Source organism: Acyrthosiphon pisum, chromosome A1 (assembly GCF_005508785.2).
Source record: "Acyrthosiphon pisum isolate AL4f chromosome A1, pea_aphid_22Mar2018_4r6ur, whole genome shotgun sequence".
In the NCBI taxonomy this organism is placed as follows: domain Eukaryota; kingdom Metazoa; phylum Arthropoda; class Insecta; order Hemiptera; family Aphididae; genus Acyrthosiphon; species Acyrthosiphon pisum.
Window position 1 is genome coordinate 48,043,768 of NC_042494.1, and position 72,089 is coordinate 48,115,856.

The 72,089-nt window shown below is 31.0% G+C and overlaps 2 protein-coding genes across 8 annotated transcripts in view; both read right to left on the minus strand.

The window, feature by feature from the left end:
* The window catches only part of LOC100570902, a 9,452-nt gene extending 8,708 nt beyond the window's left edge, over nt 1-744 (minus strand). For 2 of the 5 annotated variants that reach the window (XM_016808531.2, XM_003247932.4), the window contains exons 1-2: nt 510-741; nt 1-134 (exon numbers count right to left, since the gene is read on the minus strand). The exon at nt 1-134 is cut by the window's left edge and continues 157 nt beyond it. In XM_016808531.2, the coding sequence (XP_016664020.1) occupies nt 1-77 (77 nt within the window). In that variant the 5' untranslated portion in view covers nt 78-134; nt 510-741. Of the gene's footprint in view, nt 135-337; nt 483-509 lie in introns of those variants that run through there. The other 3 variants (XM_016808534.2, XM_016808533.2, XM_016808530.2) reach the window with 3 other exon arrangements.
* Nucleotides 745-6,250: 5,506 nt separating this feature from the next.
* On the minus strand, nt 6,251-59,322 carry LOC100161316 (hemicentin-2). 3 transcript variants are annotated; one of them, XM_016808529.2, is made up of 12 exons: nt 58,884-59,322; nt 15,199-15,385; nt 14,569-15,029; nt 12,408-13,586; nt 11,735-12,318; nt 11,244-11,396; nt 10,064-10,358; nt 9,808-9,982; nt 8,876-9,039; nt 8,549-8,719; nt 8,160-8,342; nt 6,251-8,078 (listed from the first exon to the last, which is right to left on the minus strand). In XM_016808529.2, the coding sequence occupies exons 1-12, from the start codon at nt 58,921-58,923 to the stop codon at nt 7,900-7,902; spliced, it is 3,771 nt and encodes a 1,256-aa protein (XP_016664018.1). In that variant the 5' UTR covers nt 58,924-59,322; the 3' UTR covers nt 6,251-7,899. The 3 variants fall into 3 exon arrangements, with proteins under 3 accessions (XP_016664018.1, XP_008188172.1, XP_001949048.1); XM_008189950.3 differs by having other exon boundaries at nt 8,882-9,051; XM_001949013.5 differs by having other exon boundaries at nt 8,876-9,051.
* Between the last annotated feature and the right edge of the window lie 12,767 nt (nt 59,323-72,089).

Sequence of the window (72,089 nt, forward strand, 5' to 3'; positions counted from 1 at the left end):
TGTTTTTTCTTGTCATCACCATCATTGTCGTCTTCATCCAACGGCCGTTTAGAGGCGGCTTCATGAACGGTTTCCATAGTTGTCGTCGTTAGGCGAGTTCAGACCGAAAGGTGTCCGGGCAGTGCCTTGCCTAACTATAAAAACGACAGAATTGAATCACAACTCTGTAAGTAGGTTAATCTCTTGTAGGTAGTCATTATAACAATAATATTATGATAAAAACACCTGTAAACGAGGGAAAAACAAAAACCGATATGCTGATTGAAAAAGTGTATACCTACATAAATATTAAAATATTTAATACATGATGCTAAGTCAGAAACCAGTTACCACTTACCAGTCGTCCAGATAAGTCTTCAGTTGAGTACGGTAGTAAGTAACTACTAACTATAGTAAGTCCAAAGTTGTGGTTAAGTTTGTTTACTGTTTACCCGTTTACCGCTTTCACTTTTTACTTTTCAGGTCATCGCTAACATAAACAAGAAATAATAATAGTAAACAGTACTCACAGTAGGCTCAGGGGCCACAGAATGATTGTTATTCCGTGCTATACTGCTGTGGCTGCGCTGTTCGTGTTTAGTGACTAGGATAACTCTTAACTATCACAAATATAAAACTATAAAAGATCTATGGTCTTGAACTATCAAGTAAATAGTGACAATGATCGCCGTCAATATAGTCGTCACTACTCACTCGTCCAGTCGTCCATCGATGTGGACGTGCAACTGCGTCTGCGCAGAGTCAGAGTGCAGTTCCGAGTGAATGGTGGAAGTGTAAACCAAAACAACATGCTATTTTTAGACCAAGAATTACCGAAAAATACCGAATTATAATTATACTAATTATAGTGTATAAATTAAAAATCATAATATTATGTTTATCTTATTATAAATGAACAATTACGATACAATAATGAACTTAACAAGAGCCGTTGAAATAGTGAATAGTGATCGTTAAAAGTATTACCATGTGTTTGACAACTATGACATATTATTATGTTTATTCTGTGCCCTGTGGTATGACTTTAATAATATTTTGATTACATTTTAGATTATGATGTTTAATCGCTGATAATCGGTAATCTGAATCCCGGATATATTATAAACAAAGACGAGAGTGGGCTATATACTTGGTTTTACAGTTTGTTTATATTCTGTGATGCACTGATGTAACATGACATCAATATTCGATAGTAGATTGTTGTTGTTTTTGTTATTGTGACGTACCGACGTTTATAGATTTAGTAAGTGTCGTAATTTTTATTTTAACAATGCAATTATTGCAATTAAATATTAATATCCAATAATATTAGGGCGATTCAAACACGATAATTATTGCTATATACTAATACGAATACGGGAATTTTCGGCATAATTCTAGTTTAGCTCCCAAGCGATTTTTTTAAATTTTTTTTTTGCAAAATGTATGTTTAAGTATGCTTTTTTTAATTGTACCTTAAAAAAAAATCGTGTTTTTGAATTAAAAATACAAAAAAATTGTATTTTTGGAATTTTTATATTTTTGTATTACTGGTATTTGTATTTGTAAGGTTCACCTGAGGTGATTTTACCCAACAAATCGGGGGATATTTTTGATTGGCGGAGCGGAGCGACGTCGCCGAGGAGCGTAGCGACGAGTGCCGATACACGCGTAATCACCGCAACTTTGAACTTCCATAATATAAAAAGTAAGTAGTAAGTACGGTAGATAAATTTTGATTTCACCAAAACATTAAGCATACAATCACTAATAATAAGTGGAAAAAATAAAAAATTTATAAAAAAATTGCCTCTTAAAAATAAAGAAACACGTCTTTTTTTGTTTTAATGAAATTCCATAATATCATCGATTCATAATTATTAAAAAAAAAACCCGCGTACAATGACATAAGATACACACTGTATATTTTTTTGAAGTTAAAGTTGAAAGGGGGCCCACATAACTAGGAAGTTTATATTTTCTATGAAATGACAACGGTTAAGATGTATACATTTTTACTATAGTGTACTGTGTACATTGATAGGTAGGTAGCTAATAACTAATAATACAATTTCCAGAACGGACCTAATTAGTAATTTCTGATACGGTGATACTTATGCCGTGTCTTATACAAACTACACTCTACATTTTTTGAGATTATATTGGGATATAGAGAAAATAATATATAAGAATAAATTGTTGTCAACTTTATAAGTCTCTATATTATATAATATATTAATATCAGCTTATGTAGAAGTGCGTCAACTGGAGTGAGGGCGTGACTATGAGGGTTACAAGTTCCAACAGTAAATTTAGTCATTCGACAATGTAATCCTTTGAGCGTTAATGCGTTATGGTACCGAGTGCCGATACTGAAATAAAATATAAAAACTATAAAATAATATTGTCTGTGCATTTATTATTAATTTATTTTACTTTATACCAAAACTAGTTATTTTCCTCCGATGAGATAAAAAAACGTTTATGAGTAGGTAACTTAAAGGTATTTAAAAAAATAAAAGTAACTTAACTTATACTCTGTTCAGCGAGAGAGCACGCTAATGCTGCGCATCCCTCCGCGTCGCCAAGCTATCAAAACCGGTTCCCCAATGGCAGGGTGTAGAGGGAACAAGTTTTCGTCGGTGCGCGGCGTGGTCTCTCGCTGAACAGAGTATAGTTATTATTTTCATGAACATTTGTAACTTAAATTAGTTACTCAAATTCAGTAACTTTATAAAACTAACTTTAACTTAGCTTAGTTATTTTTATTTTAGGATTTAACTAGTTAAAAAAATTGGTTAACTTGCCCAGCTTTGACAGTTGGTTACACGTTGGTCACTGTATAATGGACGGTATTAAATTTGAATCCAATGATATAATATAATTTTATAAGAAAAACGCGATTCTGAGCGGAGACGGTATGTCAGTCTAGGTATAAGACATATTATATACTTATATAGTTATATCTATGGTATTATAAAAAAAACTGACCTATAATAGGTAGGTACCTATAATAAATTCCAGATTAATCATATCACAGTATTCATTAGGTACTTATAATGCGTTTACATCAACAAAAAACCGTGATACTATAATAATATACTTTAGAAGTTTCAAGTACCCATGAATAATAATATTATACAATCACAACAAAATAACTAAAATAGTTATTCTAGGTTTTTTAATATGTAATTGTGACCAAATTTGAACTTAAAATGACTATAAAAATAAACTGCTTTATATTTTTCTAGATTTTTTGGTAACAGAATTAACTACTTACATGGAATCTTGTTTTAAATTTTCTATTCTTAGATATAAAAGTTGAACATTTTATAAATTTTTAACTACAAAATAATTATTCAAATTTCAATTTGATAAATTTTATCAAAATTCGATCTTTAAATTCTTATAAAAGAAATTGTGCCTGTGTATATTTAATATTTTTCAACTGCTATTGTAACAATATGTCAGGAGCCTTGCATTGAATGTTTACGCTTTTTTACCCTACAAACAAAATTTTATTGATATTTATAGAAAAAAAAAACTAAAAAAATTGAAAACTGACAATGTCCATAAACAGCTTAAAAAGAGTCAAGTTATTTTAAAAATTGTATGGTGTATAGAAAATGAAAATATTAACATTCAGTGAAATTGTCAAATATCTACAGTCATTCGTTTTTTAATTACAAGAAAACAAGAACATCGTAACATGAGAAATCGAGTGAATATCAAATGTTATAAAAATATGAATTTTAAACGCTCATAAAAATTTAATTTGACTTGCTTGTAGACATTTTTTTTTTTTGAAAAAGGTAGACACACTTATATCTTGTATTACATTTTCAAATCTTAGATTTAAAAAAAAAAATTTTCATGAATTTCTAACTCAAAATAATTTGTAAATTTTCGTCATTTTTACGTATTTTGTCAATAATCAAACTTTAGATGCTTATAAAAAAAAATTGTGACTGGATTTTTAATTTTTTTCGTCCGCCTTTGAAACAATATAATAGGAACCTTCTATTAAATTGTCAAGCTTTTTTAACCAACAAATAAAATGTTATTGATATTTATATAAAAAAAAAAATGAAAACTAAAAATGTCTGTAAACAGCTCAAAATAAGTCAAAATATTTGGAAAATGTTATGGTGTATAGAAAATGCTAATATAAACATACAGACAAAGTTTCATGTACCTACGGTTATTTGTTTTAAAGTTGCACCAAAAATCAAAATTCCCTTTTTTCCTTAATTTTTCTTTTGTTTTTCACAGCGCTTTTGAAAACTACTGGGAAATTTTCAGTCTCCTAAAAGTTGATGACACTCAAAAAAAAAAAATATAAAAATAAAAACACACATTATTGTAAAATTAATACATTCATCGTTTCACTCAGAATCTAAAAATTATCATTTATATATTTTTATATCTTCAATTGCTGTAATTTTTACTACCATACAGCTATACCTAGTATAATAATACTATACATATTTATATTAATTGACGTCCAATAAATGTATTGCATTTTAAACGAGTTAATATGTTAAAAATTCAATTTTAAAAGTTGAAAATGATAAAAATCTTCAAAGCGTTTTGTCCCCCCCCCCCCAAAAAAAAAAAAACATCAACTTATCTATAATATTTATAGAAAAAATACATTCATCATTTCACTCAGAATCTAAAATGCTGACTAACCAAAATTTATATTTATATTTCAATCTGACACATTTGCTGATTTAAGATGCAGGAAGGTTAATTTATAATATATTAGATTCTGAGCAGAGCAAAAAAATTTATTGAATTTACAATATTCTGTGTTTTTTTCTGTTTTGCAAGGCGCATTTTGGGTAATAAAAGTGCTCTGATTTTCGAGATCAGCATTTTTACTGATAGAATATGGTATTTTTGGGAAGTCAAAATTAAGAATTTCAAGTAGTTTTAGAAAGCGTTGAGAAAAACAAAAAAAATAGGTGACTTTTATACAAAACCAACTTTTGAAAAAATCAATTTTATTTTTTTGGTATATCTCAAAACTTAAAATAACTGCAGAATCTTGAAATTTCCAACAAATATTTATATTAGAATTTTCCATAAAACATTTACTCAATATTATGACTATTTTTGAGCTAGTTATAGTTTTGAGCCCTTGAGAAATTTTTCCATTTTTTTGAATCTTTTTTAAAATTATCCTTGATAAAATTATTTTCATTTAGTAAAAATCTTGGAAATGTATGATAGGTTCCTTATAATTTTAATTAATGGAAGTTTAAAAATAAATAGGCTCAATTATTTATTTTTAATATAGTTTATAAAGTTAAAATTTTGACAAAATTCATAAAAGTTTTTCTTTTCATAGCTAACATAAGAAATTTCAATAGAAGGTTGTACACTTGTACCTCTATCAAACTAAAAAAGTTCCCCAGAAAGTCATGTTTTCGATCTTTGTTAATTTTTTTTAACTACTAAATTGGATTATTTATACAAGTGTGCTAAGCTGATACAACGTCTCTACTAAGAATATTTTTTCGCTTACAATAAATTATCAATATAATAAAATTTAAATATAACACATCCATTACAATGACATGCTTGACACCCACTGTACAGCAGAGCGGTACCCACATGTCCACCTTTTTTCATATTGTATTAGGTGTCTACTATATTTATAGACTTAGTAATTTATCAATATTATTATATTAATGACATTTTAGGCCCCGCAAATTTACTCTGCCCTGGGCCCCGCAAATCGTCAAGACGGCCCTGACCTTATGCCTCTTTTAATCAGTAATCACATTTACAATTTTAAGGCTTATAGAAAATAGAAACAAAATGGACAAATTAAATAAGTGAAAGCAATACAATGTAATGTGTTATATAATATATTATGTATATTGTATTTTGATAATATTGCTTTTGTATTGAATACAACATTTTTGTACTTCCAAAATAATACAATATCTACAATTTAATACTCATTACTCAGACTAGCACATTTTTAAACTTTTCACACTGCACTAAAATGTCATTTAAGCTATAATTCTTATTCAATTTAAAAAACTTATTTTTTTATTTTTTGTGCTCTTTTAATGTGTCATATTGAAGATTTTAAAGTATAATTAAAATATGATGCAAAGGTACCACAGATTATATAAAATATTGTGCTGGTACTATAGATTGCTCGATAAATTGTAAATCATATATTTATTTTGCAAACAATAAATCATTTCGGTCTTCAAGGAATATATTTTAAAGAACTCAAATAATTTAGACAGTCATTTAGTACATAATATATTTCTTTTTCTTTTATTTCGATATATAATATCCCACGCATTGCACAATGAAGAATAATGACTAACAGCAAAATCAATATGAGATAAAAACAACAAGTCATATTTAAAAAAATTAATACTCTTGGGAAAAGTATACTTAAGTAATATTATATATATATTTATATTATGCAACTGGTTATGGGCTGTGTGACATACAAAGCAGACCATTAACAATATTATTTTGTTGCTTACAAAATGTTATTTATATTTTTCCCGTTTTATTCACAAAAATAAATTTTAAGTATAGGTTCTAAAAGGCTAAAATAGTATTATAGTATTGATGGGACTTAAATTTATATACAACAATACCTATTTTCTTTTTCTTTCTTTTTTTTTTAAAAAAAAACTAAAATATAAATACAAAATAAAAAACAAAATTTACAAAAAAAAAAAACAAATTTGAGTAACACTCATACTTGCAGCAGTCAAATTATAACTTTAATATAAATGTATTATATATAATATCATTAAAATTACTTAACTGTTCTATTAAAATAAATATACTTAAGTAATTACAATGACAGTATGAACAAAAAAAAATTTATTTACATGGTGTTTATAAGCACATTAATTTATAATGGCACATACCTAATTTGTTCTGATAATAATTATGTTCAACGTATTCTTGACTTATCAATCTACACTCATGGTCCATCAATTAATTTTCATTATTTTGAACCTTGTTGAAAATAGGAACCAGGCTCAAAACTAAAAAAGTTCATAAATTATAGAGCATAATATCCATGACAGGTTTGCTACAACTCTCCATGAGTGTACACGAAAGGTCAAGATAATAAGTAAAATACCGGACAGTCTTGGGTCAGTAAACAATCAAAATACAAAACATAAAAAAAATAAAAATAGAAAATTGATCTTTTATAATGAAGGAAAAATGAGGAACATGTGTCTTTTTATCGATGTGCGTTCAAATTAATACTGTAATAGGTTTAATGCCGTAATTATGTTATCACCACACAAATGTTTTAAAATTAGAGATTTAAAAAAAGAGAAACGGGTTCTTATAAGGAGTAATACATCTACTATCTCACACACATCACTTATGCATAATTGGCAATATTTATACACAGTGAGAATGTGAGATTATACGTGGGTAAGTGACAAACTCCAATAGTTACACAAAGTTATGGCGCAATCTAACATAACACAAATAATAAAATTTATATTAAAAAATATCATAATCATACATTTTCAATGTTATCAAAAAAACTAGCAGCAATACGACAATACAAAATTAAAAAAAAAAAAGATAGATCACTTTATAAATGATTTATTTAATAAGTGCATTTTGTCATGAAGTTAAGCCATACGCGTTCATCAATGAAATGGAATTTCAATACTTGTCAAGATAGCAAATAAAAATTGTTTACACACATAGATTGAATGTTATAGAACACAAAGGCAGTGTGGTGGAAACTGAATATAACTAAAGTTTAAAATATGGTCTAGAGATGGATGTTGAGCACAAACAAAATTTTGAGATCTGATGACACCTTAACAACACAACGACATTTTGTTTATGTACAAGAACAATGTCAAAATTAAAACACTATACACATAGGGCAATGCTCCGCATCTAAACGATAATTTCTCTGATTATGCGTCGCGTCCGTGAATTTGGTGTAGAATATCCAGACTCGAGACTTTCATCATATGACATGGACAGATGTGGTTGAGGTTTCATGTGTTCCTCATTGTCAATAAGCTGCTCGAGGTAAGGGTCAGGCAAGCCACTCACGTCACCATATGGTGATTCTAAACAAAAAGGTTAATAGGTTTTAATTAATATAATAGGTGTTGAAATATTGGGTAGTTTTAGAAGATTATTGTACATACCAAGATGAGGGTCCCGTCTGCGGGTTTTATCGGCCGGTTGCAAATGACCGCTATGAATATAGTCTTGCCTTGAAGGTACGTGGCTGTGAGTGCTATAATCAGGGCTGGCAGATGTGAGTTGTGGATAGTGTGCGTAATCATCCATATTTCCATAGCCACCGTGAGTCAATGGATCATAACCTCCTGTAAGAATAAATCAATAATCAATATTTATTACAAACTCAATAAAAATTATAACATAATGCTGTTTATACTGTTTTGTTTGTATAAAAAATTGAAAAAACAAGTTACTACGACATTTAAACTTTAAAGTGGACTTAAATTCATATACATTTTTAAATAAACCTTTAAACTTAATAGATATAATATTAATTATAAAATATAATTACCATAGTGGTTCATGCGTTCAGCCATATGTAAATGATCATCGCGAGAGATGTGTGTACCTCCAGTACTACCATTACCACCCATTTTCAATTGCCACAGAGAATCTTGAGAGTTAACCGAACCACCATTATTTGAATTGGAATAACTGTTTTCTACGTATCCAACATTGACCCCTGAAAAAAAAATATATATATATATTAGTAAACCTATAGAAGTATATTATTTTTTGTATCAGAATTATCTCAAGTTCATATAACAATTTATTATTGTTTAAATAGGTAAAGCTTTACATTCATTCATTAATTTAGTCATTATTTATTAAAGCTTACATTCACCATTCGGACGCAATCCATTGCCCGTGTGATAAGTGTTGTAGTCGTTTTGGGATCCATACACACCATTCTTAGTGACATCGTGAACTAGATCTACAGATTGCTGTAATGCTTTGTTGTCAAGGCCAGGTTCGGTATAAGGTGGGGGTCCATGTATAATACTAGGGTGAACGCTGAAAAAAAAATAGCTCATTTGAAAAAAACATAACCAACAGACTTTTCAATATTAACTGATATCATTCAAAAGCATCAACGATAGTATAAGACACTAAAATCTAAAAGTACAACAAATTCTAAAAAGCATTGTCTAACCTAAATGTGAATGGCAAATGGCCCAAAATTTATAATACTCACCAATTACAAAAACGCCAAATGTAGCGTGTAATCATAGAAAGAATAATGTAAAATATGAATAATAGTGGTTTTACAAAGAAGATATTATAACAAATTCTCAATTTCGGGTTAAACACTACTAAGATTAGTTCATTAAACATTAACATCAAAACCATTTAAAACTACTAGTTATATAATATATTAGTGCAAGTACAAAAATAAATATTTTTCAAAAACTGATTCAAACTATTGTTAATAGAATGATTAGAATAAATATATTTATATTAAATTATAAGATATTAAAATAATTGTAAATACATTTTTAATAATAATGTAGTATGCACTATATTAATCTTGTAAATACCTAAGTAAATTGAGTAACTATGTATCTATTCTGATACAAGAGAATACAAAATATTAAAATAATAATTTAATTTAAATTCACATTTTTTTAAATTTAAAATTGAAGCATTTAATAAAAGTAAACGAGTGTTCAAATTATTGTAGTAACCCATTGAATATACATTGTATTAGTTAAACACTAAAACTAGGTATACATACAAGAACAGGGAAACAAAATGGTTTAGAGAACTTACGTTGAAGAATCCATTTCGTATTCTTTGCCCGTAGTTTTCTTGGCTGTTTTACGCTTGCAACGACAGAAAATAAACAAAAGTGCCACAAATAGAATGAAAACAGCGCATGATATGACCAGAGCAATTAGTGTAGGAGTTGCCATTGCTTGTTGTTCTTTTACAAAATTTGCGCCAACTAAAAAGAAAATAATAATTAATAACTTCATTCTAAAATAACTCATTGCGCCTAGCAGAATTTTATATCAAGAATACTTACTTTCAGCTTCTGTGTAATCACCGCATGTGGTCTGACTAGACCGAAGACACAATCGAACTCTAATGCGGACGTCATCTGCTGGTTTATCAATTAGATCTTCATCTTCACTACCAGCAATTAAGTTTAGATCATCTTCATCCAATGAACGAGCGCCAGTGCTCTGGCGACGTGAAACTAAAGATAGTATGGTAGCTTCACGATGTGTGGATGTGCTGCCACTAACTGCCAGTGGCAAAGTTTCAATCAAATGCCAATCTTCACGAGCTCCACCCATAGATGCTTCAACAACACCGACCTAAAATAAAAATTGTTATGTTAAATTTTTTTAAATAATAATAACTTAAATTTAGATTTACGATGACAATAAACAACTTTTATATAAAAAAAAAATATTCAAACTCCATACAGAAATTTTTCAATGTATAAGAGTTTTATTGCTGTTAAGAAAACTCTTAATTTGTTCAAATAGTTGCTATTGGTATAGAACTTTTAATAAGATTAAGGCGGCAGAGACATTCTTGTACGTCAAATGTATACATTTTTTGTTCATCATAGTAAGTTATTCTATATTTCGATAACAATTTTGAAAACAGATTATATTTTTTTTTGCTTTTTTAAATTCCTATCAACTGTTTTTTTAGCATTTTTTAAAATTAAAATGTATAAATATGTCTTGGTTAAAAATTGACAGTTATGTAAAAGTAAAAAAAACAAAAATATCTACGTAAATTAATGTTATTGACAAATTTAATCTGTTTTGAGAAATATTATCTGGTAAATTGATCATCTGGACTAATGGACAAAAAGAACATACTTTTAGTGCAAAAGCAAACTCACGGTGCAATAGTACATGTGTGTGCGGAAGTTACACGTTATGATAGGTGTGTAGTGTACACACATACTAATGACCATTTACTAAGCATACAATCACACGGTTCATACGTGCATACTCCTAATATTGCCTAAAATTAACTCCTTCAAAGCAGACAGAAAGTTTGTCTTGTAATCCCTTTAATGTAACTTTCTTTATTATCAGAATTATTGTGAATAAAAATTAGACCAAAATGTTTTGACAAAGAGTCATAAACATTTTTATGATACTTGGTTTAAACTTTTCCAAACTATTAAAATGACAAGAATTAAAATTAAAAGAAAATTTCAGAGTTAAGTTAAATCTTACTAGTTGTAAACAAGTTGCGCCGATGTTGATAGTTAAAGCATGAGATTCAGGATCAAATGTTACACGTTGAGGCGCTGGTATACGATCCACTTTAGTCATAGCTACTGTCTCCTGTGAATACTCACTATGTCCTTTAGTATTGTAAGCTTTTACCTGAAAATAAATTAAAATTTTAATTGGGTCTCATATTCAATCCTATATATTTAATTATTATAGCCCACTACGTATAATAGCAAAAGTAACACAATATGTGATTAAAAAAAACCCAACAAAAAAAAAAACCTTAAAAATTTGGTATCTCAAAAGCATAATAATTTATTAATTATGGCTTCAAATCGGTTCCGTTTGACTTCACGGATAATTTGTTCTTTTACTACACTTATCTCTTTGTTATAAATTTGTTCACCCATGATGTATTTAATTACTCAACTCTTAAGTGGATTCATATTTTTATTTCCATTTTACCTGTTATTTTAAACAAAAATATTTACCTTGAATAAGTAACTTTGATGTTGATCCAAGCCAGTCACGTTGCATGGGTTTTTGGTTTGGCAATCGAACTCTTGCCATCTTTCCGGCTGATTTGACCTCTTGACCGAGTAGCAATCACTGTCGAATTCGTTTTCATCTACGGAAACCTTTTTGTAGTTTACAAAGTGTTTGGTATTGATAACACCGCCGTTGAAACCACTGCTCCATTGTAAAACGACATTGTTGTGGCCAATGTCGAAAGCTGTTACATTTTCTGGATGGTCAGGTGGTCCTTTAGGTTGTAGCTTAATTGTAGGCTTTACGCTTCCCAATGTATTAGCTACACGACAACTGTAATCGCCATAATCGGTCTCTCGGAGGTTGGATACTTGCAACACGCTAGTGTAAATGTCACCACCGCTTTCGTTTATGGTCGTGTTTATTTCGTAGTGACCATCGCTGCCGGCTAGCAAAGGAGCCATGTGATTATTGTAACTCCACTGGAATTCCGGTCGAGGATACGATTGGACCCGACAAATGACTTCAGCTGTCTCGTACAAATCACTGGCTACTTTGTTGAATTGGTGGAGCACGATGGGTTCGTCTGTTTCGGAGAAAAAAAAACAATAAGAATACAATATAACAAATGTCTAACGAAAAAATACTTAAAACCGTTATAAAACTACGACTTACGTTCGATTCTCAGAAGCATGCTGGACTCGACTTTCTTGACGTCGTTCTCGAACGCGCAGGAATACACTCCTCGGTCCGACGGCACCAACTGGTTACCTCGAGGCCTTTCCTTGCCGTGGAACTTGAGAGTACTGTGCACGGTGGTCACCCCGTTGCTGTTATCCGTCTCGTCGGTGCTCACGTCGAACCAATCTGGCAGCACTTCTTTGCCGTCCTTGAACCAGGTGACCGCGGGCTTGGGCTTTCCTTGCGCGGCACAGATGGCCGAAAATCCGATGTCCGATGCGCGCCTGGTAACGTGCGGCTGCAACTTGGTAACGAACTTCGGGGCGTGGTGGACGGTAAGCAGCACCGAAGACGCGTCGCCGTTGCCCATCTCGTTGCTCGCCTGACACCTGTATCGGCCCTCGCTGCCCAGGTGCACCGACGGGATGGTGTATTTCGGGCCGGTGGACAGTATCGTGGCGCTGGTGGACGGGTCACCATTTGAATCGAACTCACGCCACCACTTGTACTGCGGTGTCGGCCAGCCGGGCGGCGACGCCGAGCACGTGAGCGTCACCCCTGTGCCCTCGGTGGCCACGGGCCGGTCGGGAGTGATGCGGGCCACGCCGGGACGGTGCCGGACGAGGAGCGTGAGGGACGCGTTGCCGATGCGGTTGATGCGCTGCCGAGACAACGACGATGGGTACAGAATGTTGATGGCACGGCACGTGTACACGCCGCCAGAGTCGGCGGTCACCTTGGGTATGCGGAGCACGTCACCAGATTGTCGGAAGTCGGGACGCCCGTCCCGGATCCACTCGACGGATATGGGCGCCGGGTTGGCGGAAACGTTGCACTGGATGGTGATGCCGTCTCCCTCCTCAGCCTCGCGCTGCCTGGCCGCTCCCGGTCCCACGTCTACGGTCACTACGGGCGGGTACTGAACGTCCAGCACCAGTTCCGCCTCGCGAGTCTGTCCCAGTCCGTTGTCGGCCATGCACGTGTACGTGCCCGCGTCCTGGGTGGTCACCTTTTGGATGACGTGCGTGAAAGACGTGGCTATGAAACGGTCGTCGCGCATCCACCGTACGTTGTTTACGCGTGGCTTGGCGTCCACGTTACATTGCAGCGTGATGGACTCGTCGCGTTCCACTCGCAGCGGGTTCTCCGGTCCGATCTGGACGCGAGGGTAGTCTGAAACCGGAAATGCGACCGTTAAGAGGACATGCTTTCACAGACAAATTGTCGGTACATACAAATTATACGTTTAACGCCGGTCGACTATACTACCGACTTAACGTAGAGAAATTATAGAGATATAAAACACTTGACACGAAAAAAAAAGATAGGTACCGGTTTTTTAGATAGCACCTCGTTTGAAATATTATATTAACAAACAGTTACAAATTTAGAAAATGTATTAATTTTCACTAATTTTAATTAACTTAGGTAATGAAAACCCTATTATAAAGATGCATATTAAATTTTAAGATATTTGTTATAATATCTTATATTATTGTAATATGTGTTTTAACTCTATAATCGCAATATAACTAATAGTATAAATTGGCTATATATGCGTCACTACCTATAAATTTTATATACAATTTCGAATGAACGCTACATCCAACAGCGGCTATGAAATTAGATACCTGCAAGGTACTTTAAATATATTATTTAAATGTTCACTATTTTTATAACGTTCTTAATTGATAAATTCTTATAAACGCAGGTGGACGTCCCGTTATACTCAGATTTTGGAATGTGTCAGTGTTTTAATTATTATTATTTGTGCATAATCGAAAATATAACACGGTATTTCGTTCCAACCAAATTGTATACATGCTTTGATTTATCGACACAATGATTAGTTGGTTAGATCATACTGCACCCTCTATTATAGAACAGTAATTAATAAACTAACACCAACCATCAGGCGATTTCAGTTAATTCTGTTTAAACAAGACGTCGAATAAATCTCTCGTCACTTATTTTAAAAGGGCCGTCAGTGTTGCAATGCAGTGTGGTTTGTACATTTAAACATATTGTCCGTGCATCGGCATGAAATCAATACATTAAACTATTTTCGGATATTAAGAAGCCACGTGGTTATCGTTCATCCTGAACACCCTAGAATTATTTTTAGATCCCAAACAAATCTATTGATAGTACTTACAGTTTACACTCAGTGTGGTCCTAGTTTCGAACTTTGTGCCTTCAGCCATAGCCCTGTTCCACACCACGCACCGATACACTGCACCATCGTCTTCACGAGTTGGCGTCACTTGCAACACAGCTGATGTGATGGATTCCTTGGTGCTAGTACCACTTCGTGTCACAGACTCGATAGGATCACGAACACCTTCACGATACCATCTTACAATAGGTTCGGGGCTGCCACCAGAACTTGTGCAAGACAACTCTAACGCACGTCCTTCGGTAGCCACGGGGTTGGTTCCGGGTGAGATACGTGGTGGACTAGGTGGTGTTAATACTGTGATTTGAAAACTCTGTGAATGAATTTCTCGGCCAGTACCAGCTTCTTTCAATCGACATTCGAACTTGCCGTTATCCCTCTCATACGTCGAGTTAGAAATTAGTAAATCATAAATTCCTAGTTCAGGACGGAAATCGAGTCTAAAAAAATATACATAATTATAGATATAATTTATAATGCCAAAAATGCGTCAATTATTGAAGTTAAAATTACGCAATATACTAATATTGAAATAAAAAATTTCAGTCAATATTTTTTTTAAATAACAGTATAACATAATATTAATAAATCGTTAAGTTTGCTACTTACTTATAGTTGCCTTCCAACGGAGTCGCTTTGATAGCTACGTTGTCTTGGTTGTGCTTGTTAGTCCTAAGCCAATAATATTGGGTATCTGCAACAGTTGACGGCAGTTGTCCATTGAATCGGCATTTCAGTGATATGTCTTCGCCTTCTCTGGTGTCGGTAAGTCCTTCTTGTCCCAGGCACGACCATCCTGTAGACAACATAACAAAGACTTCATGAGTAAAAATGTATAATTGTGTTAACCATAATAATATTATCATAATAAACAATTTAAATACGCGTAACCGCATTATAATAATATATAGGCTCGTATGCTGGTAATGAATAATGTTTATGTTTTAATTTTCATGTAAAACACAATTACACAAATCATTTTTATAGTCTCCCACCGGGTGGGTTTCGCAAACGCGTCGTGTGTCTTATACGATAGTTTAGTAGGAGATAAAAAACGCACAGACTATGCTGGAAACTGATGGGTGTGTGTGGGTGGGGAGGCGCCCAAAACCCGAATGTAAGCTACAGGCATCGTTCTGATAAACGGCCGGCCGGCACATTAAATGGTAATCAAGAGAAATGAGTGTCGTCGTTTCTGAATGTGGTACACTGGTAGGTACGTAGGTACGTAGGTAATACGAGCATGTAATGGCCAACAAAATTGCTTGTTTACTACCAGTCGGCCAGTGGTTACGATTTTATATGTACTTAATTTGCAACCACCGCGAAACGTTCGCAGCTGATGGAGTTTTGCGAGCATTTTGCCCGAACAAATTAAATATTAATTAATAATAACAAAACCTAACCTAGCTCATTGGTACAACAAACGGCGAAAAGAAGGGGCACGGACTGCGGGGTACGTGTGTTTATCTGTTATATTATTATAATGCTTGACATAAACTTACAGCGTATTAAAAACTTTAAGTAGGTACTATTTTATGATATTACTAAGCAACAACCGCAATATAAAACTGCGGATCAATTCAAATTGTTATACAGACAAATGGTTTGTTCATTGAATTTATATGACGTAGGTAACTACGTACGTATATATTTCAGGCAAATACTGCAAAGGAGTGATGCCCGCACGGGGATGGCCGGGCATAATTATTTATATTAAACTACGGCCAGGGGATAAGAAAGCAAATTTAGTTATCGTTGACTGGACACGGTGAGACGAAACTGTCGATGAACCGGGAAATTTATCGGTTTAATGATTATATATTATGATGAACAGACAACGATCATTGATGGTATCGTGTTTTTTTTTCGTTGGGCAATGGAAATTACAGTGGGAACTGTAAATAAATCATTTTCCATTACTTAAACTGCACGATCTGTCTCGATTGAAGCATTAAACTAACATTTGTCGGAGAAAAAAATCACAACAGTTTATTATATTCCATTTGAATATTTCAAATTATTTTTAAGAAAACTATCGTTCGTTGTAGACGAGTTCAACCATCATCCGTATAATTTAGATACAGTTTTGTTTGGCAATCGCACGTCAACATCTCTTTGGTTGGAAAAAAATACCCTTTTTGTGTTCTTTTAACCCCAACACGCGTGTACACAAGCTGTCACAGACTTTAGAAGAACCATCCATTACCAACTAAGGGAAAAGGGCACAATTTTAATTATTTACAAACAGCCCTCTCCCCACAAAACATACAACCAATAGTACACTACTACATATTGCATGATGCCAAATAATTGCCCGAGAAAAACATATCATTCATCTAAGAGAAGTAGGTACTTATTTCACTCAGTTTTTCATTTCATTGAACAGCAATATGGAAAGAAAAAAATAAAATATTCGTTAGGCGAAGTAAAATGTATTATTCTAAACGCGACGTGCCAAGAAAATATTAAAAATAAAATTTACGATTTACAAATATTATGTGGTAGTTGGTAGATTTAAATAAATAATATCGTATTATGGATGTTATGTTAAAGAAATCTGGCCGCGTATTATTGTTATGATGACTACCACGTAATACAACGTACTGAGCATCATAATATAAAGAATACTATTATATTATGTATAATGTATATATAAATATAGATAAGTAAAACGAAGAAGACAAATGACCGTGACATGCGGGACACAACGACGAATTTGGCTGGCAGTAAACTATACAACTATCGAATTGTAATAAGAAAGAGTTACGCGAAGAAGAGAAATAATAATAACCATAAAATACATCATTCAAATTAGAAGCAACGTAGGACGACGGCGGACTATACGGATAACAATAATGTCATCAATGCAGAGAGGATAAAAAGTGGTAATTAGTGGTGATTGTGATTTAAATACAGAAATCTCGCGTAAATATTGTACCCTAGTGAAAACCTAGTAGAAACACAATAGATCCCGCGACGATGAACCTACAAACCACACACAAGACGGCTGCGATCGTTCCGTACGTGTAGGCACAGTGAACGAACGGCGGTGCGGTGTGTTATTCATAAGACGATACTTATACGTGCGACGTGCCGATGACTGTGTTGCGTGGCCAATTTTTTCCATCGAATCGGTATTTCGGCGGGCTAAGTATTTTACATAATGTTTCAAAATATATACCGAAATACGCGTTATACATTATATAGTGTAAGTGTATTTCTCGTGTGTCCGAGAATCGATTTCTTAAGCTCATTGTTATTCATAATAGGCGAAGGTAACCAAATCAGCTACGGTGGCTTACGCACTCAAACACACACACACACACATATGCGCGCGCGTACCGGTAGCATAGGACGTGTGAACGTCTTCCACGAACGAAACTGAATCGTCTTCACACGGCTTCGAGCCATTACAAATTCGTCACTTCACACACACACTCACTCACTCTTTGAATATAATATAAATTATTATTATTATACAAGTCGGTATGGTAAACGCAGTGGACGATGGTGATGACGGCGACGACACATTCTTCAGCAGCGGAGCACACGCGAACGAAAAAAGGACAACAGGTAACGAGACACACACACACCTTGAATAACGAGTTTGTGGTAGCCATACCGCAACAAAAAGGGTTACCGCGGTCGATGTGCAACGGGCGGGTGGTGTGGAGTGTGGTCGCGATATCATTATATTATACCTATACCGTATACATAATATAATACACGCACTACAAACATGCAGCGATCGTTGGTGTGTGCACATGAGCCACGAATTATTATTATAATATAGTATATTGTGTGTGTACTACGGTTTGTCTCGTGTCGGAGGAAGAGGCGTATGAAATATTATAATATTATAACATACGACTAGGGGTTTGTGCACGCGGGGGCCACAAAGGCTACTCCACCTCCCCATCATGCGCACCCTTGTAAAAGGGGATGAATGTCATAAAGGTTACACGCGACTGACTACGCGAGTGTGTTTTACCGCCGTCGACAATATACGCGACAACAGTTGCACGAGTGCGATAACAATAATAATGTTCGACGCGCGCGGAATCATATATCATACAATATTTACGTTTTCGACGTGCACGAGGAAGCAGAGTTTACGACTGATCGGTGATCTTTTTTTTTTTGGCACGGACCGTAAAATAATATTATCACACCGTCGGCGGGCCTCCCGGCGACTTTCGGCTTTTCCCGTCCACCGCGATTTCTGCGCAGTACGCGGTGCGTATAGTGATTAATTAATATTTTCTCCCGATCGTCGTCTTGTTATTATTACTATCGTGTAGCCATCGCATTACACGTCTGCCGGCGCTTCTCGGGTACAATGTAATGATAAAAATATTATATAATATGTAACGAGTTGTACTCGCCGCCGATTCTTCTTGGTTTTCCTTTGTTCGGTTTGTATAGGTTCGTCGCGTCCCAGGGTATAGGAGGTATAGGTACTAAATAAAAAAAAAATCATCTTCCATTATATTACCTAGATTCGGTCTCGATAATGTAATATATATGTAGGTGGTAGACCTAACCTTATTCTTCATCTTCTTCCATTTCTCGTAACGATTTTCGAGGTCATCACGATTAATCAGAGCCGCCACCGCCGCCGATGGCCCGCGGGTCGGACCGGCGCGCCGTGGCGCGGAAGGGCAGGTGGCGGCAACACGGTAAAACATCTGTCCGGGCGGTTATTTCGACGCGCGGCCAGTCGGTTTCACGCCCGCCGCCCATGCCGCCAGCCCGCGCGATAACGACGATGACACGACGAGCACCTGTTGAGCACCACGACAGCAGTTCATGCCTCCACCGCGCGCTCTTTTCTCTCTCAGTCTACCTTCTAACAACAACCCCCAACGGTAATGAAATGACCAAAACGGATTGATAATTATTGTTATTCGTGTGCCCGCCCCCACCACGCCTGTATTTAGTTATATTTCCGAGAAATTCAACAGCCATCATCATCGTCGTCGTCATCTAACGTTGGGGTTTATTTTACGACTTAGGGCCGTAGGCGCCAAAAAATAATAATAACAAAACCAGCTATCGGACGACTATATAATTACACACAATTGCAGGTTAACTATACATATGACCACAATAATGATACTTAAAACAAGGTTATTCCGAATATAAAACTACCAATACCAGTTTTAGAGCGTTTTAGCGTTTTCTTGGAAACGTTATAATAATATCATCTGTAAAGTAAAACTTAGTATAACGAGATTTCCCTAATTAACTACCACCTACCATCAAACATGAGTCAAATCATTTGTCGAAGAAGAAATTGGCAAACGATTTAAGCTGGTAAAACTAGGCCGGATGCGTGATTCGATAAAACATTTTAATTCCCGAATTAAGCAGATGTTGACCCTATTTTAATATCTATATTTCGTCAGTCTATACAATTTTTATTTAAAAATGCAAACATAATGTACATATTATTTACATTTAAATATCGAAGTTATACATTATTTATGACTTCAATATTTTAACCAATATAAGCAAAGCCAATATATACTAAAGAAAGAATATTTCAATGACGTCTACAGTATAACGACTTAATTTAATAAGTTCTAAGTTAAAATGTTAAAAGAACACAGAGTACCCACATTCAAGCAATATTTAAAAAATGTATGTACATAGGTAAATTAAGTTTTAAGTTATTGTCATTGTATTAAACTTAATAATCATATATTTAGATATATTAGAAGTATCACAATAGCATAACAACATATAAAAATGAGAAATAGTTAAAACTTAAAAGATATACAAATTTCAACGATAATAGGTTTTGGGAGTTTGGTTATTGTTAAAATAATTTCAGTTGATCTCCGATATAATTAGTGTAACGGGACATTTTTTAAATATCACCCTTGGCTATAACAAAGGTTGTCATAAAAAAAAACACTGGATGAATATTTAATTTTAAAAACAATAATAATGATAATCTTTTTGACTTTTATAGTGGTCTGAAATTAAAACTTTCCAAATAATAACCCCCGCTGCCACAAATCACAAAAAAAAATTGAACCGCCGGTATTCATTTTTCGACATCCACTTCAGCCGTTCTGCGTGTTTTGAAGTTTTTTCTTTTCAGTATGAATTGAGATTCCGCCCTTTTTGTTCGGGCCTCGCTCACAGTCACCCAGGAATCTTAATTGCACCCAAAGGGTAGTGGGCGGGTTTTTATTTTGGAGAGGAATGTGAATATAAAAAAAAAATTAATAACTCAAACACAACCCTCCCACTCTCGAGAAGGGTGAAAAAGAATCTCAAAAGTCATTCCCGACATAGTAATTACGAATAAAATATTTAACAACGCATGTATACCCTTAGAACCTTTATCAAAATTAAACGAGCACGTATGCTGGGGTAGATTCTAGCGAGTTTTGCGATTTGTGTTTACTCATGTAGCAGATGTGTTTGATTTTGGTTTTGGTTAACGCTTGGTTATATTAAAAAAAAAAACAAGCAACTTTTAGACAACCTTAGAGGTTTTGGTTATTACTTATTACTTATTAGTGTATCTACCATAGTTCTAAATTTTATATTATCATAGTTCTAAATTTTATATTATCATAGTAAATCTCTTGGTACCTAACCTACTTGGAAATTAAATCTAAATTCAAACCCATTCATTTTAATATATAAATAATTGTCATTAAAAGTATAGTTTCATTAAATTAATTATTATCAGGTACCTATCTAGTTAAAAGGCCATAAAAAGTTTAAATTATTGTAAGTACTATTTTAGATTGACAATTCTACATTTTTATAAAAAAAATTACAAAAATCAAATGTAGAATTTTAGTAACGTGTACCTATCGATCGATCAGATGACTAACCACAAATATAAACTTAGTTCGTGGATTGTTTCATTAGTCACATCAATCAAATTTTAGGGGGGAACATGACCTATAATAGAATTCATCCACTCCATTCTATTTCCCGTTGTTCTACGGTTCAAAACGCACTTAGAATGCATATACATAATATAATCGTCTAGTAATTATTATTATGACGATTATGACAATGTACGTTTTCCTTTCAGCAAAAACATCTGCTCATAACTTACTGTGGCCTTCATGGTCTACCGGGCACTGTCCGAATTGGATGGTATCATCAACAAATACATAACACACTTTCGAGCGTGAACGCAGTTCAATTCTACGAGGTGAAGATAACGTTTTCAAGTTCACATAATCAGCTTATTGTCATACTGTGCAGATTTTTTTTAAAGATAAAAACAATTGGCTTGTTTTTAACTGTAAAAAAATAAGTTTGTAGACGAATTAAAATATGATCATTTAACCATTATAATTAGATTTTGCGTACCTACTTAAGTATAAATTTAACATGGTGAAAACTGCAAAATATTTAATGAGATATTTGGCCAATGACATCAAATTAAAATAACGATTTTTCAAAGAAAATATACATAAAAACTAAAATACAAGTTGCTCCATAGTACGTAAGTCTATTACTGTTTTTTTTTGTGCAGATAAGATGGAATATAAACTTAAAAATTAAAATTATGATAATATCTGTCTTTTTTTCAGTCATATATTTTATCCTATAAAATAGCGTACTCACAAAAAAAATTATAGAACATTTAGTAGAACATTTGTCGTGTCATTGTCCTGGCGATGGACCGACCACGATGATTTAATGATAGAAAAGTAGGCTAAAATATTGTTAAATAATGTTTAAGACGAACGAAATGAAAAATAAAATTATAACGATAAAATAAACTCTTGGTCATGACTAGGCAAGCACAAAACAGATGAAAATAAACGTTGCACAACACATATGAGATCAGCAGCACCGTTATAAGAATGATATCTGATTTAGTGATAATAGAAAAGTCTATGATGGAAAACTGATGGGTGTTTAATAGATCATTGTTGTTGCTCGTGTGCTAATATTTTCAGAGATTTCTAAGTATGATAATCCACATAGGTACATAATATGCACATTTAGTTTTATATTTATTAGGAATAAACCATATCAAATTTTACAAATAAAGTAATTAGGTAGGTATATATATAAATGATTGAAAAAGTTTCTTTTTTTTTTTTATAATAACTTGGTAGTTTTAACTTAGGTAATAATTTTTTTTCACGCACACAGTATAGGTACAGTACGAAAATCACAAATTATGTTTTTTGAAATATTCAATAAAAGTCAATAATAATTATGGGCACAATATGACACATTTTAATAGATTTTATTTGATTGAAGAGAAAATTATTTAAATCGTTGAATATATTTACATTTTAAGTTTTAACCTATACGTCCAGCTGTCACCGAAAAGTTTCCAATCAATGATATTCATTTGCATCCAATCCCAGATATGTTTTGATTTGTTGATCAATGAATGGCTATTTTTATAGCAGATAATAAGTTGGGTTCAGAGACGTGCCAAAATTCGGTAACCAGCGAGATTATCTGATCAATGTCAAAAATATACTATTTATTTCGATAGCAAGCAAAACCTCAAGGGATAAATAAATTCATGTTGGTTTGAGATTTAATGAATTCTTAGATTTCTATGGTTTTATCAGTTCTATTGTTGTTTTTTAATTACCTATACTTGAAGTTTAATATATATATATATATATACTCAAATTTACTCTGATCACGTTTTCATTAATCGATGTGAGTAATAAATAAAAGCCATTGATTTGGTTAGTGTTTATTACACCAGAACTTTAAAATAATGATATATTACATGAAATTATTTCATTACTTTAACAAAATAGGCATCAAAGGATTACCTACCTATATACTGGTTTACCAATCTAATTAACCATTTTATCTCTAAAATAACTAAATTCTCTATTATTAAATTATACCTTTATGTAATTCCCATCCCGAAAATAGCTAATAATTATTATGATATTATGTTGATTTTTAAATTATCAAAATACCGACTAAACTTACACACAAATAAAAGTTTTTTTGTCGGAAATCAGGTCGTATTAATAGCGAATATTTATAGTACGTACACGTGCATAGTTCTAGGTGTTAGTTTAATAAATATTAAATACTGTATGATGGAAACGCACATGGCAGTAATTAAACGAAACTGTTGGAGAAATAATATCTCCTGGGTAAATACATATTATTTAAATTACATTTAAAATGATTAATATTTCAATGAGTTTAGCAAGATTTAAGTTTAAGTATATAATATTAACGGGTGGGGATAAGAAGAGAGAGAGAGAGAGAAAGAGAACGAAGAAAAGTGGTTTTATAATTTTCGACAGTAAAACAGTAGCACAAAGCTTTTAAAAATATCCGAAAAAGGATCCCACAAACGGATTATAATTACATGAAATAATACACATATACTAATTAATTTAACAATAACAATGCGTTTCTATGAAAAATAAATTGACGAATTAGGACAGTGATGCCCAACTCTAAGGCATTAGAGAGCAATGGCCCACCACCTACGGTTAATTTTTAAATTGAAACAAAACACATACAAATATGGATAATTATTTCCAAAATATTAAAATGTCTTCATCTTTATAATTATCTATATCATTTGTTTCAATTATTGGTAGTCCAAGACCCAAGTGAGAGCAACATTTTACTATTCTGACCTACCGAAAAAAAAAAGATGGGTATCAACAATTTAGTAGACGATAAATAATTTAGAATTGTTATTTCATATATACCTAGGTACTATTACTACTATTAAGTTTTGTATTACCTCACAAATTGAAAGTTAAATACCTACGTCAATATAATACAATTAATAATCATTATAAATAGTTCATTTTTAAAGCAGAACTTAATCAACGAAAAAACCTCACGGTCATGACAATAGGTCCTAATAATTATATTAAAATTGTTTATGATGTATTTATGTATAAAAAAACGTGAAAATTAGTGAAAAAATATGTTAATTTAGGACTATCATTGAACTAATGAAGCATTATTAAATAATAAAATTACAATATGCATCAAATATTATCATAGCTATTAAGTCAATTTACTTTTGTAAAATTGTTCTAAGATAATATTATAAGCGAATTGCGTGTTGCAATCAAAACCTGGTACAGTGGAAGCGATTTATTAGGAAAAAAATAATGGTATTGGTGTTTTTCGTTGCTCTGGATAAACCGGTTGTCCATGCAGGAGGACCGCTGCGTGTACCACTTACCAGACTAGCGTTTGTCTCGAATTTACATACTCACAACACCGGTTGCACAAGATTGTCAAATAAGTTTATGGATTTACCTGAAACAACATAAAAATAAACCAATAAAAAACATGAAAAATTAAAGACAAACAATGGTAATTTTAGATTAAAGTTTATCTAGCGTATGCCACTACGATTCATTTAGATTTTAAAATCGCGTGTTTTTTTGTTTATTTTTTTTTTAATATAGGTATATTATATGAAAATAATTATTTTCTAGTCATTCAAACTAAAATATGTACAAAAATAATGACAAGCATAGTGGATAAGGTGTAAAAAAAGATAAGAAAGGTTCGCGTGCCCTATGGTCTTTTTTTTGTTGAAAATAAACCTGCACCTTGGCAGTATTGTTATAATATATACGAGGTGAATTTCACACGTAGTAAAAATACTTTACCCCCAACTCAACAAATGTACGAAAATAATATCATGTTAGTTCCGGTAGGTATAGTAGTTAATCGCCTTCTCGTGTTACTCAACTGGCCTTCTTTAAGAACGAGTTAAATACTTTTGAGCGGACGTATACTGTTTATATTCCACAAAAGAAAATATTATGACTAATATATTATAGAATCGTACAAGTACACAATACACAAATTATAAGGGTAAATATAATGTTTTTTTAGCAGGTGATTTAAAAATATTAAAATTTTTAGTTAAATTGTCATTAAAACATATTTACTTGAATACCAACAAGCAGTACCTCTACCTACACAATTTATTACGTCTGCAAAAAAACATCAATAATTCATGATTATTTTACATGTATAAATAATGCAAATTAACCCAAGTTGTCTAAGGAGGGAACTCGAAAGTAATTTATACTTATGCAAAAACAAAAAGTTATTTTTATGGAATCAAGTCTCAAAGGGTATACCCTTTTTGAATAACCCCTAAACCTATCATTGAAATTTGATGACAAACTTCTCGGTGATCAAATTGAATAGGCATCGTCGTAGTAAAAATAAATTACCGAACCTAAAAAAACGACATACTGCGTGCGCGTGTGTAGTAAAAAAAAAAACATTCAAATCGGTTAAAAATCATAGGGGATGGGCATAATTCGCGGCCAGATGGACTGCGCAAGCATATATAACGCTAAGGGTGTATAATGTATATTATACGCTTCCCACGACACGCATCAAAAAGCACGGAGCGGCCGGCGGTTTAATGACGAGCACTTGTTAAAAATTAAACAAGTGCAGAAGGGGACATCAGTGGCGTATCATCATACAGCGACTTTCAAAATTACCACACATGTTCCCGCACAACGGTGTTTTTTTTCAAATATAAAGCTCGAAACAGAAAAGTACTCATTCTCACGTTCTATATTAAATCGTTATCAGTTCACACGATAATGAAAATAATTACAAGACAGAAGGAATAAAAAACGCATATTATATTTTATTATTTACACAAACATAGTCCGGATCTTAAAAACCTGTACTTGAGTACTTTCGTATTATGGTCATACGCCGTTTATAGAATACCGCCTAGCAAGTTCGTATAGTTTTCGTCATTTATGGGTATCACCGACTAAGCGTGATGCGTGCTACCCTATAAGCGTTTAATGGAATAATATTTGACAGGGGTTAGCCGTCCCTTTTGGATACCCTGAGAGTATCGACACCCCGACCACGATACATCTTTATTCGATTATTGGTTTGGTGCAGAGCACGCTCTAAGCGCTGTAATCCATTTATGGGGTTTATACTCCCTCTCCCTTTACTTTTTTCCCCGTAGGGATTTGGATTTTTCCCACAGATTTTTCCATTTCTCAACAGCCCCAGAGCCAACTGCAGATGTATTTATGTGGCGAGTAAGCAAAATAGAATTCAACATTACCAGGATAGTATTAGAAAGTAGGTACATACCTATTTTTAAATACCATTTGTCCATTTCCAGTTTCGATATTTTTTAATTTTTAGAACAGCATCCTACGTGAGATAGTATACTGATATGTACGCTGTACTGACTTTAGATAAAAATAACACAAATTTTTCGAAAACTATAAATCTCGAAACAAATACATTTTTGAATAACTTTAATACATTTTATCAATATTTATAAAACACATAAGTTGTACACCTGTACCTAATAAAGTAGTGATATATTTATATACACACGTTGATAGTTAGTTAAATTGATGACTTTTGACAAAAAAATTATTTTATACAATTCTTAAATTAGTCAAATGATGTATGTAAAAACTCATAAAAGTATAAGAATTTAATTAAACAAAATATGATTATTTGTGACTAAGTTAAAAACTAACTACCTGTAGTTCAAAAAATAAAACAATTATGTTAAAGACAAGTTTTCGAGAAAATAAAATCTCTGATACCTTAGATACCTATATATATATGTTTAAACATATATTTTTATTTTATTTTACATCCGATAACCTAAATCCATGTATTCAAAACAAATAAAAACTCGGATGTGTCGTCGTAAGACAGCAATTTGTCTAGCTTAAGTGCTGACAAGCGGACAAGTCTCGGCGGGTTGACAGCTGGTCTTCGAAATTCCTAGGTATATTTCTTTAAGTACACACACCCGAGAAAACCCCACGCTTTGATTTATTGTTCCATTTTAGCTACTATTTTTTGGTAGCTTTTTCATTTGTCTTTTTATATTTGTAATTCAAACAGACTATATAATTTGACAAACAAAATAATCATTCGTAACATTATGTCTACTGACCCCTACAGTGGTATTCACTTATTTACAATTTTTTTCTGTTTGTTAGTTATTTGTGTGGGATGAATACGTAGGATGCGTCCTGTTGTCATGCAGATTTGAATACGACAGGTGAATTAATGCCCACTTAACAGCGCATGCACATGCAGACACTAAGACTTTCCGAAAACAATAGGCCGTTCTTTTTCGTTTTAGCACGACTATTTTTAAGAAAACAATATTACGCAAACATACTTTTTTTTCATTTGTTGTAAAATCGCATTGAACAGAATAAGCCCAAAGTACTTTGAAATATGGTTAGATTGTAAGGACAATGTAAAATCATAATTTCCATCATGAAATAATAAATTATAAAATATGTCACACAAAAGAAAATGTATATTACTATCCAAGGGTCAGGAATTTTAATTGAATTTGTGTATGAATTCATCTTGGAAACTTGAATAAAAATTATACTATACTATCATATAATTAACTATGTGTCATATTATGTACAATAAATGTAACCAAACGATCAATATATATCATATTTTTTGGTGATCTATATACATAAACCGTTACACTATAATATATATATGTAAATACATCGTACAGAAATCATACTTTCAATTTAAAATGTTTAAAATAAATAATGTATTACATTTTATAGTATTATAAATTAATTTTAACTAATTATTGGGAACCTTACGTTATACCTACTTAGATTAAAATAAAACATAAGCACTATCTATATAAGCATTTAAGTTTAACAGTTCGAGGAGATATATCTTTATCTTACTCATCCTTTCGGCTTTATCGGCGAGACACATTTATTTTCGAGCTGAGTGGAGAGAATGTGCGTTAATGGGCTAAATACCACGCCGGCATTCTACGTATCCTTGTCAATGTGGTGATTTATAAACGGACCCCTTTCGCAAAGGCCACATATTTGCCTCGACGCGCCCGTAAATTCGTCAAATTCAGAACGTAAACCTTTCCTTTCAGCATGTCGCAGTAAAAAACGGGAGTTTGTTTTATTTTTGTGTCCTAAAGTGATGAACTACGTTTTTATAACCAATGATACAATTTATTTATTCATAAAAATTGTTCTTCTTTATTTTTATGAATTAAAATATGAATTAATATTTAGTTTAAAAATAAAAAAATTCAAAAAATAATAGTAGTATTACCTAATCAAATGTAAATATATATAGAACAATAGATTTTATATAAAAAAAATTGATATATTATGTATCTATATTATTTTCCCGAAAATTGTATTTTATGGACTGTAATTAATAGGATGAAGAAAATAATATGAATAAATCACGATCCAAAAAATATGCTTCCTCCGATCACTCTGGCAAAATATTTTTTTTTTTAACTAATTAAGAAAAAATAGAATTCATTTTAATGAAGACAAACATTTGCTTTTAATCCGAAAAGAAAACAGAATTTTAAAGCCATTAAAAATACCTGTTATAGTATATTCTAAGGCGATGCAATTATCGGTGTTGAGGTGTTGACGCCGAATGGAACCATTTAATGAGAATTAATTGTTTTTATCAAGAAGGTTTTTTTTAAAAAATTAATATTTTTACGGAAAATTATATACCAATACAACATTAAGAAACAATTGTTTAAATAAAAACATTATGAACCTAACTATGGTTAATGTATTCAGCATTTTACGTCATAAAATGTTGCACTGTATTTTCATTTGTAGTAAATTAATCTACACAAAAATTATGGGTTGGATGTTGAACAAAACCATTTCCTGCCCTAAGAGATCTCTAAACGCATTGGATTACACGTAGTAATATTGCAAGACCAAAATGGTATGAAAAAATTATTTAACACGATATAACTAAACATAAGAGGGATCAAAAGTACATAAAAACAAAATTAATAATAAAGGTATGTATAATTTTTTTTTACATACAAACTTAAGATACATTTATATTTGAAAAAAATTAATTTTAAATTAGTATTTTATTTATGTTTGAAATAATTAGTTTTTTTATTGTAAGTATTTTTAAAAGGGTTTTCAATAGTATTTGAGTAAAATACAAATTTATCAACATAATTGAAAATTATATTATTTTAGAATTATTTGAATATTTAGAACAGTATGTTAATAGACTAAAAAAAATATAATATAATATAACAGTTTATAGAATATAAATTGTACGCAAAGCATGTTTTAGTTTATTTGTGAATATACAAATAGGGCGTGATTACTTTTCACTTTTCAGTTTATACACACAAAATAATTTTTTATATATTTTTTTATGTTGGGGAAATTTTATTGGTTGTTTAAAACCATTTGCCAGTTTTTTGCGGGGCGACATAGAAAACGGGGAACCGCATTCGAACACGAAAAGTAGCACAACGGGCCCCTGAGGCTGTGATATCAGTATGCGGCGCACACACACACACATATTTGTATATATTATACATTTGTACATATTTACGATACAGACGCTCATGCGTGTACCATACATATACAATTTACGCAATATGTTAGAAAGAATAATCGGTTATTTTTCCACAATGAATATTTTCAACCGATTATAAAATATCATCAGCGTTGCGTTTTCCCTTTTTAAAAATACCAATAAAAATACTTGACAAATTCTCTTGAACATTGCACCGTGCAACACAAAAGAAAGAACAGCCGCCAGTTTGCACGGCACTTCAAGTGAATAAATCGATATGTGCATTGTGCACGAAGGAGGATTTTGGTTAGGTACCATAAGATGCACAGCATGGGGTGATGTACGCCCAGGTATGAAATTCATTTTTATTTCATAAAGGTCCTTCTGATATTTTACAGACGATTGGGCACAGACATCTATCAAATAAAATAACTTTGTCGGGAAAAATTAATAGCCATTGACATCAAACATTATACCCCCTGAAGGAATGTAATAAGTATCATAAACAATTATGACAAAAAAAAACATTACACTTTGTAATTTTATATAATATACCTAATATTATAAGGTCGTGCAAATAATTGTATATAATGAAACGATTTATGCGATTTCAACTGAAATATAGGATAACATTTTTAAAAAGAAATAACTATGCATTTTTGAATAGAATTTATTTATTAGGCACTTCATTTTTTAAATTTATTTTCAAAATTTGAATACGTTTAACTCAGTATTTTATAGTTTAAATGAGTTTTGTATTTAATTTAAGTTGCAATAGGTGTGTTAGTTTGTATGAAAATGTTAGAAATATATGCGTGTGATAGATTGGTATCAATAAAATAAATAAAAATTTGCAAATCAAGAGAATTATGCATATGCATTTTTGTTTTACTTAGGAAGACACTTGAAATTCATAGTGTTTTAAGTGGACTGTTTTTAAATATGTATTGTAAGTGACATGTTCAGCGTATTTTTTTAATTCACTTTTCGCACAAAAGCCATGTATAAGCAAAACGAATAATCGACTAGCAAACAACAAACACTTTTGTTTCACCACCCTAAATTTGTTTGCATATAAAATACCGTTAAAAAATTAAATAGAGGCAAAACCGTTTTTCTTCCTACTGAAATACAACTTGAAAGATTTCAATCTTCGATAAAGAATGGAATAAATTGAAAAATTCAAGTAGGTACCCAAAAAGTAGGTGTTTTTTTTAAAAAAAGAATAATCATGTAGAAAATAATATGTATAAATACATCTGCGCTCCTCTGTTGTATTTCGATTAGGGGGTACGTTATACCCACCATGTCCATAGCACAACACGGTCAGCATTATGATATTCAACGAGTACAAAATCTTTTGTTGTTATGAGGCGAGTAAGAAAATTACTCGGGTCAACACTGTGTAAAGGAGTGGGGTGAAGTTTTTTTCGTCATCTTCTTTTCAAAATCATTTCAGAGAAGGAGAGGGGGCACTGCAACTGGACACACAAAGAAATCAAATTTCCACACCCCACATGCATTATGTCGGGATCGATTCTCGGGGGTTCACACTTCAATGACTACGCAGGCTATTCAACATGTATAGTTATTATTTTTATTATTATTGAAAATAAAATATTCCAAAATTCGGTACGCACCACTTGAGAGGAGCCTACTATATGTCAGTTTAATGACAGCCAAGGCCCCGACATGGATTCGCAGCTGCCGTATAGTGGTATATATATTTTTTTTTTGAAAATCAGTGTTTTGGAACAAATCATAGCTATCATCGTCAGGACTATTTATGCTTGTCCCTATCTACCTACTTAAGTAAGGAGTTTATGGTCTAAAATGTCTTGTAACTGACAGCAATTAAAATGTTTCAATAGTTATTATAATAATAATAATAATATATAGTTTGCAAACATTGTATTCGTTTTGTATTGCACACGTATATGTATACAATATAGTATTATAAGTATTCGTGACGATTGAATACAATAAAAGAAGGTGAAACTGTTTGAACAATGAGCGGAAAGAAATAAGCAAATCAATATAATGACATGCGCCAGTGTACAATACTCCAAAGCATAAGACAAAACACGGCAATTTGAAGAATAGTATATTGGTGAATGTATACTAAAAAAACATACTTTATACATTAGCGTTTCACCCACTAATACTTTATACAAGTTATATTTGTCGGTTGGAAAAAAATAACCGTTAACGAACACACGCGACAACACCACTAGCATTATACCACTATAAAAATAATACCACTAGCAAAGAGATTGTTACGATTTTTATGCTCTCTTGAGGTGTAGGCAGATGTAAGTATACACAGTTGACGTGTAGAACTTACTGTGCGTAACCTGGTAAAAACCATCGTGCAACCTATGATACATAGGTGGTTATTTACATAGTTCGCGTCGCTTTTATAAGTTATCGATGTCAAACGACCGAGGGAGTTGTAGTAATACGCAGGCATGTAGCGTAGGTGTTATTTGCTTAGAACGCAATCGTCGTGTACCTTTTCCGTCTGCGGACGACCTATTGTTGGAAAACAATTGACAGTTTCCTCATACGTGAATAATATATATAACAAACACGCATGCACGCACGCGCATGCGCACGCACATAATATTACGCTGTATTTTTACTGTAGTATACTACTACGGCGAACAGGGCGCGGTCGGCACACTCTGGCAAGGCGCGCCCGCGACGCTGATCTGAACTCTTGACCGGGCGCGGTAGCGCGAAAACTGGTTCATGACCACGATTCTGTACCACCAGCGCCGAGCATGATATATTTTACACGAGTGCGCCGCCAGAGTTACTTTTAATTTACTGTTGCGGAAGGCGATAAAAATATTGGCGATTGTACGCAATCGGTATGCCTAGGTACCTATATTGTTTTTCTCTTACTTGTTATACGTACGATAACGAGTGCAGTAACGAGGAAATGCAAAAATATTTATTTTACACCTACCTAATACTTTATTGTACCTACACAGGTACATTTATTTGATTTTAATGATTGGATTTATATTCACGAGGTTAATGGATAATTGTCAACGTGTTTAAACACAAGTTTCAAATAAAACGTTCTTGTATAGATATTATTATGTTAGATCAGGTCAGGACGTCAGGTTAGACCACTATGGATTCAATGACGCACAACATTTATTTTATAAGTTTATTTGACTAAACGAAATCAAAGCTCACCGTTATTTACATTTCCAATTACAGTGAGACGACTTTCATAATACGAAGTCTTCCATATTACGAAGTCTCATGGTACATAAAAAAAAATCCATGCAATAGAGAATTTCGTTAAATATAATTGAATAAATTTGGTTCTAATTTGATTTGGTTCTCAAAAATATTTCGTTAAACGGAAGTTTTACTATACATGGCGCATTATTATGTATCTACTACCTATATTTAATATCTGTAAATATTGTCAATATTGTTGTGATATATCTTATATACCTATACTATTCTGTTTATTGCCATTCGTTTCAACAAAAATAGCATTGAAAAAAATATACTCGTGGAATTGAGTTTGTTTATAGTTTATAGGTCTTAAAATATTCATTAAATTAAATATCTCGAGTTGATATTTTATATCATATATTGGTAGTTGGTAGAAGTTTTGGGGGTTGCCGATCTATTTTTTTTTTATTATTATTATTTTTTTAGATATACTAATGAAAATAGTTTTTACAATGTTCGTAGTTAAATAAACATAAATGTACTTCGTTAAAAATAAAAATTGTGACCAAGTCACCCAATAATTAAAAAACTTTCAATAACGACAATTTCATAAATTATTATTACAAACGAGTATTTATTTAGGGACTAATTATAATTTTCCAAAACATCCAAAACCATCATCATACTCAGAACCGGCGTTACAGTGTTTGGATTTCCCTATACTCAGCGGCCATGGAGCATACAAAACAATATTGCACAACTCTATCGGTTGGAACTCCCGGGGGCCACTATAATCCTTGGACCGGCGCCCGATAAATATTATCATACGCTTGCGACCATTTATATAACAATATTATTATATGCGTGTACATTGGGCGTGTATAATCATATATGCATATGAAACTAGAGCACTTTTTTTCCTTTCTATCTCTACTATATATATATATATATATATATATATATATATTATAATATATGTATATTTCAATTGCTAAACTCTATTTGGTGTCGTTCCAAAATGCAGAGTAAAAAATTCGACGATAATTAGACCGATACACATTTTGCATGACGATAATGGTCTCTGCAAGTATACATATGACCGGGTAGTGTTAATCACGCCCGATCACCCTCCCCCCACTATCCAAGTAAATACTTATATAGACATATAGTTATATATGTATATAAACGCTATGCACATTTTCACGAGTGCAGATTTCACTTCCGCACGAACGTGTAGTGTGCTTGGGACAAAATGTAAAACTAATCTGCATAAATTATAGATGCGAATTGTTACGTTTACAAACGCAATTTATTTTCATGCACCCAGTTAAAAAAATGAAAATAATAATTTAATATCTCAGAAGCAGTCAATAATCTGACAATATTTTATTTATATGCGTCGTTAAATATATGGAATGTAAAAAATAATCAGTTCATCGGCTGATTGTGGCGTTATTAATTTGTATTTACATAATAATGGTTAATATAACTATAAATTGAACGAATCAAATGCTATGAAAAAAACAAATTCTAATAAAATGCATTAGAAGTATAATAGCACTTGCAATGCGTATAAAACTGCGACTGATTTAGAAATCTAGAATAGTTCTAAATTGTACAAGTGGCAGAGACAGTTGAAAGTTGACCATTTTGTATAAGTTAATATGCTTGAAAAATGATTTATAATAATAATATTGTATATAAATAAAAATAACTTAACAAAAACATCAATACGACGAAGTGTGTTGTAAGACATATAATATTATAATATATCTGTTTGATTAGGAAGTAGTTATAATTGTATTAAAAAAATAACAACAAAAAAGTGATCAGATAAAAATGAAGCAATTTAGACGATGGCTTCCATTACTCCCGTCAAACATTCCACCTCATCCTTTTGACATAAACTTTTAGCGCCGTTTAAGTTTTTCACCCTCTCTTGGCACAGCAAAACTTGCGACAGTCATTAGGTACGTAGTATCTCCCCACTCTACCATCTTGTGATTGTCTCCAGAAATATTTTCAGGGATTTTATTTCCCGTCTAAACACAACTAACTTATTGTTTGCATTCAACGGGCCACATAAAAATAGCTACACGGTGTACAGGTGGTAATGTTAGTTTTCCTTTAACAAAGTAAAAAGAAAAACAATTTTGAAAATGTACCGAAATGCAACATCATAGTTTTGCTTGAATTTTTACTTAAAATCTACCTAAAATATCATAATATTGAATTTTCCGACGATGGCTGTTAAATAATAAAACAGCCATCCCTACATTAAATTTATTATAGTTTTTGTTGAGCACTACAACTTCCAAGAAAGTACTTATATAAAGAGAAAAATAAATAAATATTATTTAAGTATTGCAATTTGAACGAATTCCGTAAAATAAAATTATAAAAAGGACGAAAGCGTTATTAAAAAACAAAATGTAAGTAAACTTGGTGAAGTAAATAACTGAAAGTATACAACTATATACATTAATGGATTCCTTTGTTTAAGGATTAAACCGGTTTTTTTTTGTTTTGACAAGGATTTTTGCATAAGCCCTGCGTCATGTTAAATTCAATACCAGTAATATATTCTTGTAAGTAAACGTTATGCTGGGATATGTGCTCACTACTCTTGTATATAAACCCGCATCCATCTCATATTTTGTATAATAATAATTTATACATACGTGTAAAGGGGAAATGTCTTTTGTTCTGTAGCTCACTAATCCTGTTTGATATTCCTGGTCGGATTTCTCAGGTCCTCTTCGACCAGGAATGATTTAAGGTTATATTACTATATCATAAAGGTCATTTCTATACTAAACACCCACCCATCTAAGAATTTTTCATTATCCATAAATCTTGCACACTTTATGTGTTAGAAAAACAGTAGGTAATAATTATAAACACACAATATTTGGCTGCAAATAAATGTTTTGTATTCTAGATTTTACTTTAAAGCTTAGTAAGCTTACTAAGTACAAATTAATAGTAATTGGAAGATACAATAATTTAATAAAAAATTAACAATGCGTTTCTTATGATGTGGGAAGTTGGAATATAATTTTATTTGAAAAAATATCTAATTGGTACTTAGCACATCGAATATCTTAGATATCTAACTTGAACAATGTAATATCATAAACTCTTTCTTATATTTATAATCTCAAGCATGAAATATAAAAAGAAAATAGTATGTAGCAATCGCCTATAATATTGTTATTTAAATTTAAACAAACTCGATAGTAACAAGTGGCCACAGTGATTTTCAGCAGCCTGTAACTCAATATAATGCCAAAATCTGATAGTGTTGTATTAGTGTCGTATATAAGTTAACGTTGACACCCAATATCGTGAGACGATACACTACCCAGAGCGCCCGTATAAAATATTATGATCGATTGGATTACAGCAAAAGACATACGTTCAACTAGGTGGGGGTATCAACATTTTCCTAGTTAATTACTGAGCCTATAATATAATAATAAAGTAGACTATACACATGTGATATTGTGTGTACTGAGTGTAGTAAATAGACCACCACAAAGAAAATTATACAAAAAATATTCAATTTCTAAATGTATTTTTTTTTTTAAAGTACAAAAGGTACGTTCTCTTGTATTAGTCTTAAGCCTTCAAACTTATGCTATTCCTCAAGCCACAGAAATTTAATTTTCTGTGTTCAACTGAAGGCAAATAAAGTAACTATAACAATAATAATAATAGATAATAGACTTCTCAATGTTACATTTAATTTTATACAACTTTTTAGTACTTACGTCAAGTATCCAAATGAGAAATTTATATTATATATAAACATAGTTATGTTATATTTAAAAATAATAATTTTAATATTTTTAATTTTAATTGTATAGGTAGTTTAATGATTATAAATTATAATGAACACAATTAAATTTATTGGGAATACTCACATTTGGAAAATTTATTAAACAAAGTTGGGTGTAACTGTAACATACCTGAAACAAAAATAAAATAAAAATAATTAATTTGTAGTACTTATATTGAAAAATGTATTTAGTATTTATTGATACATCGAAATAAAGAAATAAAGGTTCATCAAAGTGGAATCATTGTATAACTGATTTATTAGCATAGTTTATAGGTGACTAGGTTAGCTGATAAATAAGAGATTAAACATAAACTTTGTAATCTCACTGAGTGAGCAATGAGCATATGCTTCGATGACTCTCAACTAAAATACACCCTTTAATTTTAAGTCATCTAATTTGTGATTTGTTCATACTTTTTTTTTATCTAGATAAATTTTTTAGAACATTCGGTTATTGCGAACAGTTTTAGAAAATAGTATAAGCTTGTGTGTGTCCAAATTAATTACATACGACGGTTAAAAAATACTAGCTAAGGTAGTTATGAAATGGGTCGCCCAGTTCACAAGCAAAACTTTCTCTTATCCACTAGTAGGACTGTGCGAAAGGATAATAATATAACGCGTACTTGGGGTACATGCACACACACATACGCATACAAAATGTCGTGTAAATCCATAGAATTCGTGATATCGAAAACTCCAGTTGCCATTAGGAAATTGAAAGTGACGCACGCATGCACTTCAACACTACCTACTTAAGTCATATATTATGTGGAGGAACAGTTTGTTACTTAGGTTAACCTATTATCACAGATAAGGAAATAGATATTTCTGTATGTATAAAACTATAATTTATATGATTCATCACTGTTTATGTTTACTTGGTGCAAAAAAAACAAGTGCATTCAAATTTGCATATGTTAGTATGTAGTTTTGAATCAAATTATACAAAAACAATAGGCAGTGTATAAATAATTTTATTACTATTAAAAAAAGAAATAATAATTTTTAAATAAATAGAAAATATAAAAAGTTTTTTATTTATATTATTTAGGTACCTATACATTATTTCTATTTAATATTTTTAATTAATCATTACATTTTCCCGTAGGTATTTTATATGAAATTTAACGATTCTACCTACTTAAGCAAATGTTATCAATTTAATAATTGATCCAAGAGTAACAAAGGTGCATATTACATACAGTTTGGTTGGAAGATTGCAGTACAAGCCCGACGCTGTATACCATATTCGATGCAAAATAATCACTTTAGAGTAGTCTAATTATATTCGGTGTGTATATAGTCTTATCCATTATGTACAGTAATATATTAACTATTCTACATTTACGCATAATAATATACTGGCCCAGCTTTTCATAATGGCCTATATATAATATAAATATATATATATATATATATATATATTAGTCCATTGGTAACTTTATACTTTAAACTTTATCCAACATAAAGGAATAATTGTGGCCATTTTGTAAATTCGATGTGGAATTGTGATCGTATTTGTCCGACATACAATCGATATATTTGAAGTCTTGAATTAGGCAAACGTAATCAACCTATTTCTAATGGAAGTTAACTAAATAATAATAGGTACCTAATACCTAGTTGTAATGCCACTTTTGTCATTAAGGTGACTTGAATATATATTAAAATAACACACTTATATATAAAACTAAATTGATAGCTCATAATATATATATATATATATATTTAAAGTTTAATCGTAAATAAAAACAAATAATTGGTTCAATTTTTTTAGACGCATGAACAACAATAAATACATAAAAACTAAGAAAAATTTAATATTTTTATTTATTCCGCGGAACACACAATATATGATGATATATCAAGGAGTTTGCAATGTTTGCGTGTAATAAATTTAATTTTGGTCATCTTGACTCTAGAGTGACCCAAATAACAAATATGTCAATGATCAATTATAGTTTTCTTATCGGAATGAGGGTTGAAAAGAGGTAATAACAAATAGGATAGCGTGACCGTAAATAATAACTATAACAAGAGAGAACGAGCTTTGGATTCGACATTTTTACTATTTTTTTTTTATTTTTATTATGTGTATTTCTATTTTTTTTTTTTATTAGTTGGGCGATTACAAGAAAAAACATTAAAACAATTAGCTATAAAAAGCCATACATACAATGCACACAGAAAACCTTTTAAAAGTCGATCATTTTGCACGGAACCACTAAAAATGGTCAAGAGTTTGCATGACTGGTTGTCGGTTTTTTATTATTTTTTTGCCAACCCAGTAACAATAATTATCTGAATTTTAATGAAGTCCGTTTTTTAATCGCCAAATAACCTCTGCACCAGCGTCCACCACCACAACATGACCAGCCTGTCGGTCCGTACGCCCATTTTTCTCTATCAGATCAAAATATTTATGGTGGAATGGATATAGTCGTTGATTTTCATGTTCAATTCTTTGTGGCTAATAACTATATATACGAGAGAAATATTGTAATTTTTTGCAATCGACACACGCTTATGAACTTATAAATCATATTATACAAAGGCACGAGTTTAACGCTATCGCCATTGTGAATTGACCACAATAATAGGCTCACCAAACCCACACGAAAATCATTCGAAAAACTTAGGTTTTTTTTCCAACATGCGTATAATAGAGGTAAGTGTTTTGATGACTTTTCCTTCAAACAGTAACTATCCTAAGCTTATCCCTATAACATTGTAGCTTATCCTATCAGATACACACCCATTTATATATAGGTATATATTATAAAACTCTCGAACAAGTTTTATTTATCCCCAGGATATTATGACAGTTGTTTTTCAACCCCGTTTTGCAGCTTCTCTAGGGATTGTCGATTCAACATGACAGCAAACAAGACGACCCCTTAAACGTATATATACATGTAAACGATAGAAAAAATGTACAATTGAATGATTTACCAAGGACGTGTGTTTAGTTAAAAGAACAATTCAAAACACGTACGAATCTTCCATGAGTAGTTCCTTTATATTTTATATACTATTCAAATTATTTCTAGCAGACTGTACACGCATTTTTAAAGTTTCCAAATGTGTAATATTTTCAAATAATTTTACTCAGTATTATTAAAATTATACAAAATGTGAAAAGAAGCTAACTGCGTGAGATGCCTCAAGTATTTCACATACCTAAATATACGTAATAGGATTTGAGTGTGCCAAAATCTTGTGACACGCGTAAAATAATTCAATTTATGTAGTTTAAAAATATAAAAATAACATGTCGTGAACACACTCACGGAATAATTGAATATTTCAAGTGATCTGTGCGAGTACATAGACATATAAATAATGGACGGTGGCCATCAGAACAATTTGTTTTATAAATTGGCTTCGATCTTTTTAACGCGATAATAACGCATAGTGTTTGAAAAAAAGAGATGAATCTATTGTTGATGTGGTATAAAAAATGAACGCTTTGGAATAATAATGAATAAAAAAAAAATAGTATATAAACATAAACAAAATCCAATTGAACGAGCAAGTCCGTGAGCAAATACAATTCGTCTCGGTTATAACGTGCCCGCGTGTCTGTTCTCTCCATCTCTCTCACTATTTTACTATGTTTAGCTCTTGGTCGATCTACATTTTTATAAGCTTCATACACTCTTCGTTTGAAGCAATGTTATTTTATTCATCTCATTTTTTTATTCTACTATGTTGGATATTTTCACGTTCGCCCGGGAAAATTAATCGCCATTTCAGGCCATTGATTCCTGAAACGAATGTGAGTTAATTGAAAGTAGTTGCCAAGGAAAAACCAAAACTATTTTCTACTTGTAGTTGCGGATATATTAACTCAAATTTCACAGTATTGTCCACCACCATAATCACGATCATATATGCAAATATAAAAGGAAATATATTTGTGACAAAGGAACTTGACTAATAAAAGAACACAATTACTGGTCAATAAAAAAGATAAAATATTAACATCATTCACCCAGCTTGGCTATTAAAATTATAGAACATTCACGAAAACTACCAATAAAAAAACGACTGACGTATTATGTTGTTATTAAATTAAAGAAATATTTTATTTATCTATAATATTAGTCAGAATTTTTACGGAAGTGTTCGTCTACATAAGACTTCACATAAATGTCCAAGATTGGATTTGAAAAATATTGTGAACAATTTAATATCTCTTACTATATTAGTAGAGTTCGTGTTCATTTAATTATTGTGCTACAAGCAGGTGTATAATAATAACGCAGCGTTGCATTTTAAGATACAATACAATTAGTAAGATAAAATAAAAATAACTCTCTACACCTAAATTATAGCCATATATATATATATATATATATATTCTTTAACATATTTAAGATCATTTTAAAAATATTATTTGGAAGGATATTCAAACATCAGATATTTTTTATGACCTCAATAATCTAGTGCATCAAAGTTATACTTATTTAAGCCCAAAAAGGTACAATGAAATAAATAAATATTATTTAAATAATTTGTCCAACGATTTGATTGCCCAATAGTATACAATTATTTATATATAATTTCGATAATTTAACCATACCTCTTTCTTATATTTCTCTTTTAATCTATTCTAACGTACATTATAATAAGACACAATATAATATACATAGTATACGCCTATATAATATATATATATACTATACACGTTAATACGTTATACCTTCCAACGCGGTTTGTATTTGAATAATGTTAGAAACTGCTACCTATATATAGATACATGACCACAAATTGTGGTTTTTTACAAACATAGAGCCGCTCCTTCTGCAAGAGAAAAATGCAATAGTGTATAATATATGTAAATACTAGTGGCCACTGTTGTGTGCATATTTTCCGAGGCTTTCTACTCATGATATCATTTACACGCAAAAAGAATCAGATGACCGGTAGAGATTTATTATTGTATTACCATTTACAACACAACCAAGTGCCCTAATGTCACCACGTCTTATTTTCTATGATAAGGTACATATTTCTCGTGCACTATGTTAATATAAGTAGGAATAACTATTATAATAACAATATGATTATGCTATGAAAAATACCGAAAAGAAAACGTACACGACATAATGTCATGTATAGTACATATTATTATCGTTATGACAGCAGACTGTCAGCGGGATACGTTTCAGGACAACAACAGTCAGATGACCACTATATAAGTATATTATACAACGATATGCATTGAATATTTTGCAGAAAATATAACAATAGTATAGTGATAAATCTTTTTAAACTTTAGGTATTCATGAAAAAAAATGAACCAATGCGAAAAAAATATTAAAATTGTTTATAGTTTAATTTACGTATTTTTTTTTAAATTCAAAATTGAATTATATCGCGTTACTAAAAAAACTTAACTACTTTGAAAATGTTCAAAATGTTTCAATATTTTGCTATACGTTTGAATATTATGTATTCTTCGTAAATTGCAGCCATTAAGCTATAGTTCATCCAATTTTTAAATACTTAACTTTTATGAATCGTTTTAAACATCCTGAAATCAAGAGCAATATAGGTATAGGTACTGCTACCAGTTCAGTAGATATATGCAAATCCTCCACCATAGCCTCCGAGCCAATCTAAGGCCACGTGAATAATTAATTAAATTCCTATGCATATCTGCCGTATTCCACCCAGCAGCCCGGAGACGTTTTGTTATTATTATTATACCTACACACAGTATCTACCTATATACATGACGGTGGCCTGCACCAACCACTGCAGCCGGGCACAATGACGGACCATAATTATTTTTTTCTTTTCCATCATAATCAGATAGCCAAGCAAAATCACATACAAACACCAGAGTCGTTATAATAATTATTATTATTATTTTACTATTTTTTCCCTCTCGTAAAATTACCCGGGAGCCATACGCCGGGTTATGGGGGGAGGGGATGCACCGTCTGCGTACAATATATAAACACGACGAACGAGTCGCCGCCATAGCACAATTAAAACGCTTCTGGAGGCCATGCGGACGGAGTGGATGACCGCTCGCTCGCTCGTATTGATATGCCCGTGTAGTTAATATTATATATACGCACTCGTGGCTTCTAGGTATAACGACGGTGGTAACCAGTTTTTCTACGTAACATGTGCACCTGTTTTTTTTAAACTTTTTTTTACTTCCCCTCTTTATCGCGTTGTTGTCTCGGTTTATTTCTTTTCCATATCGATGTTACATATTATTATTATTATTATTAACGGACGATGGTAATCTAAAGTCTTGCTGGCCCATTAGTATCGTCCCCTCCCCTCTCCTCAGCAGCACACAGCTATCATAATATATTTGTTTCCTTTCCCTCTCTCACTGTTTCTCGTTTTTAATACATTTATATGTAATTTAAAATCAGGCGTATCATGCACGGGTTAAAAAAATTAATATACCGCCTCGAGCTCAAAATACCAGAGAAATGTTAGTTACCTACTGAGGAACAACCACCAATTAATATTGGTACTAAAATAACGAGTATAATATATAGATCCATAATATACATAATAGATGTAGTGGCCATTGTAAATTATTTATCTAGCACGTACTATACATTAAAATTAATTATTGTAAATTAATTTTCGTCTATTAACTAATTTTATACGAGAAGGTAAAAAATACATTAACTTAACAATAACCAATATTTGAGAGTATTTTACGTGTTTATAAACAGTGCATCAAATTGATTCAAAATATTCGATAATATAGTTAATAATCTTTTTAAAGAAGCATTTTGAAATGGCACAAACATTTTCACATTTCCTATAATAGACAACTCGTCCAGCACCAAAATAGTAATGAAACATAAGGGTGGTACTAATGGGAGAGATGGAAACGATAGATTTTGAATGCGTAAAAAAATTTCTAATGATTAATATAATTATAATGGTTCTCCTTTATTTTGTAAGTCTTAAACGTTGATACCATTTATTAATACATGACGTGATCTAGCTTTAAAACAATCTATCTATTATTTGAAAATAACTATAGGTACCTACCTACAAGTAAATCATTAATTAAAATTAAAATTACTATTTTATTACATTTAAGTTAAATATTATGGAAGATTAAATTTTATATGAAATATGTTTGATCTTAAAATTATTATCAAGACCTAGCCAATATACGTTAAGTTATATTGTAGATTCTAAGAACGTGATGAAACATTTTATACATCTTTAAAACTACGTGGTTGTTCAAAAAAGGACTAGCACAATATCGTGGTAATTTGCAACATGCCAATGGGTCACACGTACTCAACTAACGCTACGGTTTACAACAGATGAACTCGCGTAATAAGATTTTCTACCAATTTAGACCAAAAACTCCCTTTTGGTGTAACCTTTAGGCATTTTCAAAAATGAAGAAAGAATCCAGGAGTCAAACAATTGCAGTAAGTACGTGATACGTAATCATTTTATCGGATAAACTTCAGTGATACGTTTACTTTATATTATTATTATATAGTATATACATAGTTTCATTAAATTTAGTAAATTAATGCAATTACACAACTTTAAAATAAACAAAACCTGATATTATGATGTGTCTCGCCAGTATAAGATTGTACATACTTATGTTTGTTATATGTATATGGTCGGCTTAATTCGTAAATCTCGTAACTCCAAAATTACGATTTTGAGATTATTATATTTTTCTTTTTAAAAAAAAAAACGCATCGTTTAAAACCACTCCCACTCCGATAAGACAGTTTCTCTTCCATGAACTTGTTATTAAAGTTTCGACGAAATTAACTTAACTCCATGGAATCTCCTACTAAGAGAAATATTGTCGTATCTCCATAACGACCATAACTGCATGTCTGCATAAATTGTGGTAAAATATTATTTTTAATAATAACGTTACAATTATAATATTATTTTTGTTTTTTTCGCTATTAAGTTAATTAAATGTTTTTTTGTTGTTCCTGAAAAGTAATCATTTTGGAGTTACGAGATTTACGAATTAAACCGACGATATATATTTTATTTGTATCATTATTTTGCCGCATAACGTTTACCGTCAATATTATTAAATACCATGAAATTGCAACCGGAACATTACTAGGCTGGAGAGCACCAAGTGACTATTGTCATTTTATATCACTTCTTGATGCTACACTGACCAATATTTTTTTTTTATCTTACCTACTGACCGACAGGATAAAAAAATAGGAACAGATATTTTTTTTTTAATTTTATTCAAACAGCAAAATCATTACTTGCATTTAAAAACCGTTTGGTGGTATAGAAAACAAGTGCGATGAGAAAATTACAATTTCAGACTACTGCGAATCATATAATATAGTAATATTATACTCTTAACAGTAAAACATTTGTTATAGTTTTTTTATACTTATATACCTACAGTGTGCAATTAAAAATATAACGGCACAGTTCACTATAGTTTTTCTTCATTAATGTGTGGACACTAGAATATATGATGTATACTAGACACACTATAAAATATAATATAATTGATTGTAAATAGTATATTATTAGGTAATTAAAGAGTAAACTATATGCTCAAAAAATAATGTTTTTTTAATATAATGATAAAAGTTACTGTATCTTAGGTGGATACAAATTTACCTTGAGTGTTAAAATATGTCAGTTGTTGTATGTTTGCAAAAAGAAAACACATAATATATATTAAGGTAATCAATATATTTTATCGTTAAACAGGAAACTGAATCAAAACGAATCTTTAAAGAAGACAATTTAATAGTTTATACAGAGATATATAAACCATTAATAACACAACGGTTTTCTATACAACAAACGATTGGAATAAAAACCATAGTACGAGTAACTGAGTAAGTATATAATTTATTTGGATTGGTAAAGTAGTTAATAGTAAGAAAGAAGTTTAGACTGTTCCTCAATTAGTTGAATTATATACTTCAAACTTATTTCACTCCATACAAACCAACCAAATAAACAGTGCTTTTACTGATATGTTTGTTTTCATTAAAAAGCTTTTTTTTCATTCAGTTTGTTATGTTAGATACTTGTAATAGACTTCAAACTTATCAGTCCAATTAAATACGATACAAGTAGGTAAATATTTTTAAATTTTAACTTAATTAAATACAGTTTTATAAAAATTGAAAACGACTTGAAAAGGCTAAACATTATGTTTCGTTATTAGTAATTTTAAATAATTTAATACGTTGTTACCATCAGGATTGTATTGCCACTTAGTTCATCTAGGTTACAATCTGGTGCAAACTTTTTTTAAAGTGGCAACCAGCAGGCTTGTTATAGCTAACAACATCTGATAAATAATAATTAAATCAGGATATAGTCTTCACATATTTAATTTTAATAACTAAATATGTAAGTTATGAAATTATATAATAATTACTCGTGAATTTGTTTAAAGAAAATTAACAAATGATATACCGAAAAAGTATGTTAATTTTCATTGGTTAAATTAAATTATATTAAAGCGATTGAGAGAGTAAAACGTTTTGAGATCGTGAGAGAGTGCCTTTACAATTAATTAAAATTAACATTATAAATGGTACATGCCAATTAATTTAAACCAACTTAATAATATTTAACAATACATATAGGTTTACGTGTTACGTTTACTACGTTCAACCTATAACACCTCGGGGCTATCGAAATTATATTTTAGTTGAAAATAATAATATATATTCCCGTGTTATTTCCCTCCCGTAAGGGACTGAGAGATGAATAGTGCTATTTATCAAGTGGGAAAACATAATTGTTGACGGCATTATCACAGCCCATCGCAAAAGGCACGGTTTATCCCTTTAATATCGTACCCTCGTAAATAACAACGTCCATCGATATTATTCTCTTTTTTTTACACGCCAGGGGGTGGTCTATTGTTCTACATGGGAAAAGAATCGTAAATATTTCCATTTTCCCTTGTATCGTCATAATTAAATATTTGCGTGATACAAATTATATTAAATAAAACACAATTTCATATTTATGCTAAAACTCAACAGAAATATGCCTCTGTTACCTGGAAAAATCATGATAGTCTTCGTCAGTATAAAATAATAGGATTAATAATAATTGATAATATAAGTATACAACATAAATTACTTTCTGTTAAAAATGAAATATCGCAAAGTTAGACAAAATTAACCGGAGTAGATAGTTGATCAATATAATACGCAGCTATACCTAATAATTGTCAATAAATATTTATGTATTATGTAAAATGTACGGATGTTATATTATATTATACGATAGATTTCTCACTTTAATGTATCATTATTAAATAATATGTGACCTGGTTTAATAAAGACAACGATAAGCTACTTATCTATATAGTCATTTTTTCCCAAATGGCAAATATTTAAATACATATATATTTTACTCAGATATACAATTAAAAAAATTGTCAATCAGAAAATGGGTACTTATGTGTACATAATACCTGTACAGTGTAAAAATGTATTCAATTTTGACAACCCCAATACTCAATGCAAAAAATTTAATTTTAATAATAATATTATTGTTATTTGTCATCGTTTCATAGAAAACAGTCATGCAAACTCTCTTTTATACCTATGACCACAAAACCCGACTAAAGGGAAACCTAGTAATTTATTTGGTACTCACTTTTTTTGCCATTACAATTTTAGTGGGTAACCGAAAAACCATATTCATACGTGATATCAAAACATACCTGCAACAAAACAAACAATAGACAATTAGATAATATTATATTTAGTGTGCGATTAACGTGCATTTCGTCAAGTCTACATTCTGAATAATATGTATGAGTATCAATGTAAGATCATTATACCCATAATCAACCGACACTCTAGAATACCAAGTATAATATTTAATATTTTTAGTACAAATTAAGAAACAACTTGTAAGTTGTATAGGGTGTACATCAATCTTAATTTTCAAACCACTTACTTTCACCTCGAACTGCATTTTTAGAGCTCAAAAACTTTCCAATTGATAACGCATAGACAAGTTAAGAATAGAAAGTATTCGTGCTTAACAATGGCAATTTGTTTATAAACATGTAAAAATGACGCGTGTTTAGATTTATCGGCATTGGAGGCTGCTCGCCACATATTAGTATATTACAACCATTTATAACGGTATACCGGGGCGCACAAATAATTATATGCGAACGTGACTCTTTCAACATGTAATTTTGTAGGAAATCAGTTTTTCGCGTGTACGAATCTCCATTTAGGTTTGTTATTAGGAGTATATTATTTTCTTTCACAAGCCCTTGTGTCTAATTTAATTATTACTGCCCGAGCTGGATAGCCCGAAACATGCACAGCCAGTCTCGATTCATGCGACTGTCCCCGGCTACCTACATTATGGATGGCTGTTCTAGTAAAGTTGAAAGTCGTAATAAGCTCTATTTACAAATGAATACATAATATATGTATCAGCAACTTTTTTATATAATATTATGCTGCAGTGGTATCCATATATAATGCGCCGACATTTTTCAAAATATTAATAGATAAGTAACTGTGATGATTAAGTTGTGGTTAAAACTTAAAATGAATATATATATGATATTATGTACACTAACCGAGACAAAATATCTTCCTTCCCTAATTAACACCAAAAGTTGAGTTATCTCATCCGTCTAAAATTTCCAAAGTTACTTAGAACTTCCTTGTTAAACATCTTAAAACAAAATAATGTAGTTAAAAAATAGTCTACAGTGAAAGTTCAGAAATATTTAAAATAGTCCAATTTACTAATATTTTGTTAACTCAAACATAAATACACATCGCATAAGCATGATTAATGTTATTGAATAAGATCATAGTAATATTATATTATATTTGTACTATAAATAAAGAGAATTTTAGTTAATTTTTAACGACTTAATAGTTTTATATGTCATATACCCAATATCACACAATCTATGAAAACTTTTGCGAAACTGCTGCAGTTGACCACCAAAATATTATTTTGTAGGCTCGTGAACCTCAATTATTGCATCCATATATACAGCCGGATCTACGTATGTTTTAAAAGTAACACATGACCGCGGGTCAAAGTCAATAGGATAGGTCTCGGTGTAGCGGTTTGGGTAGCCTCAAGACATGATATTATATGCGGACGACGCGAGCCGGCTCCAGCGCTAACTTGTTCCACTGGTTTCTTTTTTTCTTTCCCGCACTCTTTCACCGCGTCTCTTGCTCACTCCCGTCCGTCTGGTACGGCAGCAACCACTTCTGTTTTATAACCTCAAAACCGGGTATCGAATTATTCCTCTCTTTCCACCAACTACTTCTGTTGCAACGAGCGCACGCCATACACTCATTTATAATAATATCAATATTATATATAGATATACATATACATATTATACATATATGAAGAGAGATTAACAGTGGCCGTAAACTTGGTTGCTGTTGTAGTTGGGTCAACGTCCTGGGTTGTCCACAGAATATTATAATTATAATGGCAATCTCGAAAATGTAATGTACCTTCGTGTATTATAGAGCTATATAATATTACAAAATTACTTATAGCATGTACTTTCAGTTAAACAATAAAATATTGAAAGATTAATATGTATATCATAAAATCTGCACAAGTCAATAGTCATATAAGAGTTATATAAATGGATTTAACTTTGCATGATTATTTATAATTCTTAAATTATACCTACTCTATGAATATTATGATACCACTTAGAATTCATGAAATATATCACTATTAATAAAAGTTGATAACGACCTTTTTAATGCACTTGTTTACTTCATTTTTGCCTATTTTCCATGAAACAACTCTCCTAAACTCATTTCTCAGGGGGTAGATCCTAGTTTTTTGACAAAGCGCTGCTAACGACCGAAAGATTCAAACTAATAAATTACTAAGGGACTAAGTTATTGCTATTTTTTTACACTCCTGTTAGTTTTTTTTATACAAATTAATCCGTTATGTTCCCAAATCCCCAAGTTGAATGTTTATTAATGAACCAGGTAAAAATACAACCAGGTCAAAGCGAGAAAAATGCTAAAAACAATTCATATTTTTTTATTTGTGTGTTTTTGGATGGTTAAATACTAAACATTGCGTGTAATATGCTTAATAGATCTACAGTCTATAATATACATATCCACATATCCTATATCCAACCCTTTTTGAATTAAAAATATAAATTTACAACAGTCAGATTAACATGACTATTTAATTGCTAAATTATTGTGGTCTAGATTGGTATTACCTCGGGTATTACTGTATTAGTATGGATACTGCAGAATAATCTCATTTATATATTATATATGCTAACATTCAAGTGGTTGACATTAATTCGCAAAGGATATATTATATCAATAAAAAAAAATAATACATATTATAGCTGTTAGTCGATATAAGAGTTTAATATTTTTTCGAACTTTTCCAGTATATATAATATTATGTTATTTATACTATAATAGTAGATGTATATAATTCATGAACATACGTTCAAAGAGTATTGGTTGAGTTCGCCCTCGCGTTAGTTACGAGTGATCAGACTGGATTGCTAGACGCCTACTTAAGAGTCTGGGGTAAAAAATTTTAAATAAGACTTATGCTGGTGTTACACATAAACAATAGAGTGGGCTGTACAAAAAAACGCATCTGGTCAGAACCGGTTTTAAATAGTACCAATATTTCAGTCTAAGTACACAAAATACAATTTTAAAAATTTTTTTTTCTGAAGAAAAATTAAAACAAAATCATCATACACATGAAAGGAATAGATTATTTTAAAATGTTGAATACCTAGTAATAAATTGATTCCCCAGATAATATTTCTGTCAAACATTGATTATCATTTGATTATAAAACATAATATACGTATGTGTATACATTTTGGTAATAACTAATTAATAAAGAGTAGTACTTCTTATTTAATAATATTCACATTTTAGTAATAACTCATACGCATTTTACACATTACGTATGTTCAAATCAATTCTTATTTTTATTAAAACTTATTAGGTAGAAACGAAATATTTTGATCAAAATAAAATAGGTATTGAAAAAAATGATCACATAAAATTAATTTTTGAAATTTGTAAAATAATAAATATTGGATAAAGATTCCATCATAATAGTGAAAAGTAATTTAAACTTGATTAATTTTTATTAGAATTTCTTGCAATATTGTATTTAAATGACAAGTACCTATAATCTCTTTGGTTTCTATAATTTTACAATATACAAGAATTGGCTCAAATGGTCAATTTATAGTTGTTGTAAATACTTTTGAATAAGATTTACTAAGTGTATTATATTATTATTATTGTATCATATTAAGTAATAAAATAACCCAGTAGGTAATAGGTACCTACATATTATATTTAATTATACAAATTAATTTATGATGGGTACCTCATATCTTTTTTTATGGATTTTTTATTTATTTATTTATTAATTTTACCTTCATAAAACATAAGTAATCTATAAATATTAAGTATATAGAATATTTTAATAAATATATTAACATTTAGCATAAAAATTACAAATTAATATATTTAATAAATTACAACTATATTGGTTGTATACATTATATTTATATTTATTTATAAATTCACATTTTTTAAAATTGAATTACTTATCAATAAACTGTATGACTTCTATATTTATAATTCTAGAAATAACCAAAGACACATAAATATGTATATTCGGTAGGTTTTCAAGAACAAATGACTTTGAATATTGTCATCACGTACATAAAACAACAAGTCGTTTGCATGAGTTCACAATTACATTAGACCAATGACAGCTGAAACCAGCGTCAAAAAGTAATACAGGAGGTAATACATTTCTGTAGAATAATAATATTTAATTTTACGGGAAAATGTCCGATAAAAACGGTCTTTTTCGCTTACACGCGGGTTTCAAACAAGGGTGGTCGTAGAAAATATCCCGGAGAATCGCTGCAGGGCCGACATTAAAAAGCAATCTGGCAGATGGCCGCCGTTTTTGTATACCCGTTGTGTGTATATGTGTCACATACGTATTATTACGGCCCCGCAGGATTTACAGAACCGACCCCGAGAGCCAAAACAGTTGAAATTGAATATTCGGAAAGGGCATGGTAAACGAGAAGGAGAGTGGTGGTGTTTTAGTGACACTAAGGGGGAAAATAATTTTTAAAAAATCCGAAAATCCCGAGACGGATAAACATGTCAACACACTTTTCGTCCAGTTTCCGTAGTTTTTTAATTACATTATGTATCAGATGATAATATGTAAAATGTAAATTTGACTTATTATATTATAGTCCATACTAGTAGTATAATATATAGTTGCATATTGAAGCCGAACTGTTTATTTCGTCAACATCATTTGCATAAACATACCTATATCGTTATTAAAAAGAAAAGAAAACATTTGGAGTTATTCATGGACGATAAATGTTCTATAGTCGTAGCAGTATTTGAATTTGACACTCGTTTCGGTCAATCGTTATAATTTAGGATGATGGGAAGAGAAAAACTAGTTTTCGGTCAAACTGTGTATAATACTATATAACATAATAGTATAATGTAACATTAATATTATTATATTTTTTGATAACTTGCCAGGTTCTTAGCGACGTATTTTAATTTTATAGTACTATACAATTATACTGAAAATGCATAATCTTATCTATACCTACGTCCTACGCACCGTCTACAGAGTATTTTACAATTTATACGCCGTTCGTGTTATGTCCACAAGCGGTTTTGTTTTTTAGGTAACTGAACAAAAAAATTTCGTCAACGAGAGCCCCCTTACATAACGTGCAAATCTCAATTAGCACCTTTTTTTCAGAATATTTTATTACTCAGGTCTACACGTCGGTATTGTCGCCAGTCACGCATTGGGTCGGCTCGTGGCACGGACAAAACCATTATTATTTCGATTTTTTTCTTTCCATTCTTCGTAGTCCTATTATTATTATTATATCCTTTCCTCTCTTTGCCACTGTGTCTTTAATCGTCGTGTATACACTCTTAAAAGTCTAACCGACTACGACGACGGTTAATGGACGCGAACTGGTCGTCCGCCGCCGCGACGAGGACTGGGTGGACCGCAGACGTACTGCCACCGTCCATTGTTTCCGAGTCACGACAAGTCGTGTGCCTTCACCGCCACGGCTGTCGTAGCACATACACGCGCGCGCTGGCTCGCGTTCGACCACCGCTTTCAAAATATAAACACACCGCAGACGACCACAGAAGTAGTTTGTTGTAGCTGTTGCTGCGATTGCACAACTTTGACATTTAAAAAAATCGTGCGCACCCGTTTATATCATACTGGTCAACTAATAATAATATAATAATCTAAATAAGGAAAATTTGATCAGAAAAACGGTTATGTATGTATGCGTAATAAATAATAATAACGACAAAAAAAAAAAAAATAATAATATTTTGTTTCCTTATCTGTGCGAGGTACTTATCGGGGATTCGATACCGTGATTTTCTGTTTTCGTCTAACACACGCGTGACATAGTATTTTAGACGTGTTTTTTGCCAAACATACCAATTAATCTAATGAAGCGATAAAAATTCTGAAAACAGATTTAAATTCGTCATCAAGTCTACTTGAAACGACTTTCCCACATTTTTGATATTATCTCCCAAATTTCAGAAAAAGTCATATAAAAAAAAGAGTATTTGATACATTTTTGTATTTCAATTTTTGGAGAAGCTAAAATCAAAAAATCAAAAATGTGGGAAAGTCGATTTCAAGTAGACTTGATGACGAATTCAAATCTGTTTTCAAAATTCTTATCGTTTCATTAGATCAATTGGTATGTTTGGCAAAAAACACGTCTAAAATACTATGTTACGCGTGTGTTAGACGAAAACAGAAAATCACGGTATCAAATCCCCTTAATATGATTTATTTATGATAATATTATATCAAATACTAGATTATTAGTTTTTATTAGTTCGTGATTTGAACAATAACATTAATATACATCTATATTTTTCGTGCAAAGCATCATAATATAGCAACAACAATATTTTATTATTTAATAATATATATTATATTATATTATATGAGTCAACATTCATTGTGTAGAAAAACAACAGTCACGTTTAAGGTTTAACATACCATAAAGTTTGCTCATCTTCGATTAGAATAAAAAGAATAAACAGCCAGACGCAAATTAATGTCATTAGCATAGAAAACGTATTAGGCGAGAGGAAGGAGAGTTATAAAAATTGTCTTGCGACCGGCGCCCTATCGATCATATGTATGCTGCCGCTGCTGCTGCTGCTGCAACGACCCACGTAAAAGTATAATGCGTGTAGTGTCCGCTATATTAAAACTGGTTCCGATATCGTGTAAAACCAGTTTCTCAGCAACATTTATTACAATATATAAATAAAAAAAATAATAAAAAATACGATAAAAACTAAAAATATTATACCTACACTATACTACGCCCACGGCTTACACACATCTACAGACGTGTGTCGGGATAAAATATCATAGCAATAACGTTGCGTAGTTTAGTGTTATGGTCCGAAAATTTATTCGACGGTAATGAGATTCGACATTAGTGCCGACAGTATATTACGATGGGGTCCTCTTTGTCTTGTACACAGCAAGAGAGCACCGTATACCATGTCTGTGTGATTTATCGCCAGGGAAATTGAATATTTACACGCATTTCAACCCCATCGACCTCAAACGGTAGCTGGGGAAGATTATATTTAAATGTAACATGTAACCGGTTTTTTCTCATCATAATAATGTACATAATATAATAGCCTCGAAATTATTTATTTTATTGGTAGTTTATAACCTTAAAAATATCAAATGCGCCATTCGAAGAAAAATATTATGTTTATAGAGATTTGGTTATTACCAGGGCCGTTACGTAAATACTACACGTTCCGCGAATTCCAAATAGGTAAACATAAGATACATTGTCCCTAAACGATTGAGAAATATGAAAACGAATAATATAGTACGGAAATAACATCACAAATAACGGAGTTCATATGATAGCATTAGTGCATTACTATTGTCGAATAACCTAATGGCTGAAATACCTTATACCAGTATAATTTCTTCATAACATGTGTGAAAACGATTTAGACCAATTGCCATTAGAGATTTTGAGATTATATAGATCTCAAAAAAAAAAATGTTATAATACGCCAAAATTGTCGTAAAATATGTAACACGACTACACGAGGTTTTTCTCATTGCAGATTTTAGAGTCTTACGACAATAATCGTAATACTTTCACAAAAAGTCGTATATTATAACGATCAGACCAATCTTATCCAACGGTGACAATAAAAATTGACAATAAACAATAGACAACTAAATGTAATCGACCATAGAAATAAAATTAACACGAATCATAGTAGTTTAGGTAAGAAAACAAATAGTACCAAGTAGGTACAGAGATAAGAAATAAATATTTCTATGCCGAAAATATTTTTTAATCAATTATTACTACATGAGACACAATTTGATTATTTTTTCTGCCCATTCTACCACTATATTATTAAGTTTGTCAATTTCAACATTATAAATACAGAAGACAAGAGTAGACTAGGAAATTAATTGTATTATTATTTTATAAATATTGGGCCATATAAAATATTAGCGGGGCATTATAGATTAAATAGGATAATAGATCACCGTATCGGAATATTTCGTTGCGGGTAGTAAACGATCCATTTTCCGTACCCTAGGTGAAAGAATTAGAGCGCCGCCTCCATGGGGGCCCAAGAACAATGCCGAACGTTGTGAAACCAGCGAAAATATATTATAAACGGTCGTTAGGCCGTCATGTGGCGACAAATAATTAAGATGTCTGAAAACAGAATTATAGAGAGAAAAAAACACATAACACTGCCGGAATTTAAGCACAACTGTGTTAAAGAATCGTTTATTATGCAATAAACCGAAATAATTAAAACAGTATCGCTGTTAGTATCAGATAGAAAAGTAAAAAAAAAACCGTTGAGATACAGCCAATGATGCACTGTAATTTGTGAGCCATGTGTTGCCGTTATTTAAATAATCTAAATAAATAATTGTATGTAGAACAGGATAATATGTAATCAATTCGTCAAATATTTCGGAGAAAAATGACGACGATTCAAAATAAATACCGGCTGGGGAGAAAGTATTCTCTGTCGTACAGACTCCACTAGGCACGGATTAAGTGCATTTCCTAATATAATAAAAAAGCAAGGTGACTAAAAAACATTGAAGAAATAAAAACTTATGTGTCACCGCGCAATTATAGTAATCTCATGTTACTACAAAAAAAACCTGTAGGTTATGAAGGTACATTTTAATATAATATTCAAATTAACCTAGGGACTTCCAAGAAAACTAAAAATATAAATTATGACCATGTTAACATATTTAAAAGGCATTATCTAATACAATATTAATAAACATTTTATACCTAGGGAATGGGTTAAAACTTATAAGCGTTCCACTGTATATTAATATTGTTTAGTTGATCGTATTGTCAAATGCAAACATTAAATCAGGTACTTTACTTATTTTAATTTTTAACCAAGTCATAAACACTTGGATTAGCTAATGATAATTCAATAAAAATGTTATCAGGTTATGTTGCTTGTGAAAATATATTTTCAAACAAAATGTTACTCATTTAATTAATTAATATTATATTCTTTGTGAATATCAGAATACAGAATACTGTACTACTACAACACAGTGCAAATATTCACCGGCACAAGGTGAATTAATTTTTATCGCACATGGTTTGCACTAAGAAATAACGAGCAGAGAATTATAAAACCACCATACAAGATTGAAAGTATAATAATAATTGCATTAGCTATTTGAAGGGATTCTGCTTAAAAGTAAAAACCCGGTAAAACACTAGGTATACAATATTATGATTTCATATTATTTTAGGCATACAAAAACGAATCTTGGGTCACGGTGCAGACCACCCCAGAGGTAAATAATATTTTCGCTAATTTCGTCGGCTGCGCGACGTTTTAAAGAAAAAAGTATAAAACGTTTTTTAACCACCAGAACGTGACTGCGATTCGAGTTCGCATTTACGCATGAATACATCAAATCCTTTAGACAGTCACGCTGACGTCTGGGGTCAAGTCCAAACATTGTCGATTTATTATTGGACAAATTACGACACGTGCATATACCTAATTATTTTACATTTACACATATAATATTATATTAATTTTGAAATCTGTCCCCTATTGATTATATTATACGCACACTGGTCGCCGAAACACACTATAGAAATCGGGCCATTCTAAATGCACGCACAAAAATACACAATACTATCGTATAGGCAAGGAAAGGAGAGTGAAAAAAAAATATCGAAGTATTATTTTACACTGAAAGACCTTCGGGTCGTGCAGACACATTAAACACACGGGCACACAACACTGGCCTGTCAATAATATGTTGCACGTCCAGACTAATACTACCTACACACGTTTTTACCTGGGCAAATGCTCACATCCCCATCTTTGTAAAAACTGGAAAACCTTATCCCCTACAGTGGTTCTCAACAATACATATTTTATTTTAGACTATCTGTTTTGTAGATCTCGTCCGAACGCCGCCGCCGATTTGGACGTCAGAGATTTTAACGGTGCGCCGAACGTTGCATGGATATACCCATAAATCATAATAATAGTCCGAGAGTATTGAAAGAAAATAATGTACCTAAAAAGAAAAAATACGAAGGACGGACAAAATGTGTACAATCGGTAGAAAACAGTTGTATTTCGATGACAAGCGGAAAATCGGTTCCCAAACTCATTAAAAATTCAACAACATTACACCACAAATTTCTGCAACTACAATTCAAATCATAACAGTACGAAAATATTTGCCTATACAATATCTACAATACTATTACTATAATATAGGAATGTAGGATGTAGTACATCTGTACATGATAAATAATATAATATGTAGTAACTTATACCCTACTATTTTTGTTTCAAATAATAACGTAAAAAATACTTTTATAGGTAGTGTATAAAATATAAAAATAATAAAGAAAAACCGTTTAAAAAAACGTTACTCGCGAAGCATTGTTTTTGTTTATCCTGGCCAGAGTGCAGATAAATAAAGTCTTTGTTTAACGAGTCTCATCTCAAAAGACGCATTAAAAAAAAATGTAATGATTATTTTTTATTGTTCTTATTGAATAAGCATTAAATCTACTTAGTTTTGTTCAACGTTTATGCTTATCAATCTCCTCTTAGTATCAAAAGAAATATAGAATTTTATTATATTATTAGGTATATAGATATTGTATGGTTTTTATCACACAAAAATATTCTAAACTATAAAAAAAAAAATATCAACGAAACGGAAAATATATTAATATATTTTTTAAGTATTTGAGATTGGGTAGAAAACGGTTGGAATAGGTCGAAGAAAATGATATTTGTATGTATCGGCTTCGGCCTAGTGTAGTTTTTCGAACGTCCCATGCTACAAAACTATCTATAATGGCACAGCGGTGTCCTATCCGTTTTTTTCCCGCCGTCGCGTTGTCCGGATTGTTGCCCCGTGCCATAGTACGATATTTAATTCAGGTAAAAAAAAAAATGGGGATCCAAAATAAAAGAACGGCGCACACACGTACCACGAGGGGTTTTTCCACATAAAACGAAATTTATCGTTGTCGGTCGAATGTATATTTTTACCTACCCGCACACACACATACACGCATAGGATTTACCGAGCTTAAGACGATCGCGATAAATTTTGAAAGCATACAACCCCGCGGGGCCGTCGGGTCGGTCGTTCGCGGACTACATTATTTTTTTTTTCGGGAGGAGGACTCTGCGCGACGTATGATTAATATTGATAACAATAGTGAATTTTTAAAAACACCAACCTGATAAGTAGACGACGAAAACGCACAGGAGAATCCTCATGGCTGCGGTTCTGCTGCTGTAGTTATTCGTAGTCCGGTCTAGTCGAGATCAACACCGACACATCATCGTGGCCGAATTGGAAAAAACCGATTTGTCGCGTTTCAACGGTCGCACACATCCGCCAGCGAGAGGTTTTGCAAAAAAAAAAAAAGACGCCACTAAAACGATCTCGAGTATAATAATATATTTTGATTATTATCGTATAGTATTAGTCGGCGGCGCGTCGCGAGAGAACCGAAATTCCGTCGACCGATTCGTAATATAAATTTATAATCGTATGTTATAGTAGAAATATCGTGATAATATTATTATGCTCGCGGACGAATATTATTTGTTACGGAGCGCACGCACAAGAACACACGACACACACAGGAAGCCACCGGCCGAATGCTGGGCCGTCCGCGTCGCGCTACATGCGGACGTGGTGGGGCCGCCGGCGGAGCCGGTTTTTTTCATCGTTTGCCGCCGTCGCCTGGGCGCGCGCCGTACCGTGTCGACCTCTGCCGGCCATCAGCGATACCGTTTAAGAAAAACAATTTACGCCATATAAATATAAATAATATTATACGCGATAATAATATTATTGTTATTGTTATTTATAATATAAAATAGCCGCGTAGAGTGGCTCATTGGGATATTTTTGTTTTATGTTTTTCCAACCAGCAATCGACAGAATAGTAAGTTATCGTCCGCGCATTATGATTATCATCATCATCATCGTTTTTAGACCGATAAAATACGTTTATGTGTTATTGTGATTTATAATATTATTATTGTTGGTGTAAGCGGGAAAATCGTTTTCGTTTAAAAAATATAAACCCTAGACATTTGAGTTTAGACCGTTCGAGTTTAAAACCCCCAGCCGTTGAATTATTAATCGACGCGTAGGCATCTAAATAATGTAGATCCGTGTAAGACGCGCATCGCTGGTGATGATAATTTATTTAATCAACCATCGTCTATCAGAGATCTTGAACAAATTGAAACAAAAATACGACAAGATGCAATATTCAAATGGTTGTAGGAAATCAGAGTTGGTTTATAGTTATCAACAGTGGTGCAATTCACAAAGGCCCCCAATTTTGGGGAGTGGGGCGATATGTCATATTCGATAATCATAGTTCATGCTATAATCCGTGATCACACACATATTATTATATTATTTGTTTTAATAAAATAACAATAAAAAATATTATTAATGTCTTTACATTTTTGAGTTTAGAGAATTCGAATAACGAGTCCCTTTGTGAGAAACCTGTATAAAATTAGGTTTATATTATGACTAATAAATAATAATTATTAACTATGAAATGTGAGAAGACAATATTTTTTAGTGTTATGATAAGGTAGGACTGTTTTTATTTTTATCAGCATTCAGCATGTAAGGGCCCCAGTCTAGAAATGTTCACATGGGCCCCTTATAATTATTAAGTTGTGCCACTGAAACCGTGAAACCTGAATATATTAATTGTATATGCGTTATACATACACTTATATTAATTATACATATAGAAGTGAAGAGTAAATTATATTATTATGGGTGGGTAAATAAAAATCGAAGTGAGAACTTATGTACTATTTAAAAATGTGAATTATCAATATTACGTAGCTTAGTACCTACATTATTACGTTTAACAATTTTATTATATTTTATTTTAAATAAAAAATTGCCACTATTGTTATTATTTTTTTTTCAATTTAAATGGTAAATCAGTTTAAGATATGAGAAAAAAATATAATTAAATATAATAATATGCATGTATCTTTATACATTTCAAATTATGATTTATATGGATCTATATATTATTATAATACTTTTTCCCCGAATTATTCATTAAATAAAAATAATATATTATCTGGGTGTGTTCTGACTGTTTCTATATAGTCGTAGTGTATTTTTATTTTTATTTAATATTTATTATATATTAGTTTATTACTCATTTTAATATGTGTATTTGAACACAAATTATACATAAATGTTAAAAATAAATACCTAAGCAAATCGATACTTATTAAATTAAAAATACCTTTAATATTCAAATTAAATTATTGTTGGTTAGACTGATCGTTCAAGAACGATGCTATTCTATAAAGTGTAAAATATTTAAAACCTAGTAGCTATACAGAATACGCTGATGTATCACACTATTTTTTTATAGATTAATTAGTACTTAATTACATACTAGTATTAAAATAGGACTAACATATGAAACTAATCATTTAATTTAAACTGTAGGTATTGTAATTAATGACGATTTAGTGATTTAATGATTTTAAACAATGTAGTATAAATGTATAATAATATAGTATATACTATTTACCTACATTTTTAACCTTTTTACTATTTAGTACTAATTTATGTAAAACAAAAATAAACTCGTAAGGCAGGTAAAAAAAGTGCCATTATATTATTGTTATTATTTTTTACTTAGTATAATCGTTTATTTATTTATGAATCATATATATTTTTATATTTACACGAATATTTATACAAATATAAACATTTTATAAAATAAATATTCAGCTAGGCAATCATTTAATTTAAAAATTAAGTTTTGTAAAATCAAAAAGTAAAAAAAAAGTATTCTGATAACATTCTGAGTCTGTATACTGTTTTCTCACTCCTTAAATGAAATGTTCACCATATCTACATTGGTAGAAAAACATGAATTATTTTTATTATTGTTTTAAAAAATGCGTGATATTGAAACTTTCAAAAATTGTTATCATATACTACAATCTGTCTCTAAGCCCACACTGGCGAAACACGCAAAAACATACAAATTACTCTATGGGCGTTTTATATACATATATAATTGGTTTTTTAGTTACTAGTTAGGTACTTTATAACAGTTTATTGAAAAAAATATTCATTTTTAAATTTAAATTTCTGCAAAATCGTGTACATTTAATATTTATGTAATTGATCGATAAAAAATACAACGGATTATTATAACTGACTATATAGTTTAGCTCTGCTGTTTAAAGTAAGGCTGATTTAATTTCTAAAATAAATGTCTAAATAAGAAATAAATTGTATTATTTTATTTACGACCAAACATTTTTGATGTGAAACATCTTATGCGGAGGGTAATACACTGAGACCGGCTGTTAGCGCGGCGTAATTATACTTACATAGTACATACCTATTCAATATTATATAGGACATAGATGTTGTAGCAGACGACTACTACAGACACAGATAAATAGATATATACCTACCTAGAAAAGTAGATTCTGTTTGTTGTTGCAAATAGCTATTTCGGAAAGTCCATTATATGATGAAAAAAGGTAAAAAAAGTATTATTGTTAGAAATATTAATTTTAAATGTATCCGGTATTTTAATCGAGTAAAAGAAACTTGGCAATGTTCCTAATGCCCTAATGGCGTAAGTGAATTATTATTTTTTTGGGTGTGCATTTTGAAAATATTAAATAATTCACAATGTGAAAAAATATAATATTATATAATATGGATTATGATGTAAGTATAAATTATTAAGAATATTTTTCATCACACTAAAAATGTAATGCATGCCATGGCGTTAATATCGTTCTGGAAGAAAATAATACATAAATATTAAATTATATAATATTATCAATAAAAATTCTCAGTCAAGTACCATTAAACGTGTAAATGGTAAAAATCAATTTTTAAATAATCAATTGTGTGCATGTGTCTTTTATACCTTTTTATGCTTTTATAGTTTTAAATGTCATATGATATACCTATCCAAGGTATATAACAATATTATTATCGTTTTTAGCTATTGTACCTAGGACTAATGTATATATTTTATGAACGCTAGTTGAATGTTTTACGTTATTTATAAAAAATTGTGGGCCTCTTCGATTATAATATGCGTACTTATATATGAAAAATTCATTGTTACTATTTTATTATTTGAATAGCTTTTGATCGTTTTCTGTAAGCAATAAAGCGTAATACTATTTGCCAATACCCATGCGAGCCGTCACGTTTACCTGCGCATAATATTATAATGTGAGCACTGAGCATAGTTTCTCATGGCATACCAATTGTCAGTATTGTCACGTTATAACCGTTCGAATCAATTTTTTTTTCGTCCACTCATTATTAATTTATTTAACGACTGGCATTAAAATGTGGGAATTTTTCAAAAATAATAAACACATTGGAAGTAATATAATGGCGCTTTGCTATACTTGATATAATTAGAATGTGATTTGTGCTAACCTAATGCTTCTGCACCCTATAGAGTTTTAATAGTTTATTGGTATTTAATAGTTTTTAAAACAATTATTTTATGTTATACTTGAAATATCAATGCAATTATTAATCTGAGTTTCAACTTGGTTTTCTAATGTAATTTATATACTTCAGATAAACTAAATTTTAATCGCATAATAATTGTTTTATAATAATATCTTATTCTCTTGGCTGATTTATTCGGAGAATAACTATAATAATTAATACTGATCTGCTTATTCCATAAATTTGAGTGCACCAAAAATAAATTCCTTATTTTGTTCTTGTGTTCTTCTCGTTCTATATTATGGTGCTAGCTGAAGAGACTTTATATTAATATAATATTAATTATTTAGTAAAGAACATTTTACATTTTTATAAAAGCAACTATATTTTTAATATGCGTACAATAATGTAAACAAGTATACATTTTGTTTTACCTTATATAAATTATAATTAATGGAAGAATTCTATTTAATTTTAATTTTTAGCTTTGTTTTATTTAGTTGTATTAAGGAAAATTAACTAAAACAAATAATAATAATAAAAACAATTTTGAGAATTTATACCTTCAAAAAATAAATAATTTCCCCCCCCCCTATTTTTTTTTTGGACGTGATAAAGACCAGTATACAACTTATAATGTATTCAAATTTAATGAAACTACGTATTCAAAAAAAGTGGACAAACGAGATACCATCCTAAATATGATTTAATAATATTAACGCAAACAACACTTCAACGCCTGTCCCAAACTCTTGCCCAAAGTAATTGATTATTTATTATTTCCAATCATTATATGTTTATGTAAATTAATATGTTGAGATCCAGTTGTAATAAAAATGATCTGTTTTGTTTCTTCTAAAAATATAAACATAATAAAAGTCATTACAAAGATTGCAGGAATCAATAGAGTAGATTTTTTAATCGTTGAAAACTACGCGTTATTATAATAATATTAGTAAAGTATAATAATTATAGCGTTATAAAACAATACCATATTAAACAAAATACTGAATTAACCTTATTAGACCTATTCCGTATTCGACACATAATATTATTTACACCATATTCGGTCCGTACAACTCTATGGTATAACTTACTTATCACTCTCAGTTTGCATTTCAAGTTTCACCAACATGTAAGTATTGCATATAATAGGTCCTGCTCCTGCAGCATTGATATTGCATAACTGTTGTCTGTTACAGCTTATATTATTTTCACCATGGTGTATTTATGTGATTATTCGCGTTTACTCGAAATGATCAAAATGTTCAAGCCTGCAGCAGTATATATTATAGTAATATACATAATGATTTGGATAATGGGTGTTTTTTTCACAATGATGTGCGATGTGTCTACGAGATAGTCAAATCCACGTAGAGTTCGTTACATTTGAACGCACTCTGAATTCAGAAACCGGCGAAAACTATAAAAAAAAAATGTAACAATTTATATATTCGCATGCATGCATAATGGACTCATGCCAAGCAGCGTCTTGTTATTGGGTCAAAGTTTCGTGAAAAAAAAAAAAAAAAATAACAACAACTCGAAATCGATAAACCTTTTATATCAATGACCGGTTTTTGGTAGTACTACGCGCGTGTATTATACACACACGTAAAAAAAACCCATTTCGATCATTTCATTACGCGCGTCTGCAAACGGGAGTATATAATCATATTTATATGTTTGGTCTTGAAATGTGTGTGCGAGTCGTAAGTGCGTGCGAGCGTGTGCATGTGCGACGATGTGTATATATATAGGTGTATAATAGGTAGTAATAGTAGTTCTGAGACGTTTGTAGAATATTAATTAGTGACGGAGGAAAGAAAAATAAAGAAACAGCGACAGCAGTTATTATTATTACTACTATATATAACTACAATAATAATAATAATGTATGATTCTCTTCTATATGTAGCAGATCGTAGTGACCATATAAGAAACAGTCTGTTCCTCGGCGGTTACCGCGCTGAATCGTGCGTGTATATAAATATAATATATATATAATATACAGATATAGGTTCAGTCGCAAGTCGCAGGTGCACTCGGTATATACCTTCCTATCTGTGTAATAGGTACTTGCATGCCTACCTACCATGCCTTATTCCTTCCTATACCTACCCACCATTACCGACTACCCGCCATTGCATTGCCGTACGACGACGTGCGTTTCATCCGCCGCAGCCGTTCGTCTTGCCCGCGGGCGTGGAAACGAAAGGTGCCCTCAAGACGTGTTGGACGTCGAGCCAAGCACACGTGTACAGCAGTCGACGTGCGTACAATATATTATAACATTATAATAATACATTTATATAAACGCATAATGCATATTATGTCCGACTGCAAAACATACTTTATACTTATATACATATCATATCAATTTCAATATTGTGTAGGTACGCATAACATTGGTAGGTAATAAATAGCAATGTTACATATTATCATTGAATTGGTAGGCATACATTTAATATATTTATAGCATGTGTAAATTATCTGCAACATTTGTCTAAATTACGTTCATTTGAAGCCGAAATCAGAATGACCAATATCGTGTCATATATAAATATATTATATTATATAATATTGTGTTACATAATATTATATACCATAATATATTATTATTATGCCTCAATATACAACCATTATAACATGTAAAATGTCAATAATATTATATACATATATTATAAATGTATTAATTATTATGTCATACTACTATAAACTGATCATTCCTAATAATAACTGCAAAATTGTTTTACAGTTTAATATTCACCTATATAAATTAGGTATGTCTAAATCATTTAGAACAGAAAATTTAAAATAACTTGGGTGCAGTGGCATTCTTATTTCTACTAAATTAAAATCAACACATCCAATTCAACATTATAAATAAGAAAATGTTATATTATAAAAATTACTATTGTGTTATTATTGTAATTCGATAAATTATTAACTTTTTTTTCAAATGTTTAATTAATTTTTTAGGGGGTGCTAATGACCCAAACACATCTCCCTCCTAGTTGCGCTAATGCCTAAATGGCTGTACACTTTACAGTATATTTCTATTTATTTTGTAGCTAATGATAGGTATTGTCTTCTGTATATTATAACTATTATTTACTATACATAATATAATATCTGGGTATAGATTTCAGTGTCTTTTTTTTTGGTTCTGTGGAGAAGGGGAGCCAGTACCCCCGCCCCCTTAAATACTTTAACTGATAGTACTTACTTATTTATATTTAAAAATGTAATATGAAAATGAAACTATCGCCTAACTATTTACACGTATTCGTTAAAATATCACTATGTAATAGGTATAATAGTAGGTAGGTAACAGATAAACAGATAATTTTTATGGAATTTCGTATGAAACAATAACAAGTTCAATGTACATAGATTTGAGTTTAAATCAATGGGGTGTATTATTAAAATTTTTATTTCTCAGCAGTTATCTTAAATTCTAACGGGCAACGGTGGTTCAATGATGTACGTGAGGTCTTGTGATCGGAATGGCGGCCAACTGCAGGAGCCAAATTATTATCGATCAAATCGCGGTTACCGTTTAAAATGAATAACATAAAAAAAAATCACTTCAGTTTCTTATCATTCAATTACAATACGGTTCTAGTGATGTTATCCATTCCTTTGTTATCTATAGACCACGAGTCCAATTTATATACATTCAGTCTGTATGCTAATATATACCAGATATAAAAAAACCGCGAACGCTCATGACATATTGATTGCGCACCCCAGTTAACGTTTTTTTTCGCGGAGACGATCTCTTCTTTAGTCTACGACCTGCGTACCTATACATACAAAATGTATTATTTATTTTTTATACTCAATGAAAATTGTATAATGATAAAATACAAAAACTAAATCGAATGGCCTGTGTTAAAATATTTATAAACGTCTCTTCCCTTCTACATATATAAAATATATATATATATATATTATTACGCGTACAATTTTATAATATGGTGTTTGCTTTATTACTGTATTTACTGTGCCTTGCCTGTAAGTATATAGCGTACGGTGAATATAATAATATACAGTGTCGTCTGCTGCGGATTACGGAAAATTGCCCTCGCAGCCGAGCCAGAAATATGAGAACAAAATCCAATCGTCGTGTACTATCCTCTTGTACCTACAACAAATCTGTATTATATAATATTATTATTGTTATTATTGTGTTAATGTACGAATTCGGTCATGTTTTACTCGCGGTGAACCTACGCGTAGCACAAATACTGTCATTTGTGTAATAATTCGTTTCGTATTTTTCCGTAACAGGAATATGTCATAAACTCTTAGACTATTATTAAAGAACCCGTGTCATATATCATTGTTGTATACGTGTATCGTACATAAATTATCATGTCAAATTCGCAACAAAAAAGTAGAACGCAAAATGTTTGAATGAAGTGTTGTTATAAATAAATGTTGGCAATGTAGACATGACTTAGTAAAGAATAAAAATATTGTTGTATTTCATTTTGTTTGAAAAAAATTGATTCCTAGTCTAGCAATGTAAACAACTTAATATATTATTAATATAAATTGTCAACATTCATAAAAGTGTGCTGAAATTACACGTCTTATGGAGTTATGAGAATTGACTTCAAGAAATACAACAAACGACTTTTATAAGCAAAATTTTTTTGGAGTTATTATAAAAAAATTAACAGTTGTTGGTACCTACATATTATTTTAAAATTCATAATATCTTTTATTTTAGTTAGATCCCCTCAAAAAATAATTTCCCTATCGGGTTCAATATTTTTTAAAGGAAAATTAAAAATAATTTCATGGCATTTCTCAGTTAGTTTCATGTTTTTATTAAGCATTCCATGCTATACAAAGTCTAGAGATTTTATTTGGTCTACGTCATTCACAAAGTCTCCGGACAATACCCTATATGAATTATTTCTATGGACCATAACATCTAAAGCCGCTTTAAACCGTTTAAATATATCCCAACAATTATTCAAAAAAACCCGGAAGTCAACAAAATTAAAATTTAAACTGCAGACGTAATGAAATATTCAGTAGGTCTAGTTCATCATTGTCTACAACATTGAATTTTTAAGTTTTAACTGATGAGTGGTGACTTATCACAGATAAAATAATTTTGACACACTCATTGATCAGCTTGACTTCAGAAACAACCCATCGACTACCATTTGTAATGACCCATGGGCATTGACAAGTACTCAGCTGTGTAACATAAAAACCACAGTTTATTATGAATTATGATGTATTATACATGTAACTTATATAAATACTACAATCCGTATTATGAATTATTATGATAATATATAGTATATACCTACCTCCGCATACTATATAATATGTGTACTGGCGGACGGCGGTAGTTATGATGTACTCATAAATTTAATATTAATATTAAATCACTATAGAATATTAAATATATTTGAAATTCTTAAAAAAATATTTTTTAGGAATGTGTCTAGGAGTTTAAATATTTTAATTTTAAAGAGTATAATAATATATATTAGAGGTGATATCGGCTTGTTGCCTGTATTGGCTGTTGGTAATGTCGATGTTACTAGATCATCGAATGTTACGATTTATATACCTAATATTGTTGTATTACGATAAATCTATATCGTAGATTTAACATAATTTATAATAACTACAATTAATTGAAACAAATTCCGTTGTTAGCTATATTGTGATTACTATGATGAAAAATCCAATCGAAAGCTAATTTAGTTGGATTGGTGACAAAAATTAAGTTCAGATTAATTATTTAATATTCTCTCGAAAATGTGTTAAAACTGTTATAACATCATACGTTACACCCTGTATACTGTTAAAGTTTTGTTACCTGATGTACCTAACCTATCCCAAAGATTTTATTTGGTATATTAGGTATTTCTATTCGAAATAAATGAAAAATATTGTATATGTTAGAAAATGAAAATTGTATACATTAGTCATTAGTCATCAACAGATATACACAAGCAGCCATCCTAGCATTAAAAAAATGTCTTGACTTTTGAGACTATATCGGAAATTGAACATGTAATAATAAAAATAATAACATCTTCAAGAGAAATAGCTATTGTGCGATCTTTAAATGGTGATAATAAGTAAACAAAATTGCCAATATATTACCCAAGGATGGATACTGTTGAAATTACATGGGTAAACTTCATATTAACCAAATTTTAACATTAACCATATCGTCAGAAACTTGAGTAGGTTATTATGTTGTACCTATATTAGTAATTATTGAATTTATGTCGTTAATATGAATTACCCGAACATTATTAGACATAACCCATAACATTTAGAAACTATAATCCAGTAGTAGGTAGTATAGGTACTCACATTAAAGTACCTACACATTCTGTAAAATAAACTCATATAAAAGTATAAAATACCATTATATATTATATTATAATATAGATTTCTTGATATATATATTGGTTTATTGGCTATATTGAATAACTAAACATTTCCATCATATTAAAATATTATGTAACTAAATACAAATTAATAATATTTGATTATATTATTATAATATATAGGATAGAAACGGTATAGTAGCTAAAATATCACACCCTCCTTCCGCTTCACGCACTTCCTTCAGGTTCAACTGCAGTGTGGCTTAAATTATTTTCTTGATCAAATCAGTGCCGTAGCCCGATTTTTTTTTTGGGCGAGGGAGGGCACACTTAAATTTGTTTGTGTTTTTATTAAACAGAATACTTATCAGCCGTTACTAATTAGCAAACGCCAAACAATGATCAAATCAATGTTGTACATATGTACTTGTATGTATATTGCGATTACTATACGTATAACATTAAACATACCTACATGATGAGAAAATATTCATATTATACTTGTACGATAGTTTATCGTGTTTTGCACTTTGTAACCTTTCTTCAAAGTTTGAACCCAATGTGGTATTTACGAAACACGAAGCGGTGGTAGTCAAAAGTATAACCTACCTACCGACCTATATTCGATGATGTGTACCTAGCTTCCATCGTGCTGATGTAATAACTCATATTATGTAGATTCACCGGGTTGAACTTATATGTACATTTATAATTATATTATACTGTCTATATCTTTTATACTTGACTATTTAACTACCTATTATAAATTATAATACAAGTTCTATTCATACGTACATGGCGCATGTCATTCCATGTATGAGCTGATTTGGTATTTTGGTTACAACAACACTGCAGGTGGTTATTATAAAATGTTGAGATGAATATATAGGCAGTATAGATTATGTATTTTTTTGTTATTTTTTACTATCGATCTAGTACTTACAATCAAAATAAACAGGTCAGACTATATAACTTTTATAGCTTATCTATAATCACCACGTCCCGCAACGTGTTTGTCCGTGGAAATACGGCTTTGTGGTCAGTTATTATAGTGTGGGAGTAATCGGAGTGATCAAAGAAATTAATAAGATAAAATCTTTATAAAAATTATTAAATTTATATTTTTAACTCAGAAATTAATATCATAATATTACATGGGCACAAATAAGCATTGCGTATAGTAATGAATATTGATTACAAATAAATCGACTGTATAATATGAATATTTCACGTTATTAACATTGAACAACCACAGTATATAGTAAACCTATTCTGATGAAGATTTTTCTTTACTTCGTCTTAATTTTCCGGGCAGAATGAATTTTCCAGTTAAGTATAAAAATTAGATATGTTTAATTAATATAGTTTCTTTACTTGATAATGATTACTATATTACTCTGAATAAAAATATATTATAAAACAGGGTGAGGGAAAACTGATCGACTGTTGACTCTTACTTTGTATAGATAGGTAATATTCTTGAAACCGTTATACCTAATACGAATACGGCCGATACTGCAGTATCATAATATTATTATGATGTAATACAAATTGCCGTTTAAGAATATGTACCGTTATCCATTACTACAGTATAAAAGAGTATTACTAATCTAAACCATTTTTATATTCACACCATTGTAATATTCATTATCGAAGAAAAGTCTGTACATTTTAGATACTTTATAATATCAGCTGGTGGATACTTCAAATCGTATCTACAATCATTTGTTTCGTGGACGAGATTCGTGTTCTGCATGTCTCGAACTGAGGGAGAGAATAAAATATAAAAATCGATTGCCGGTTGAAACGCATTGCTTACTATGTCATATTAGTCAATATTCGATAATATTAATATCAGTATAACGATTTGATTTGAATTCAAACAATTCTATAAGATTAAAGACGTTTTTCACAAAAACAGAAACTAAAAATATTAAAATATAACATCAAGCACGAAATGGAAATTATTGTTAAAGCTGCCTGTATATACGTCATAGCTTCGTCACATAAGTTTCAACGTTCATACATAATATTGCACAATAACATAGTATAAATACAATATATTATAGTACTTTATACATATTGCATTACTGCTATATACAGGTAAAAAAATATACATGTTTGCTGCGTTTGAACAGATAAAATATAACAAAATAAAATGGTATTATTTTGTATTAAAAAAATATGAGAATAATATTCTAAATCCATATAATGATAGTATATAGCCTGGACGATTTCTGACACAGGCATATTTTATGGAAATGCAATCGATTTAAAAATGTTTAACTGATATTGTCGTCAGTGTGTCAAGTCGAACACCCTGGTAGAAATGCAACGTGTCATTTACGTGTACCGACTCAATATGAAAAATTGATATCAAATTACCATTGAAATAATATATGAATAGCGTCAACACGTGGGCCGTTAAACTGCAGAAGATACATCAATTTGTATAAGTACTGATGTATATATTATTATATTCGTTTCGGTAATATAATAACCATTGTTCTCAGTTTTTACTTTTAAAGAAAATGTTAAAAAACAAAAAAAAATTT

What these genes read in the sequence shown, in the direction of transcription:
- LOC100161316 (XM_001949013.5), bottom strand. Translation starts at nt 58,923, where the DNA reads ATGAGGATTCTCCTGTGCGTTTTCGTCGTCTACTTATCAG. An exon ending in GACCACACTGAGTGTAAACT is followed by an intron (nt 13,587 to 14,568) that starts GTAAGTACTATC and finishes TTCCGGTTTCAG; the next exon opens with ACTACCCTCGCGTCCAGATC. An exon ending in ATTGCGTCCGAATGGTGAAT is followed by an intron (nt 8,720 to 8,875) that starts GTAAGCTTTAAT and finishes TTTTTTTTTCAG; the next exon opens with GGGTCAATGTTGGATACGTA.